Source organism: Liolophura sinensis, chromosome 8 (genome assembly GCF_032854445.1).
Source record: "Liolophura sinensis isolate JHLJ2023 chromosome 8, CUHK_Ljap_v2, whole genome shotgun sequence".
NCBI lineage: Eukaryota > Metazoa > Mollusca > Polyplacophora > Chitonida > Chitonidae > Liolophura > Liolophura sinensis.
Genome location: NC_088302.1, coordinates 54,623,654 through 54,695,742, shown reverse-complemented (window position 1 = coordinate 54,695,742; position 72,089 = coordinate 54,623,654). Strand labels below are relative to the sequence as shown.

Here is a 72,089-nt window from a genome sequence, read left to right as displayed (position 1 = left end):
TATGTTGTTTTTATTCCACAATGTTCACGATATATATGTAATATACTTTTGCTTGGCTCTAAAGATCTAAATTACGAAGATAATAAACTTGTTTTTCAATGTGTACATAAATTTATCAATGACACAGAAAGATTTTATGACCATGGTAATGGTAATAACGATGTTAACATTGTAAATAATAATTAATTTATTTCAACTTATATTCCGTTATCTGAAATATATATTCCCATATTTATGTATAAGTACTTCGTTAGCTATTATGCTGTTAATTGATGCTTTGAGGAGATCTCCGTAGTAGCCATTAGGCTGTGAGAAATCCTCGTTAAATAAATAAAGAATTAAATTAAATTCTGATCCTGGGTGGGTAAATGTTTGTGATCCTGTGTGGGTAAATGTTTGTGATCCTGGGTGGGTAAATGTTTGTGATCCTGTGTGGGTAAATGTTTGTGATCCTGTGTGGCTAAATGTTTGTGATCCTGGGTGGGTAAATGTTTGTGATCCTGGGTGGGTAAATGTTTGTGATCCTGGGTGGGTAAATGTTTGTGATCCTGGGTGGGTAAATGTTTGTGATCCTGGGTGGGTAAATGTTTGTGATCATGGGTGGGTAGATATTGGAATTCTTTGTGGTAAATGTTCGGGATCCTGTGTGGGTAAATGTTCGTAATTACGGGTGGGTGTTGTGATTCTTTGGGGGTAAATGTTCGGGGTCCTGTGTGAGTAAATGTTCGGAATCCTGGGTGGGTAAATGTTTGTTATCCTGGGTGGGTGAATGTTCGGGATCCTGGCTGGGTAAATGTTGGGATTCTTTGTGGGTAAATGTTTGGTATCCTGGTTGGGTTGTTGTTTGGGATCCTGGCTAAATGTTTGGGATTCTGGGCGATTAATGTACGGAATTCTACGTTGATGGTTGAGAGTCCAGGTTAGTGAATGTTTGGTATTCAGGGTGGGTAAATGTTGGGATTCTGGGTGGGTAAATGTTGGAATTCTGGGTGGGTAAATGTTTGAAATTCTGGGTGGGTAAATGTTTGGGATTCTGGGTGGGAAATGCTGGGATTCTGGGTGGGTAAATGTTGAGATTCTTAGTGGGTATATGTTTGGCATTCAGGGTGGGTAAATGTTTGGGGTGATGGGTGGGTAATGTATGGTATACTATATGGTTAAATTTATACAAAGTATTCTTTTCGTATTTCAGGGGTATATGCACGTGTCAGAAACATAAAAATCACAGGCCGTTTACGAATGCGGACTGTACATCAACGTGTTCGAAGGACACAAAACTGAAAGTTTGCGGTGGTGCTTTTACCGCCTCCGTCTTCAAGGCAAATCCACAACTATTAGGTAATCTGGGGTGAGACGACTGCTAAGCAGTCACAAGAATATACTATATAGAGATTGGAGCTGTGGTTGAAGCGTATGTCCCTTGAGCTGATTTTGTATATCCTCCTGGGCGATTAGTGTCACTTGTCTTTAGAAATGTTTATAGAGCCGACTGTCAGATATGAACAATTTGTAGACGAATGTCGTTTATGACGCTTGATTTTGGCTTGGCTTGGCTTTGCTGGTGGGTTTAAGGGAGACATGATTGGCTGACCAACCGTGCTGTCATTGGCAGGTTGTCATCGAAGTCTTCAGAGGAAGTATAAATACTATGTATGTAATCCTTGCTTTGTTCTTGGGTTTTATGGGCCAAGGCGAACTCGAATGATAATGGTTAGGATATGTGAGATCCGCTTAATTCAACCGGAGTTATCAATGATACTGTAAATTAGTTCAAATTACCCCAATATCATAGCGTCGTTGGTTTCTACTTCTGTTTTCCTTTACTTACTTAACAATTTGCTCTTAGAACATTATCAAAACGTGTTTACTTTTGATAACCGTTTTGCTTTACTCTGTTTGTTTTGTCTTTCGCAGTAACGACACCAGCTCCGAGGGTCGTGAAGATAAAAGGTAAGCACCCATTTGCCTTTTACGTGAAATATTATCAGAGTGTTTTTTTTTCACTTTCAAGGATTCTACTGTATTTCTAAATGTAAAAATCAGCCCAACCAAACTATACTATCCAAAAAAAGAAACGCATAGGTGTTTTGTTTTATTTTAAAATGAAATAAATACATTTTGTCTTCATTTCATGAGCAAACTGTGTTTTAATATTGTTAATAGTCACAGTTAGCACACATTTTATTCCTCAAAACATTTCTTGGTTGAAAATCTTGAGTTTTGAGGCCGTTTTTGGAAGAAGTAAAAAATACAGCACCACACTGCATCACGTGCAATCTTACACGCCGAACTTACGCATGGAAAGCCTGCAGTGTGAGACTATGAAACCGCAACTTCGGGCCGGAAATCGGCGTCTTTCAAGTGGTGTTTTCAAGCTGATTCAACATGCCACGTCTTGACACTGTCACAAGAAATATTGCCATTGGAAGACTTCAAGCTGGAGAGTCCCAATCGTCCATTTCTAGGCGTCTACACGTCAGCCAGAGCACGATTTCACGGCTTGCTGCCCGCTACAACAATACTGGGACAGCAAATGACCGTCGGTGTTCAGGTCGACCACGTGTCACTACAGCAGCCCAAGATCGCTACATAAGGGTCCTCCATTTGCGTGACCATTGTGCTACAGCTGAAAGCACAGCAGCCAGCATACCGGGACTGAGGAGGATATCAGGTCAGACAGTGCGGAACAGGCTGAGGGAACATGGACTGAGAGCCAGGAGGCCCTGTGTTGGGATCGTGCTGCGTCCTCACCATCGCGCCAATCGCCTCCGATGGTGTAACAACGTGACTGCATGGAATCTACTCAAGTGGCGACGCATTTGGTTCAGTGATGAGTCCAGATTCCTATTGCAGAGACGTGATGGTAGAAACCGGGTTTACAGACGTGCTCACGAACGTTATGCCCCTAACTGCGTACGCCAAGTGGACAGATTTGGTGGAGGGAGTGTGATGATGTGGGCAGCAATATCGTATACTGGTCGTACAAATCTTGTCCACGTTCAGGGAAATCTTACGGCTGTACGCTACCGAGACACCATCCTGCAGCCACACCTCTTACCTGTCATTGACGTTCAACGGGAGTTGTTCCAGCAGGACAACGCCAGACCGCACACGGCACGTGTCACAAGGGACTTCCTCGCCGAAAACAATGTAAATGTGCTACCCTGGCCGTCCCGTTCCCCGGATCTTAACCGAATTGAGCATTTGTGGGATGAACTTGATCGACGTCTACGCCAACGTCAACCTCAACCCCAAACGCTTCAAGAGCAAGTTGCATGTTTGCAGGAGGAGTGGCAGAACATTCCCCAGGCCTCTATCCAGCGTCTCATCCAGTCCATGACAAGGCGTGTCAGAACTGTTATTCGTGCCCGTGGTGGTCACAACAGATACTGACTTTCCACTCAAGTGGGAGACTCATTGTGAGTGTCTTACCTCAAGTTGATGGCCTTGTTGTCTAGATATGGACCCTTCCTTAATCTGTGTAAAAAAATATTTGCAGAATAGCAATTCTTATTTAGTTATGCATAATTGAAAAGACTGCACCACCTCCGCAAAAAACCGGGTTATGCGTTTCTTTTTTTGGATAGTATATATCTGAACTGAAATGTATCAACATCGTCGCTATATCGTCGATATTTATGATGATCAATGATGATCAAAGATGATCAATACATTACACATTTGATCAACACTTTCTATACTTGACCCGTTTTGGTGGCTTCCTTGGCCAGTCAGGACGTCAGTATCGCTGGCTGGGATCCGTGCAATAAACGGAAAATGATATAAATGCCGTCCCAATGTAAGGAGATATATCTTTCCAGGTTTCTGTTTGTACCGTCCTTCAACTGTTGACCATTCCTGTCTATAGAACATTGTCAGAACGTATGTTTACACATGATAATGGCTTTAAAACATGTATGTTGATTCCCTCTTTGGCAACAGTTACTCCGGCTCCGGCTCCAGCTCCGAAGGAAACAAGTAAGTAGGCTACTTCTATGGTTCGTTATCACGAACTTTTATTAGTCTAATATATAACATAAAATATAATGTTGTTGATTCATATCTTCGATAAACGTAGATTTACGGTAAGACCCGGAGGGGTAAGCGAAGATTTAGTATGGGAATAGTATATATATATGCAGGATCTTACTATACTGCACTGTAAATGGCTGTGATCCCACTTAATCTCATTGCACTAGCAAATTTAAACAGTCACTGAGATTTAGGAGCAAATATATTTTCTGTGGGAAGGAAGAAGCGTACATATGCCCTCAAGGGCTGTGCATTTATGTTTGCGTACGTGGGAAGGTCTGTCATCAACCTGCGGATGGTCGTGGGTTTCCCCCGGGCTCTGCCCGGTTTCCTCCCACCATAATGCTGGCCGTCGTCGTATAAGTGAAATATTCTTGAGTACGGCGTAAAACACCAATCAAATAAATAAATAAATAATTTATGTTTGTCTAGGAAGACATGGCTGTAGTTCTTCTATAGCTCATTATTGACAATAGGCTAAGTATTCCTGTCCTTCATCTGCTGTTTCAGTGGCCGAGAGTCCACCCAGCATTGATACCGATGAAGGTGAGTAGACACAGATATTTCGTTCAACCTATATATACATTCCTGTATCAGCAGATGTATATAAGCATGGCACTGCATGGGGCAGCCATTTCAAAGCACCGTGTTCAAAGCTCCCAAAGCATAGTTTCTTTGCGTTACGGTATCGGTGTCTTTGACATGGTTATCTCTGCATCAACGATACACCGCAGTAGAGCCTGTTCTGTTACTTCTGAGGCAAGCATAAACCGCAGTAGAGCGTGTTCTGTTACAGCTGAACCAAGCATAAACCGCAGTAGAGCCTGTTCTGTTACGGCCGAACCAAGCATAAACCGTAGTAGAGCCTGTTCTGTTACAGCTGAACCAAGCATAAACAGCAGTAGAGTCTGTTCTGTTACAGCTGAACCAAGCATACACCCCAGTAGAGCCTGTTCTATCAAACCTGTACCAAGCATAATCTGTAAAAGTACCTGTTCTCTTACATCTGCACCCATTATATACTGCGGTAGAATCTGTTCTGTTACAGCTGCAACAACCATATGCTGCAGTAGAAACCGTTCTGTTATAGCTGAATCAAGCATACGCCACAGTGGAACATTTTCTGTACCAAGAGCTCATTGTATGAGAACCTGTTCTGTTACATCTGCACTCATGTATATACTGCGGTAGAATCTGTTCTGTTACAACTGCAACAACCATATACTGCAGTAGAAACCGTTCTGTTTCAACTGAATCAAGCATACACCACAGTAGAACATTTTCTGTACCAGGTGCACATTGTAGGAGAACATCTTCCGCTACAGCTAGTAAGGCATAGAATACTTATTGATCTCTCACAAGCGAATCTTTTAGATTGTTATGAGGCAAACTTTTATTTATTTGATTTTAGAGGGAATGCCAGAGATGGAAGGCCAGTAAATCTTTTCATGATATTCCCTATCCATCGTACTCTCCATCCATTATATTCCCAGTCTATATACAAGTACATTTCGATGAAATTGCCCCATTACAAATTTGTCACAGAAATGATTCCAAACGCATACACCGTGTAGAATCCCGTATGTGAGTGAGAAATAATGTAAATGGAACGTAAAAAATCAGTTTTCAGCTGATAATAATGTAGTATCTTTGCAGAGCGTTCTGTATGCATCTCTCATAGTTATCTCTGCACTAAGCCTGCACTGTGCAACCTGTACTGTTACAGCATATATTTCTGCACCTGTTGTATTCTTTTTATTTCAGAGGATGTGGAGCAGAAAGAAGGTTAGTTATTCTTCATACTTTCATAATGTTTACTAACTATATATTTCGTTGAAATTAGTCACTTTACATATTCTGGCAGATATGGTCCAAGCACCTGCACAAATTCTGTTGAGAAAAAAAACACAGGGTAAGTTGTATCCTGTTGAATAAGGGGATGCACGTGTCACAGCCTCGCCTTTTCTTTTGTATTACACGAAAACGCCAGTCGTTTATGGCCTTCTCACTGGCTGCTTCTCTCTGTCTGTGGAACTTTTGACATCCTCTCCTAACCCTCCAATACTTTAATAAGGACCATTCATTTAACGAAGGATCTGAGTGGACAACAATAAATCCCATACAGGAGATGACGCAGCTATTGCGTGTTTGCCCTTTTTATTTTATCTGCTATTATTGTACAGTGACGTATGCTCAATGAATCATGGCGTTAGAATGGGGTAAGTTGATTAAAACGAGGAAGTAAGTATATAAGACATGGAAAAATGTCAAACCTGCCTTGAAGTCATGGGGAATGTGGTGCATAGCTTTAATGGAAACTGATTACGCTTCGGTGGAGACAAGCAGAGTTTTGTTATAGGCCTATATATATATATATATATATATATATATGACAAACCTGTGCTTGCACAAAACTGTGCTAAATTGGATATCCAATTCACCTTGCTAAGAGCGTATTAGACATACCTCTTGCTGCACTCTGTATCCCACAATGCTTTGTAAGTTTCGGGGATGACGTCAATATAGAGAGGTGTGCCCTTAAATTGGTATGACGCTTTATATATGGTTTGATATGAAACATTTCAGAGGCACGCGTGAGAAACGATCACAAAATTTTTACACTGGTTAGGCACATGTAAAACTCCTTTATTTGAAGGAGATAAATGAACAGTCGATCTTTTACTTGATATAGCGTTTGAATGAATAATGTATTAAATCATACAATATTAGAGATGGTGTAATCACAGATTATGAAGAAAAAGTAGATAAGAGCTAATCAAATTAAATTTTATAACCTCTCAAATAATAACAATCTCTACATTGTCCGATGTATAGTATTAAAATGGTAATAAAGCTTGTGTATATGTATAATGCGGATTCTTTATTAGATAGCGAAAGGAGTGAGCTTTGTCGTACATGGAGGTAAATTCCACATGTAGACGGGTCCCCTGGGACATATAGCGCAAGCCCCTCGCTCTTTAGCTGTTGTCCACACGGCTGTGTCGGATTTGGCCTTACTTTACAATATGTGCACATGTAAGCTATACCACTGCATTAGCATGTGGAAATAGCAAACAATTCCATTTTTGGAATGAACGAAAGTCTCAACGGATAAATTTGGTCATGTGAGTACCACAGTGATGGGACTAAGCTATTTCCATATCTGCGGGCAATATTCATCATTATATATGTAGCATCTTACATGAGGGATGATAGTGGAATTGACAAACGTAGTCTGCATGTAAAACAATTTAATTCTGAATGAAGAATGGATCTAAAGTATTTGAGTCTAACCACAACGATTCACTGGATATCTGGGATCACCGCTATGTGAGGTGAAACCTGACCAAACTAGTTCAGTTAGTAAGAAAAGTTTTCGTTTTCATTTTACCATTTACGTTTTGTTTTGTTTTTGCTTATTATTATTATTATCATTATTTTGCAGGAGACATTATCGTTGAAAATGAAGACGATTTCGTCATACCTGGTAAGCGTTACATGCATCGTGATTGACATTTCAGCCGTCTTTATCTCCGTGCAAGGATTTATGGGTAAAGTAAAACCTACTTGTAGTTATGAATATTCATTACTGAGCATTATCGTATATGTAATTATCTCTTGTAGGAGACGATGGTGGGTTTATCGGAATGAGTAATGACGTTGTTATGAAAATTGGGGGTTTGGCTGTCGGAGTTATTATTTTAGCCATCGTCGTCATATGGTAAGCCTCATCCATATACAACATGCTTGATACTCTCTAATCCACCATAATGCTGGCCGTCGTTGTCAAAGTGAAATATCCTTGAGTACGGCATACGATACTAATGAAATAAATTAATGGTACTCCTTAAAAACGACTGTGTTCAAATCTGCACATCCATAACGTGATGTATATTTGTGGTACATACATGACTTGCTTGTGAACAGAATTATATTTGCCACAATATATACTGTGTAGCACGCATACACTGCAGTTCTTGGAGAGTAACTTCAGTGTTACAACACCGAGAAAACAAGGCAGTAAATCTAAAGCAAGAAATTCGGAAGGATTTATGCTAAAAGAATTAAGAAATCAGCAATATAAATGGTAGAGGGAAGGTGCAATTAAGTAATATTATACATATACAGGCGCTCAAAAATGTAATCATTATCGATCTGTGCTATATATATATTCCATGTATTGATATTTATCGCTATGTAATAATATGCCGCACACGTTTTTTACATTTTTTTGGAAGCGGCTTGGTATTAATATTGTTAGAATGAGACGACTTAATATTTCATTTTTTTATATTTTCGGCAGAGGAAATCTTCAAGCTTTTTACCCATTTTTTTTATTACCGTCTCTTCCAGTCTTTTGTGCAGAAAAGGCTCAGACTCGAGTAAAAAGAAGAAGAAAAAGAAGAAGGACAGAGACAAAAAGAAGGATAGGAGTCCCGAGGAGAAAGAAGCTAGACGTAAACGTCGGGAGGAGCGCAAACGTCGCAAGTGAGCTTCTACCCAAGAATGGACGCATTCATATTTAAACAGGGCCAGAATAGTTTCTGTAACACACGACGTGTTCAAACACCGATCAAGCCACTACATACTTGAAATTAATTTCTCTCTCTCTCTCCCTTTCTCTGTATTTTCAAATGGCAACAAGCGTAAGGCAGGTCGCCAGTAATCATATGAAGCGTATTTCCCTCCCCTATTTTATAAAATCGTCCAAGTATAGATTGGATTGTTTCTTTAACATATGATGTAATCATGCTTTCAACAAGCAGCCTTATCGCGAAATGAAAATGTTCCTCTTTCTTCTGTCTTTTGAAGGCAACAAAAGTGATAGGGTCACTGGACTGAAGATGTGACATACGTATCAGTGCTGGAGGCCTCGAATCTTTGCGCGAAAGTACAGCTCGAACAACATATATTCTCTATCAATGGACAGCGATTCAGTCGTGTACAGTGAATGAGGAAGCGGGGTTTTCATTATTACTTTTTGTTTCGAATCTAAACTTGTAAGTGGATGCGGTGCTCTATAGTGACATAATGTTGCGATTCGGGCTTATCACGGACTCTATGTTCCCTGTGTACATGTATGTATCCTCTGCGGTGACTGTTTGCTGAAGTGGGCTCTGACTTGTGGATTGAGTGGAAGTAGTTTTAAATACAGTGACTGCAGCTACACTTCGAAATTATAAACTTAACTGTGGACGCGATGTTCTCCCGGTGTTTGAGTGGGGCTTAAACATGTGTGTGGATAGAGTGTCATCTTCGTTGACTGTGAGAATCTGGCTTAAACTTGTGTGGATAGAGTCTCCCTCGGTGACTGTGAGAATCTGGCTTAAACATAAGTGTGGAGAGAGTGTTCTTTTCGGTGACTGTGTAAGAACCGGGCTTAAACATGAGTGTCGATAGAGTGTCATCTTCGGTGACTGTGAGAATCTGGCTTAAACATAAGTGTGGAGAGAGTGTTCTTTTCGGTGACTGTGTAAGAACCGGGCTTAAACATGAGTGTGGATAGAGTGTCATCTTCGGTGACTGTGAGAATCTGGCTTAAACATGTGTGGATAGTCTCCCTCGGTGACTGTGCGAGAGTTGGGCTTAAACATGGGTGTGAATATAGAGGCTCTCTCGGTGAGAGAATGGGGCTTAAACATGGGTGTGGATGGGATGTTCTCTTCGGTAACAGTGTGGGAATAGGGATTAAACATGGCTGTGAATGGAGTGTTTCCCTAGGTGATTGTGTGAGAATCTGGCTTAAACATGTGTGTGGATAGAGTGTTCTCTTCTGCGACCGTGCAAGATTCTGGCTTAAACATGTGTGTGGATAGAGTGTTCTCTTCGGTGACAGTGCAAGAATCTGTGTGGATAGAGTCTCCCTCAGTGATTGTGCGAGAGTGGGAGTAAACATGGGTGTGAATAGAGAGTCTCCCGCGGTGATTGTGTGAGAAATGGGGCTTAAACATGAGTGTGGCTAGAGTGCTCTCTTCGGTGACTGTGTGAGAATGGGGCTCAAACATGTGTGTGGATAGAGTGCTCTCTTCGGTGACTGTATGAGAATCGGCCTTAAACATGAGTGTGAATGGGATGCCCTCTTAGGTAACTGTGTGAGAATCGGGGTTATATATGAGTGTGGATGAGATGCCCTCTTCGGTGACTGTGTGAGAATCGGGCTTAAACATGAATGTGGATGGGATGTCCTCTTCGGTGACTGTGTGAGAGTCGGGCTTAAACATGAGTGTGGATGGGATGGGATGTCCTCTTCGGTAACAGTGTGAGGATCGGGCTTAAACATGACTGTGGACAGAGTACTCTCCAGTGATTATGTGAGAATCAGGCTTAAACATGAATGTGGATAGAGTGCTCTCTTCGGTGACCGTGAGAATCGGTGACCCTCAGTGACTGTGCGATAGTGGGGCGTAAACATGGGTGTGAATAGAGAGTCTCCCGTGATGATTATGTGAGAAATGGGGCTTAAACGTAAGTGTGGCTAGAGTGCTCTCTTCGGTGATTGTATGAGAATCGGGCCTAAACGTGAGTGTGGCTAGAGTGCTCTCTTTGGTGACTGTGAGAATCTGGCTTAAACATGAGTGTGGCTAGAGTGCTCTCTTCGGTGACTGTGAGAATCTGGCTTAAACGTGAGTGTGGCTAGAGTGCTCTCTTCGGTGACTGTGAGAATCTGGCTTAAACGTGAGTGTCTCTAGAGTGCTCTCTTCGGTGATTGTGAGAATCTGGCTTAAACGTGTGTGGATAGAGTGCTCTCTTCGGTGATTGTGTGAGAATCGGGCATAAACATGAATGTGGATAGAGTCTCCCTCGGTGACCGTGAAAATCTGGCTTAAACGTGTATGGATAGAAAGCTCTCTTCGGTGACTGTGTGAGAATGGGGTTTATACGTCAGTGTGGATAGAGTTTTCTCTTCGGAGACACTGGGAGAGTCTGGCCTAAACATGAGTGTAGAAAAAGTGTTCTCTTCGGCGATTGTACGTGAATAAGGCTTAAACATGAGTGTGGATGGGATGTTCTCTGCTGGCTCAATCTTGCTTAAACATGAATGTGTTAAGACTGTCTCTTTGCGGACTGTGGGAGAATCGGGCTTAAACATGAGTGTGGAAGCTGTATTCTTTTTGTCGTATAGGTATGGAGATTTTGGAAAATTAAAATGTGTTAATTCTCTGGGTGTGTGGTTTAGCAGAGAAGTCTGGTGTAAATGAATATGTACTTTGCATGTTGTTCTGTTTTACTTGACCAATTGTAATCCGATTGATTGAAACCTAAAGCAATCATGCTCTGTACAAATTTGATCAAAATTAGTTAAAGAGTTTGCTTTCCGCAGAAATACGTGTTTTTGTTTACAAAAGAAATCTACCATGCGACCATAAGCTTAGAGCGCGTGCACCGGTGTAAAACGCATTATAGTCAGACCCGTTTGGTGAGTAAAATGAAATTATAATATTGGCAGACACAATTTCAGTCGTGTCATTTTGCAGGGATTTGTCTAATTTCTCGTCTTTTCCCCCTGTCTGTCTTACTGTCTGTGTGTCATTCAGACCACTTGTCACGCCTTGGTTTCAGTAAATCACATACAAGTCAGCTGTGTCTTTTAACAACATTCTGAGATCGGCTGTCTTGCTTCCCATTGTGAAACGTTTCTAGTAAATATACACTTCATTTACTGTCTTCCAAGGTTAGTATGCATATCAACAGTAGTTTTTCCAACTCGGTGCAAAAATCAACGCAAAATGAGGGGAGGTAACTGTGGTGTTCTTATTCGGATTCGGTATGGTTCGGATTACGCAGAGGATGACAATCACCTTTGCTATGTGGATGCTTGAGGTGGCATTCTTTCGGCACACGACATTTCGGCACAAAGTGGGAGGCTGGTATTTCGATTCTTGGCACCTATTTCAACATGGGCATGCTTTTGTATGGGTTCTTTCTCATACAGTTTTGTGGTCACATTGCTGTTACTACTTTTCAGTTCGACGTTAAACCCCAAGCGCTCACTCACTTTCTCAGTCCAGACCTGTGATCATACAAGCGAACTTTAACCTTGAACAATACATATACTGTAATTATCTATTAGTATGCTTATACTTTACGTTTGATATAAAACTTGTATGTGGCAAAGATCTATAAAAGTAATATGTGCCACATGAGCATTACAAATTGTCGGCCAGTCTTCGGATCCCGTGAATTAAGACGGCATTGCGCGACAGCCTATTAACACTATACACGACCCATCAAGATGACCCGATCAGCCAAACGGTTCTTGTCCATTCCTGCTGGCTCGACCTGACCAGCAGGGTCACAGGCTCGAATCCAGTTTTCGCTCGTTAAAATGCGGCTTTAAATGGGGAGGTTTTTAAGTGAATGGCGGTGATATGGTCACGGTTTAGTACACGGTATATTAAACCCATAAACTTGACCCTTGTCGTATTTGGATGCAGGAAATATGATTCAGTACGACATTAACCAGGTATACTATCGATGTATATTTTCCATGAAGAAAATCATTTTGTGAAGATATATCATATCGTCATGTATATATAATCGAACTATTCTGCTAAAAATTCCTTGAACTGACGCCAATATCTGTACGGTCGTTACCATAATTAAGAATGCCATGCATGTACCAACATCACTACTAAGCACTGTAAAGAATACGTGTAGTTTCCTATACAGGGATTGGGTCATCGCGTTACTATACACAATGATGGTATATAGCAGCAAGCTGTACAACTAAACTCACAAAATGTCTCTACACGTTGGAATTCCGCAGATAGCTTACAGATATATATGACCAATCATTTATAGGACATACAACAAACTAGGTACAGTGCCTGCATGATGATTCATACACCGAGGATGCAATATATACTCCAGGGTGCTTGCTTAGTGTGTGTTTGTAGTGTGCCTACATCACAAAACGTCCACTTATATAATGGCTGTCGGGTTTCTGCGCCGGAGAAACCAGACAGTTCATGTCGAGAATAGCCCACTGCATTTCGCCAGGTGTACAGGGTAAAGCCCTAGATAGTGTAGGCAACTTGTAAACTAGCATGGTACAAGATTTGGATAATGATTTCATTCATTCGCCAGGAACATCCCTTGCGTTTTCCCAACGCCATTGAAAACTGCATGTTGACATGGCTTCTCCTTGCATAATCTGTCTTAATTTCATACTTCATACATAGCCTACATTCTTTGGTGGTTTGTGTGGAACGTTGTTTTGGGAATTTGATGTGCGATTATTGACCTGTAAAGTCCATTATGGTTGGTCCAGCACGGCTCGATGGATTACATAGAGCTGGCGCATTGTACCACTTAGCCAACGAAGATCCCGATATGTATTTTGGGCAACTTACTCTGTCTTTCGGTGATGTAATGAATACCACAGAGTTGTAATGACGATATATAACGAAGCACGCCGTCTCTTTGTATTCGCTTACAGCTTGGCGCTGCGTGAGATTTGTCGATACACAAACACAGGCGCTGTTCAACTCAACCATTATATCCTTTCAAGACTTGTTGATAATTTTGCTGCAAAAATCAAGTCATTGCCGTTAGAGAAAACATGCAATGGGTTACTTGATGATTGTACACACGTATATACACACACCTCTACAGGAGGCCCGTAGTCAAAACTAATTAACTCCAGCCAGTTTATATTTGTACACACACAAAAACCACACATCGATCACAATTAATGTGCACTGGTCAAACTGGAATTGTATCGGTACAGTCTGATGAAAGTTCATTGCCAAAGAGATGACAGATGCGTATTGAGAGCCAAAACGTCCCTTATTACCCCTGATAATTGGTAGCCTGGACACAGGAAGGCGCACAGGACTTCCAACTGGTCCAATTTGTAATACAGGTCTGCCAGGAACTGAGGCTGGAACCTCTGTAACCCTCTTGTCATGACCTGGAAACCCAGGTATTTCACCGTTCTATGTAAACCGACCTCTCTCTCTACAACACACATATACCCAATCTCCTCCCCCCCCCCCGCACCCAACTCCTCTTCCAACTCCATTGTTCTGGAGATGCATATTTGTTACATCTGTACCATTCTGCTCCAGAGCTCACCACTATGGCATACTATGCGTGCAAAACCCTACCTCTTGACAATTCGTCAATTCGTTTTAATGACTGTCACTTTTTCTCTACGTTACTACAACCCTCCTTCACTACTGGTAGCTTTCCCAGTAGTTACTTTGCTGCCTAATTGTTTAATGTTTGATCCTTGTGTTTGAATCTAGGGCCTACATTATACTTGTATACATAACACATTTATGCACACGCATGTTTATCGGTAGACATATATACTTGTGTTGTCATCGATCGATTGACATAGACTGCTCGCACATTTTAACGCGATAATATTTGGTGGAGCGACTGTCGGTGTAAATTCTCCTGTCTAACCGACCGTGCTGTACAGATAACGCTAACCTGGTCTATAGTATATACAGTGTTTGTGTTAGTGTATGCATGAGGTTAAGGGAAAGCCTGCTTCAGGCCGTGTCTTCGGCACACTCCTGGCAGCTCTCGCGCGGACCACATACTTCCTCAGCGGCAGTCTGTTGGCATTAGCAAGGCAACGGTGAGGGCCGAAACTAGGAGCAGCTGTGATCGGGTTATAGCCGTGGAACAGACTGGCTTTGTGCGAACATAACGGTTGGCTGGCACGGTGAGAGGAGGAAATCAAAGCCGGCCTCAGCCGTCCGCCTGTCTCTTGGTATATACTACGTGGTCAGCCTGTACTAGGCCTCTTTATGCGCTGAAGTTGGACGGGGTGCAGCTGGCTTCCTGTGAGATCGTAGATTCACAGTGTCTCTGCCGGAGATCGAACGGCTGGAGGTTTCCACGGAGTCTAGTATACGCCACTTTGCCTCGGACAGTGTGCAACACTTGCTAAGGGGGTGTGTGTTGCATGTCTTAGTCACCGAATAGTGTGCAAGTCATGTGATTAAGGGGGAATTCCCGCTTTCATTCTGCCCCGTCTCTTCATTCTATCACCAAAGCAAGGTCAGTGGAACGCCTGAGGGTGGATCATTTGGTTACACAATGGCTTTTAGAAATAACAAAGACCGATCAAGCTGTGCCAACACAAGCATGTGATTCCTGCAGTCCGGTGTAATGGCTTGCTATAGTGTATGGTATCTCCGTTGTGTTGTCACTTGGTTGGACAGCTGACAAAGCGTGCTAGGAGGCGGTGACGGTGCGATGACCCCGTGGTATCATATACAGCCGTGGACAGTGTGGAGGGACGACACCAGTAGTTATTCAGTGTGGGGCAGTGCAGTCTGACAGTTATTTCACTTCAACCTTGGGCCAGCACCACCTGCCACCGGCCGGTGAAAAACTGTCATTACAATTCCATATTCCAGAGAAAAACGGGGGTTGCACAAATGTGTTAATTAGATAGCCTTGGCTATGTAGACGCCTTAAAAGATTGCGTATCGTACACCTTTTACCCCATTGGAAACGCCATGTGGAGTTACCCCATTAGAAACGCCATGCGGAGTTACTGAGATTAACTGATACATCAGCATGGAAATTTAAGCGATCGCCATGAATGCCCTAAAGAGCTATTTCAACAAAATTTTGTCATCAAATCACCAGGATAAGAAAGACCATATGAATGGCGTGGAGCGTAAGTGCTCGCTACCGGCGTCGTCGTCGTCGCCATCAATGCACAAGGGGCACCATCGGAAACACCACGGCTCGGCGACCCTAGCTACTATCAACAGGCGCCCTAAGTTAGTCACAAGTTACATACAGCCGACATTTGGTTCCGTGGCCGCTACGACCGCCCCTGCCTCTCCGGTGCTAGAGGGGAGTCATCACTCAAACTCAGACAGGACGGGTAGTGAAGCTGTCAACAAGTACACGGTCCAGCCGCAGTTATCAGACCTTGGATACGGTACTGACAATGGCGCCCCAGCATCATCGGCCGCACCGATGGGTGGCTATCAGACGCGTGACTCCCACAATCGCCCTGCCCAGCCCCCTGCCAAACCCCCGCGGAAAGACCAGATATTTACGGTGCAGGTTAACAATCCTCACCCTTCTCAATGTGAGGATATCGGTATTGTTGTGGACTCTGTTGTTATGACACCTCACCATCATCGGCGGTCGGGCAGTGACGGCCAGGCCTTCTCACAGTACCCAGTGTTAAAAGTGATAGGTATAATGGAGGGCAGTTTAACACACAGAGATGGCAGGGTGAGAATCGGTGATGAAATTGTGGACATTAATGGGCAGAGCGTGCTGAGAGAGGGGCCAGAGAGAGCCAGGTGAGTGGGATGATTATTAAATTAATTATCCAATAAACTAATTAATTAATGTATTAATTATTTAAATTAATCTGAACATTTCACTGGTTAACAGTGAGGTGTGAGCTGAGCCCAATTAATATGTATGGATTTTCCATGCTCCTGTTTACAGAGCTGACATCATGCGTTTTTTTGTGTGTGTATTCAGTATATTTTAATTCCATGTTTCAAAAATTTAGCCCCAAACATATTCACAACATTGATGTATATATGTAAGGGCTGTTCTTTACTTTGCCAGCTACAGAATGTGGGTTAATTACCTTGATAATATATATATTAATATCATTAACTACTTTATATCTTGTGTAAAGCGCATTCCTGGTATTCTGCTGAAGCCTGTGCATGACAGTAAGCTTCAGGTTTTGAACCTGTGATCTCGATAAAGTTTGCACGGGTTAGGGGTGGGGGGTGTATATTTGCTCTGCTTTGCCTTTCAGAATAAAAAGAACAGAAATTGTAAATTCTTCATTTGACCACACCTGTTTTTTACATCAGTTAAAAATTATTGACGTAATATTTTAATGCATGTCTTCCTTTTCCATTTTATAGCAATGGAACATACACGTAGACCAGACAGAACATGGTCATATAGTAGAACATTTTCTTACTGGCACATCATACAAGTTTGATGATGTTCTTGTCGGTCACCAGTTTTGACTACTGAAGTGTGGTGCCTTTCCCTGTGGGCGTCATATCCTTTTCTGATGGCACAGATATTTCCACTGCCATGGTAGCTAGCAGTACCACAAAACACAAATGTGTACTGTCGTGTATATTTCCTGTCTGTGTGGGCCCTTACAGAAATATGTGTCAGTGTTTAGGTAACTTGGTGTATACCCCTGTAAGCAGTTTAGCTGGGGCTAGGAATTTGAGTAATATGGAAGTACCGATCTTTTCTTCCAATGGCTTACATCCTGTTGTGGTCAGACTGAAGTATCTCTCCTTAGTCATAGACCAACCTGGGTTTTCCTTTCCACAGGAGGGAATACTTCTCATTTCTTGATAGCTTTTAGCAGTTACATTTTGGAAATCTACATGTATGTATTGATGCCTGAAGTAAAGTATTGTCATAGAAAAAACATGCTAAATGCCAAGGGTTCACTGAAATCTGAATTCCATATGCCAGCCATTATTTATTAGGAAAACATGAATGATGGTGTCAGTTTGCTAGATGAGGCAGCATGCTTCACTGAGGCAGCTTTATGACACATATCTTGGTGCTTTAATTAAAAATATGTGATTAGTGTTTACATTTACATCATTAAGAAGTAAATGTTTTACATGAAACAAAATATGTAAATTCAAACAATGTTTTTTTTTATGAAGCCTGGATGTGCATGAGATGTATGTCCAGAACTTAACAATGAAGGGCATTCATGAAATCAGTGTTCTGTCTTTGTCGTTCATTCTCGATTTGTCTTCAGATATTTTAATTGTCACATTGTAAGGCTGTTAAATTTTGAAATTTTCAAGAAATTTTTGGAATAAATAATTTACAAAGTTTTGTGAAAGTGGTCTTTTACAGGGACAACCAGTTAAGCAATGGGTGAAACATTGTCCATGTGTTAAGGCATTTACAGAAGCAGATATATAGGGTCAATTTACTCAATTGATCTGATCCAGAAGGTCTGAGTTATAATCAGTGTTTTAGACTCTAGTGATCTGCTGTCGTAAAGCGCATAATTAGGCTTTGAGCAACAGTTAATCAATCAATCAAGCAATCATTAGACCTTTACAGGCTCTGGTTAAAACTGGCTACCTGCTTTACATGTACATACATACATGAAAGGCTAACAGAACTACCGATTTAACACAAAATTTGTTTAGTGCAATAATTTTTTTGGACAATGTGAACAATAGTCCCTTGTAAGAATTAAACTTTAACCACATGCTCTGCGGGCCTTTCATCTTCACTAGTAAACAAGTTCTATTCTGTATTTGCTGATGTGGCATAATTGATGATCTGATATCATGCTATTAATTCAGTGCCAGGTCTAGGTGGTTGGATATAGGTATAGACTAAGATTTTCATGAAAATTCCATATTAAAGATAAGAAATCAATTAATTCTCCTTCCGTTGTCCAAGTCATTCTTGGTTATATCATTTGTCACTAGTGCTTTGAGTTGTCAGAGATGCCAAATGTGATTTGTCCCATGTGTGCAAGAGAACAAAGCCACTCACAAAACTGACATTGTAAAAGCTGTCTGTCTCTAGCAGTCATGGCTTTATGCAATACATACTATGTGTACATATGTGTGTGTGTGTGTGGGAGGGGGGGGGGGGGTCACTTAGAGCTGAATGGGGGTTTGTTTTGTATCAGAAAGAACGCTTTCAAACTTGTGTAGAATGTACAGATGGCTGGCTGCTTGAACCTGTTAGACATGTTCGGTTTGTGCTGTTTTTCTGTATCGCAGTTATGGGTTGTAGATCTACAGAGGCCACATGCATGGTTTCTAAAAAGGAAGGGTTTTATTGTATAATCTTTCCCCAGATACTTTTCCAAGCATTCCATGCTGTAGTATTATTTTACATAAGGGCGTGCGGGGTTCATGTCCTCTTCTCCTGGAGTTAATCTTAGGCAGCACTCCTACTTAAACTTTATCTGCTCACATTTCATCGAAACACATTTAGAATCGTATTTTATCCCTGCAAGATTGCTTTTACAGAAAATGTGTTTCCTTCTTAAATTTTTGATGTTAATTTGTCTGGTTCTTAAACTTGGTAACTCTTATAAGATTAGCCAAAGCGTATGAGACAGTAGATCCTGTGAGCATATGTTCTGTGATATACGATGCATGGACGGCAATTACATAGCACCTGCGCCACACACCTACCTCTATCTTATTGATATTCTATAAAAAGAAAAATAATTAGACTTTGTATAAGTGTAAATAGGTCCATGCTGTTAGTTGTGAAGAGTGGACATTTCTTTAAGTAGCCCTCAAATCATATACCCCTGGGGATAAGTGACAGTTAGCTTCTAACATGATACATGTAGCAGACATTTTCTTGTAGCGCTTGCCTACATGTATAGATGGTAATCATAAAGGTTTTCACCTGTGCCACAGGTATCATTGTCACTGATGTTTTGGTTTGTGTGGGAAATGATGGATGTCTCAAAGTAGTCCATATCCTTTTTTTCAGGTTCATTACGTGTATATAGTGACAGCTAACTTAAATTATCAAATATCTCTTTGTCAGAAGTCTTTGACACATATATGGAAAAACGTGTGATTAATTGATAACAGTTCATGTTCGATATTTGCGTTTTTGTTTTGCTGAATTATAACTTGATTTGATTGTAATGACCTGCCTCACACCTTCGTGCATATAAAATGATCCATTAGTGTCAAGTTCTTAAAATTAGTTTGTATGAATAAGAATAGACTGTAGACATGATTCTTTCAAGATGTAATGGATTTGATGTCATGTGCTGGGCCAGGATTCATGCATAATCCAGTATGTTTAATCCATTACCATTAAGTGTCCATTGTGGTCATCTAGTATTCATGAGTATGTCATGGCAGTGGCTGGTAATGAATTCCCTGGACTGTAAAGGTCGCGCCTCTCACATGGGAACAGTTTCAGCAGGCAATTGCATGCTGTGTTTTGGTCTGGCATATTTTTGAACTGCAGTTGTCTGTCCAGTGTTGACAGTTGTTGGCCTTTACAATCTTGTGAGACAGTTGCTATTACAGTCTTGGGAGACAGTTGCCTTTACAGTCTTGGCAGGGACAGTTGCCTTTACAGTCTGGGAAGACACCATTTCAGTGTTTGGAAACAATTGTCTGTCCAGTCTTTGGAGACATCCCTTCTTGGAAGACCGTTGTCAGTCCCGTCTTGGGAGACGGTTGCTGTTACAGTCTTGGGTAACTGTTGCTTTTTCATACTTGAGTGACCGTTGTTTGACATTTTGGAAGACAATGTATGTCCCATAATTCCTGTCTTGTAGGACATTTGTGAATGATTTGTAAGCTTGAATGACAAGTTTTCCAAAATTGAAGACTGCAAAGAATTTAAAATCCATGAAATGATTGGTGTTCAAATGTGAAGAAAGCAAGACTTATAAATTTTTTGAAAATTTTGTTGAGCTAGAGACGGCATACTTGTTTTTAGTTGGGGGAGGGGGAGGGTTGCACAGGGATCGTTATAACACCTCACACCTTCAGACAGAATATATAATGTAACATGCATAGATAACACAGTTTATCTATGTTTGATTACTATTACAGAACTGTTTAATGAAAGGTGTTTTGGTGAGGGCTTGGTATTCATCTTAAAGTGACCATTAAGTGATGTGTTACATACATTATTCATGCCATTCACCTGTGTGTATGTGTGTATGTAAGGTTTCTGTGAAGAACCTTGTTTGGACTAGGACATGTAATATAGAAGTTCAGATATAGCCCTGTGTTTGGCAATGCAAAACAGGCAGAGTATTCCAATGAGGTGTGTTTGTTTTAAACATTAAAGGCCTGCTAGTCCATCTGCTAATGGACATGTGTGTTGGTTTGGTAATAAGACTACTATAATCACATGCAAAAACAGCTAGTGTAAGGGGATTGACTATTACATCAGTGATGTTGTTGTGACAAGGCTAATAAGCTTAGTAACTAAGCAGGGACAGCAAGGAAATTTATATAAACTTAGACATTCAGTGAAAAGGATAATGAGTTGTCATATGTCACTCTCTGGTGATTTATTCCAACACATTTCAATGATATAATTTCTAGTACAATTGGATTGATATGTTGATTGGTGTTCCAAGGCCGTATTCAAAGCAGCTTTGTGCTCATTTGGAGAAAGCAGTGTTGTGATATGTCTACATACATGGAACTGTAAGTGGCAACATTGTTTTAATGCAAATGACTTTATACTCATTTGATGTTGTTTTCAAATTGACATTTTGTTCTATTGACCTTTCTGTTCAAGTGAAGGTCCAGATAGTGGCTTTTTTGAAAATCCCTAGTCAGATTATAAATTGACCTTGAGATGGTAACATATTCTGTACTACTGGACACAGTATGTATAGGCCTGTGTGTTCTTGCTTGGTCTGTATTCACATAACTGTAGATACGTGCAGTGCTATCCTAGGTTAATGAGGTGGAAAACCAATCTGATACTTACAGATAATATCAAAGTTTTAGTACATGTGCACTTTTCATAATAAAGATTGCCCTCAGTTGGAAATTATCACCTATAGATATACACATATTTACAAGTTACTTATTTACTTTTACATGCAGACATTTGCCAGAAAAAATGTCAATTGATTTTCATTATAATGATTTGTTTTGAAAAAGTAATTTGTGTTGTGTTTCATATCTTATATTTCAAGTCTGTCCATGTTGAAAGCAGGATCAGAAATGGGCAGAGTGTTTTTGCCTATGTTTTTTTTTTCTGACTTAGATTATCAGTTTGATGTACTTTTCATGAGATGAAGAGTGTGTCTGTGTTTACAAACCAGATGGCCATTTTGATGTACATGTAATTGAGTAATGACTTCAGAATAATTCAGCTGATGGCCTAATCTCTTTACAAGTGGTATGTGGCTGTTTTCTGTGTCAAACAGTTGCCATCAGCTACTAATTGACCAGAACGTATAATGTAACTAGCACTGCCAAAAACCCTCAGCCATGTTGAGCTCTGAGAAGAACTTTGGTGGAAACAATCTGCTCTCAAGGAGAATTTTATACTACTATTACATTGAAATTTTTTGGACGGACTGACTTTATATAAGGCTTGAGTCAAACTTGTCAGATCTGACACAGCAGAATAAGACAGATTTCTCAAATAAATGAAGAGATAAACATTCAGAAAGGTTGACTGCTTACATTGTAGGTGTATATACACAGCTGCTATTTTTATATGTATGTATATATTGCAAAGTGTGTAGCCAACAGGGTGTTTTACATGTGGTGGGAATTGGTACTGCTTTGATCCTATATATTGTGTTTATGCTGAAGCAATGGCAACATGTAAGGAACTGGGACTCTAGTGTACATCTCATCATAAATCAAGCAGTGGAATCAAGATTAGATGGATTTGTAATACAAACCATGCTCATGTGGATCCCAAGGGGGCCATAAATCTGCAGGGGCCACTGATCAAGATCTCAAGGGCTGTCCTGGGTCTCATATACTACATGTTGTTTGTGTATCCAGTTAGTTCTTAGGAATGTACCCTTGTGTGAGAAAGCTCATTTGATCTGACCCATGCATAAGCAATTTGTATGAATAAATCTACAATGTGATCTGTGTACACAGCAGGACAGAGAATGGAAAGTCAAAGGCCAGTCTCCAGCTATAAAAATGTGTTCCTCTGGACAAAGTGGACTGTTTGGATAGGCAGCTAAAACCACATGGGCTAAAGTGCATCTGTCAAACTGGTAGATAAATTAAGATGACTGTAACATGATACCCCAAATCCACTGGGCCTCCCTGTGGGACATGTCAAACTGGGAACAGGGATGCTGGGGGAAGGGGTTTTCTTGCAGTAAGAAAGTGTTAGGCATGAAATTTGAGATTATGTGTCAAATTTTTTGCCTCTTGTAGAAGTATCTGTAGTGTCAAATTGTTTGCCTCTTGTAGAAGTATTGTATAGTGTCAAATTGTTTGCCTCTTGTAGAAGTATTGTATAGTGTCGAATTGTTTGCCTCTTGTAGAAGTATTGTATAGTGTCAAATTTTTGCCTGTTGTAGAAGTATCTGTAGTGTCAAATTGTTTGCCTCTTGTAGAAGTATTGTATAGTGTCGAATTGTTTGCCTCTTGTAAAAGTGTCTTGTGTGTCAAATTATTTGCCTCTTGTAGAAGTATTGTATAGTGTCAAATTGTTTGCCTCTTGTAAAAGTGTCTTGTGTGTCAAATTGTTTGCCTCTTGTAGAAGTATCGTGTAGTGTCAAATTGTTTGCCTCTTGTAGAAGTATCATGTAGTGTCAAATTGTTTGTCACTTGTAAAAGTATCGTGTAGTGCAGCATCATTTTTGAGGAAATAGCATATGCATAGCATATATATGGTCACAGGTAGTGCTATAGGAGTTGGGTGGAGTTGAAGTGGGGTTTGAGGCTGTAGTGAAGGGTGGGGACTAAAGATGGAATTTAATGTAGTATCTGCTAGTTAGGAATTCAGAGTTGACATTGAATGGTAAAATCATTTCTTAATTGAGGTTTGTTAATTACAGCCAATATGGTGAAAAGTCCTAATTTTGCTTTTACTTCGTTTGATACACAACATATGTCTATATATGCATGTAGTAACTAAGTTACTGTTGGATAGACTTAGCAGTACAAATGGAATTTATACATTTAGAAGTAATTTTTTGGTGGAATTAATGGGTTTGCAGTGTAAATCCCAATATTAAGTTTGAATCTGGTGAACTCTTTAATTTCTACATTTATGATTTTGAATCCAACTCTTTTGCTGGAGTTGTTGCAAATCTATGATTTACGAACCACAAAACATCTGTGGTTTAGATCCAACTCTTTGATGGATTTCTGGGAAGTCTGTGGTTTGTGAGTATCTGATGGCTGGAGTGCATATGAACTTATAACCATGGAATGACAGAAGTACATCAGTTCAAGATAAAAAAAAAAAACCCACCTGCACAAGTGGTTCAAACTTAGGAGAAAGTGGCATTTCTAGCCAATATCAGTAGCTTTCTCTGCCTGGTCCATTGATTCTGATTGCTCTGGGCCGTTATGTGCTTATTGGCAGTGCTAGACGGTAAACTGATTATTGTAATAGACCTGCCCCTGTGGCCACCATCCCCTGTCTTCCTGTACAGCTAAAGGCCTGCCTCTGTGCCAGATCTCTGCTATACCTTCCTGCCCAGCTGTTCACTTTCTGACTTCCCCTGCAGTATTAGTGCACCTATCTAATTACCGGCACACTTTGACCCATGTGCACATGGCTGTTGTGTGAGGGTCGCCTGTCGGTCTGGCTCATTCATCCACATGGCCGTAGCTGGTTGGTTTTGGACATGGCTTATGGTGTCGGTATGCGTATGCTGTGACTGCCCCTAGTAATGTAGGGTGAGAGAGTTCAAAGCCACACTGTAATAGGTTCAAGATGTGCATTTCTACTGTGGAATATATTTTGTCTGGTCAGAACATAAAACCAAGAGAAGGCCCTGCTGTTCCACATTGATATGCAATGTATATTGCCCCTTGTGACAGTTAAAATCAGACTGCTTGCTTTTAGCAAGGATTTCACCAGATATTTGAGTGTTAATATTGTCATTTTCTTAGGGTTCCACACAGGTAGTCCTGCGGAACACCTGTTTTCGTTTGGATTATTAGGGGAAAATAGTGTGGAAACTCGCAATTGGTCAATGTTGTAATGTCACCAGTTTTCAAATTTAATATTTTGGTGTATTTCAGTTTGCTGATTCCGAATTTGCTTTAATTTTTTTGTCTGTCTTTGTAACTTCTTGAGATATAGTCAAAAAATAAGATTAGTTACATAATTTCAGTGGACTGTAGCTCGAGATGTATGGTAGCCAAAAATCTGAAAGCTGTAGACCTAGACATACCCTTTCCATATTGTGCCAACAGATTTGAGCTACCGTTAGTAGTTTCTCCTAACAAGCATTTAAATGACACGACTGTTTTGTTCAAAATGCATCCAAGCTCCATTGGTTTAGCATTGAGTTAGACTGCATATGAACAGATATAAAATCTGTTGACTTGCGCTGTACTGTTCATGATTTCACTAGGCAATTGTGTGCTAAGATAATAGTATGTTGTCTCCTATTTAATAGGGTAGGAAGTTAACTACAACAACAAAGGACACGGACCCGAGGCAAAACTGCTTTGCAGTTCTAGTTTCAGATTGTTTTTGTAGTCCTGTAGATCCTGTCCTGGATGGCAGGGATTGCCTTTTAAGACATTTCAACATTATATAATTCTACTTCAGTCCATTTAAAATCATTTGATACAAGTAGTAAATCGCTTTAGTCTTAGCCTAGTTAGATCTTCATTGGATTGTAAAAGGAGATCTATGAATATTGGACTTGGTTGATCTTGTATTGGATTGTCAAAGGAGATCTGGCATTGGATTGTCAAAGGACATGTTGTATTGGATTGTCAAAGGAGATCTGGTGTTGGATTGTCAAAGGAGATCTGGCATTGGATTGTCAAAGGACATGTTGTATTGGATTGTCAGAGGAGATCTGGTAATAAATTGTCACTGGAGATCTGGTACTGAATTGTCAGAGGAGATCTAGTATTGGATTGTCAAAGGAGATGTGGTATTGGATTGTCAGAAGAGATCTGGCATTGGATTATCAGGAGATCTGGCATTGGATTGTCAAAGGACATGTCATATTGGATTGTCAGAGGAGATCTGGTATTGGATTGTAAGAGGAGATCTGGTATTAGATTGTCAGAGGTGATCTGGTATTGGATTGTCAGAGGAGATCAGGGACTGTGTTGTCGCAGGAGATGTGGTATTGGATTATAAGAGGAGATCTGGCATTGGATTATAAGAGGAGATGTGGTATTGGATTGTCAGAGGAGACCTGGTATTGAATTGTCAAAGGAGATCTGGCATAGGATTGTCAGAGGAGATCTGGTATTGGATTGTAAGAGGAGATCTGGTATTGAATTGTCAAAGGAGATCTGGTACTGGATTGTCAATGGAGATCTGGTACTAGATTGTCAAAGGAGATTTAGTATAAAAATATAACAGTAGAACCTTCAGATAAGAGTTGCTTGTTGCCATAGGAAGAAGGCATTTGTTTGCTGGTATCACTTGTTAGAACAATCATCATAAGCAGCAGCTTAGTAGTTCTGCCAATACCAATGATGTGGGCTTTACTGTTTTTGTGTGTTTGGGCCAAACGGATCAGGTTGTCCTCAGTAGGTACATGTACATTTGTACCTGCTCTAGTTAGTTCTGAACCATCAGTGATAACCCCGTAACAAATGTCAGATGTCTTAATATCCTGAAACCCATATATTATCTCACTCTTGATATGCACTTGTTGAAAATTGTAATAATTTATCTTCATTTTACAAGGAAAAACACTGATTATAGCTCAGTCAAAGCTATTTTTGAGGGGTGGGGGTGGGGGAGTTATTTAAGAAGAATATCTGTAAAAATGGTTCAGATGCCAGTCAGTGTAGGTCTAATGACACTTGATTGGCCCCTGCTGTAGTAAGTAAGCCTTAGAAGGTCTAATGAAACTTGATTGGCCCCTGCTGTAGTAAGTAAGCCCTAGAAGGTCTAATGACACTTGATTGGCCCCTGCTGTAGTAAGTAAGCCCTAGAAGGTCTAATGACGCTTAATTGGCCCCTGCTGTAGTAAGTGAGCCCTAGAAGGTCTAATGACACTTGATTGGCCCCTGCTGTAGTAAGAGAGCCCTAGAAGGTCTAATGACACTTGATTGGCCCCTGCTGTAATAAGTAAGCCCTAGAAGGTCTAATGACACTTGATTGGCCCCTGCTGTAGTAAGTAAGCCCTAGAAGGTCTAATGACACTTGATTGGCCCCTGCTGTAGTAAGTAAGCCCTAGAAGGTCTAATGACACTTGATTGGCCCCTGCTGTAGTAAGTAAGCCCTAGAAGGTCTAATGACACTTGATTGGCCCCTGCTGTAGTAAGTAAGCCCTAGAAGGTCTAATGACACTTGATTGGCCCCTGCTGTAGTAAGTAAGCATCAGAAGGTCTAATGACACTTGATTGGCCCCTGCTGTAGTAAGTAAGCCTTAGAAGGTCTAATGACACTTGATTGGCCCCTGCTGTAGTAAGTAAGCCCTAGAAGGTCTAATGACACTTGATTGGCCCCTGCTGTAGTAAGTAAGCCCTAGAAGGTCTAATGACACTTGATTGGCCCCTGCTGTAGTAAGTAAGCCCTAGAAGGTCTAATGACACTTGATTGGCCCCTGCTGTAGTAAGTAAGCCCTGGAAGGTCTAATGACACTTGATTGGCCCCTGCTGTAGTAAGTAAGCATCAGAAGGTCTAATGACACTTGATTGGCCCCTGCTGTAGTAAGTAAGCCCTAGAAGGTCTAATGACACTTGATTGGCCCCTGCTGTAGTAAGTAAACCCTAGAAGGTCTAATGACACTTGATTGGCCCCTGCTGTAGTAAGTAAACCCTAGAAGGTCTAATGACACTTGATTGGCCCCTGCTGTAGTAAGTGAGCCCTAGAAGGTCTAATGACACTTGATTGGCCCCTGCTGTAGTAAGAGAGCCCTAGAAGGTCTAATGACACTTGATTGGCCCCTGCTGTAATAAGTAAGCCCTAGAAGGTCTAATGACACTTGATTGGCCCCTGCTGTAGTAAGTAAGCCCTAGAAGGTCTAATGACACTTGATTGGCCCCTGCTGTAGTAAGTAAGCCCTGGAAGGTCTAATGACACTTGATTGGCCCCTGCTGTAGTAAGTAAGCCCTAGAAGGTCTAATGACACTTGATTGGCCCCTGCTGTAGTAAGTAAGCCCTAGATAAAGATGTATAGCTAATGACAAAGGTCTCCCCAGAGGCAGAGCATTCCTCAGGCTGTCTTGTTTGACATGAACACCCTTTAGCCAGACTCCCGCCCCCTGTGAGGTCTTGATACCCTTTCTTTCTTTCCTGTGCTTGGGTGATCTACACAGTGACAAATAACTGAATCTCCAAGCAGCCATAAATCAGAAGGCTGCATTATATAAGTGAAATTTCATTGAAAATGATGTTAAGCCTATCAGTCAGATAAGTGTTTGATTTAAGAGAAAAAGATTTATATTTTTCATTTTATCTAATCGTCTGGTCTAATTTCAGCGTCATGCAATGAAATATACCAAAAAACAAATTAAAAGTGATTGCTTAAGTAAATGTTGTGTACGCAAATGCATAATACATTGATTTGTCGCATAATTGTTGCATTGATATGTCCTGTACATCTGAAAGTAGGATGCTGTACAGTAGCTGGCTATGATAACAGCTGCTAGTTCCACAGTGTATTACAAAGGCATAGCAGACCTCACTAGGGACTATAACTGGTTGTTAGAGAAACTCCTCGTACTCCAGTCATTTCATATACATGCAATCTTGATTTTCATTTTAGTTCAGGTGTTGCAGAGATACATCATGTCATTCTCATACAGCCTGACCTCATATATGTACTGGGAATAGATTAATACTGTTAACTTCTTTAGGTTGTTGGCTGTGTCTCTGAGTCGACCTGTTGGAGTCGACCTGTTGGAGTCCACCTGTTGTATGAATGGTGATCCTGTCTGGCTTATGCCTGGCACATGTCACAGGTGATGTCGTGGTTATTGCTAACTCTGTCCAATCTGACATGCTCTCTGTCAGGGCTACATGACAGGCATGAGATGTATTAGCCGTAATGAGGAGGGTATCATGATAAAACTTTACACAGGCTGTTAATAAGTCGCATTCCTAAAATTCAGAAAAAAAAACACAATCTGTTCATTTTCTCCCAAACTTGATAAAAATCAACTGTAAGCCATTTACAAATTCCATTTGCAAGGTGCGTCATTTTGAGCTTAATATTATAATTTTTTACATATCTCATGATCAGTTGCATCAGGTAAATATTAAATAAACATCGTATATAAGAGTGAAAAATGTTGTATATCACATAAAACAAATAAAATGAAATATACACAAACTGGTAAGTAAGGAATGTCAGCTGTTACACATGTCATATAAATGTATGTGCATACATTTAGAAAATCATCAGAGGGAACCCCTTGTTACAAGTACATGTGTGTTATATATACTATATACTTGTTACAAATACATGTATGTTATATATACTATATACTTGTTACAAGTACATGTATGTTATATATACTATATACTTGTTACAAGTACATGTATGTGATATATACTATATACTTGTTACAAGTACATGTATGTTATATATACTATATACTTGTTACAAGTACATGTATGTGATATATACTATATACTTGTTACAAGTACATGTATGTGATATATACTATATACTTGTTACAAGTACATGTATGTGATATATACTATATACTTGTTACAAGTACATGTATGTGATATATACTATATACTTGTTACAAGTACATGTATGTTATATATACTATATACTTGTTACAAGTACATGTATGTGATATATACTATATACTTGTTACAGGTACATGTATGTGATATATACTAAATACTTGTTACAGGTACATGTATGTGATATATGCTAAATACTTGTTACAAGTACATGTATGTGATATATACTAAATACTTGTCACAAGTACATGTATGTGATATATACTATATACTATTGGTCATGATTCAAATGGGATCTATTAGTGTGTAATTCCAGATAGAACCTGGGAAAGCATTTTTAAGCTGAACTTTAAATTCAATCTATTTATTTAATTTACACTTCTTACATCATTGACATGCTATTTAATAGCATGATAACTCTGCACATTCATGATATATGCCACTTTCTAGTCTTACATTAATGTAAGGAAAGTTAATGTGTGGACCATTTGCTCGGCTCTCAGGTGAAATCAGTCTGTATGGTATAATTGAGCATACAAACTAAATTATGGTAATAGCCGAGTACATCTCTTATAACCTATTTTTAAATATGCAAATTAAGCATCAGATTTGAATTTGAATTTCTAAAATGACTGCTGAACACATGTAAGTGTAATTTGGTGTAATTGTTTTGTGAACATGTATATATGCAAACTACCAGTGTTATAGTAATGCCTTGTGCCCGGTATATGTGGTGTACCAGTACTGAACATTGTAACCAATATGTCTGGGGGGAGGGGATGGGTTACCCCTGTACTTTACCTAACAGCATGGGGTAGGATTGTAATTTCTCACTACCTGATTTATGCATACAGTACTCTTCATTTTCCCTTGATATTAGCATCAGCTCTGCATGGAGAGGTAAATATGTAACATTACAAAATTGATATGCATGTTCATTGCATGTAAAATTATGAGCTTTGTACAGAGATGGGGTGGCTTTTGAATTGAAGTTATTTGACAGTATTTGGTATACATGTGAGATAATTTGTCTGTCAAAGGCTTTATACCTTACTACTGTGTAGAAGAATTGTCATATGGTTGTCACACTTTTGCAATTAATACCTGTGCCTGTCTTTTAATAAGGTTTATTTTTTCAATATCATTATGCTAGAGTTGTTAATGGATGTATTACACATTTATGCACATATATATGTGTGGCTATTGTATGTAAATCATGTCCGTTTAGCATGCGTGTACATATGTATACATGTTTAACATGCACAGTGTGTATACATGTATTATCATGTGAAGCCTGTAACTGACAGCGCCTAATAACATGGAGATTATGCGACTAGGTGCAGCGATATGGTTCAGTGTTAAGTGAACAGCAGTGTGCATGAAGCAGTATATGTCCTCTGTCTTTATCAGAATCTAGCATATATTTATATACTGGACGTCCAGAGATTTACGATAACTAATTAGCACCTGGCTATGTACAGGTATGTAGATTATTAAGAGCTCATGGAGATGTGTCAGACGGGCTAATGTTGTCAGCTAGATCTTATAAACTCAGTCCACAAGGAGGGTACTAGCATGTAGCTGGTTGCTCAGGATTTGGTGTCTCCTTGATAACGGTACACAGTTTAAAGAAACATATCTTTGCATCCTCCAGCTGTTTTGAAGCCTGTAGTGATATCATGAACAAATGGTAAGCATAGTAGTTTTTTGTATTTTGTCATTTCCTAATTTATTGATCCAGCACATATGTGAATTGTACATAACTTTCATTTGGCTTTTCTAATATTGATTCAGTTCACACATTTAAAAAAATTGGAAAACAAATGCTTGTATATGGATTGTTTTATAAATGTGTACATAAAGTATTTGGTCATAAATCCACTCAGATTAAAACATCATATAGCAAACAAGGTACAGAGCGCAGATATGGTTTGCATTACACACGCAAGCTGGCATAGTGCACAGTTATATGCTTTATTTCATAGACCATTATTCTCAGTCATGCCATATCGGAAACAACAGAGGTTTAATATAGAAAGGCTAAAGGCATCATTGGCTGTACAGGGGGTTTCCCCCTGTAGGTATACAAATACTCTGACTTCCTTGATCCCGGTTGGCAGCAGGGATCAACGGAGTCCAAAGCTTTTTGGCTACACAGACATTTCTAAGCTTCAGAAATTTACTCCATACGGAAGCGTAAACCTTATGGATACATGTACATTTGTTTTGGGAATTATTGATGATACATGTATTGCTATTGGTTAACAAGTTTTCTGCAGGTACAGTATGTTTGAAGTGTTTTTCAGAGGAGATATTTTTACCTCAATACTTACAGTGAATCAGCAAATTTTTTCCCTGGCATTTTTTTGACTTAGCACTACTGTAAGTTGGCTGGTCATTTTTTAAATTTCATTACCTTATGAATTGATGTCAGACAGTAGCTGAGTTTTATATGACACTCATCTCTATACACAGTAGTTCCAAGCTAACCCCACTTCAACAATGAATGACTGTGTAGAACATTATATAATGCTTCTCTGTGACTTACATCTGATGAACAGTTGTCAACTCATATTATTAACCACAAAGAAAGGGGCACGTGTCTGTGTGTCCCACTACAAGCCATGACCTTTCTGTGATACACTATGTCTATAGACAAAGGGTTTGAATACCTTCATGGTATAGCTCCTGATCCCTGTTAACTTCTTTGTCCTGGTGCAGAGGAGTTTTGCTCTTTTGAAAGCAAATTTTTCATGTAATTTTATCTCTGTGCTCATTCAACAAACCACCATTATAAAGTGGGAGTATGGTAAACATTTGCAGATTGCATACTGATGTAGAGAGGACTTCCTCAGGTCTGATGGTCAGTATATATGTACTGTAAATCTTCAACCTTTTGGACCTCTAAAGCTCTTTTTCCAGTGGAATTTATGCATATAATTACTATGAAAATTATACTAAAATGACCTGTTTGTGTCACTAAAGATACAAACCTCATAAAACTGTGCAGATTATTTCTCTACACCTCATAGTTCTCTGAGAATGTTTGACAATATCCTTGGCAGTAATGGTTGAAAGGGTTGAAGAGTTATGCACTACCTCATCTGTGAAATGTAAAAATGTGATAGGAATGGATCTCCCTATCTTGTGTTAGCATCATTTAAAAATATTTCAGCTAAAGTTTGGATGTTCAGAAGCACCTTAAATAAAGATTGATGAATATTGAAATTAAAGACTATGAGAACTACAGGCATTTTATATCTGGTGAAACATGGGATTTTTTTCTCAGTTCTGCTCATACATGTAGGTAATCTGAAAGAAAATAATAATACAATTTGGATGTGCATGTGGATATTGACATGTAGGGCGTGAATAGTGAGGTCACAGGTTCAAATCCAGCTATCACTGGTGATACTACAGTTTTAAGTCAGGGGGATTGTCAGGTATCTGGCAAAAGTGGGGTTGTTTACTCTGGGCTCTCCATTTTTCTACCCAGTCCACCCCAATAACCTGGGCCTCCGTCATATTTATGTAGCAATAAATAAACTTTGTTAGTTGTAGCAATACCTGCATGGATGTGGTGGAAGAGCCTGTTTTGTGATGGGGATCATAATGGTCCTTTAAAATTAAAACCTGAAATCTTCTCCATGGCCAACTTACACGTTCAGCCTCACTTCATGAGAACAATTGATCTTGTGAGGTTTTAAGGTTTCCGTGGAAGGCAGGATTATATTAAACTGGAAAAAAGTTCCACCACCAAAGTTATATTTGACAACGTGTTTATTTTCCTGGAAAACTGCAATCTTGGGGCAATTTGAGTGCATTTACCATATATGTTGTTGGTAAATCTGTTATATACATATATGCTCTCTAAAGTGACTTATACTCCAATAAGCTGGTGTATTTTGCCCTTCCTTAGGAAGGGGGTTTTCCCCTGTGTTTTTAGTGATCTGTTTGGGACTCCCTGGACTTGGATATAACAGTCATCAGACATGGTGTGAACAAAAACTCTCAACACAATGGCTGGCGGCACCCTGCCTGGCTGAGACTCTCCAGGGCTGACTCATTAGAGATGTAGGTCAGCCAAGCTAATATTCCAGGTCATATTATTGATTGTTGGATGGAGAATAAATGGGCAGATTCTTGTTACAAACGGCACTCCAAGTGTTACATTGATTCAGTTTTTGAATCCATCAATCTTTTATGAGCAAAACTTTATAGCAAAGAACATGAGTTTGTGCTACAGAGAATGTCTAAACACCCACTTCCTTATTTATTCTCTGAGTGGACTGATATTAATGGAAACAACAGGGTTGTATGTTTACCAGCGTCATTTGTATAAGGTTGAAGATAAGGACTGTATCCATAAATCTGTATTTATTACTGTGATCAGCTTCCGTTTTGTGCGGTCTCTTGCATATTTAATCTTAGCTTTATATATATATATATATATATATATATATATATATATATATCCTCTTCTATAGATACACATACAACCTGAACTCATGGATTAATTATTTACAGCCAAACATGACTCGACGTGTACTGCATGTACACCTGTGATTTCAACCCCTGCTCGGGGACCTCTGTTGCTTAGGGCAGTGTACTGACCCAGGAGTCTCTCACCAAAACGGTCGCTGTGAGTTCAAGTCCAGCTCATGCTGGCATCCTCTCCGGCTGTACATCGGAAGGTCTGGCAGCAACCTGCGGATGGTCGTGGGTTTTACGCTGGGCTCTGCCCGGTTACACCTGTGATTTCAATCTCTGCTCTACACACTGTGTGTACACCTGTGATTTTAACCCCTGCTCCACATGCTGTGTGTACACCTGTGATTTCAATCCCTGCTCTACACACGGCAAGCACACGTGTGATTTCATTCCCTGCTCTACACACCGCAAGGTCACCTGTGATTTCAATCCCTGCTCTACACATGGCAAGCAGACCTGTGATTTCAATCCCTGCTCTACACACAGCAAGCACACCTGTAATTTCAAATCCCTGCTCTACACACGGCAAGCAGACCTGTGATTTCAATCCCTGCTCTACACACAGCAAGCACACCTGTGATTTCAATCCATGCTCTACACACGGCAAGCACACCTGTGATTTCAATCCATGCTCTACACACGGCAAGCACACCTGTGATTTCAACCCCTGCCTTACATACTACATGTACACCTGTGATTTCAACCCCTGCTCTACACACTGCAAACACACCTGTGATTTCAACCCCTGCTGTACATACTACATGTACACCTGTGATTTCAACCCTTGCTCTAAACACTGCATGTACACCTGTGATTTCAACCCCTGCCTTACATACTACATGTACACCTGTGATTTCAACCCCTGCCTTACATACTACATGTAAGCTTGTGATTTCAACCCTTGCTCTACACACTGCAAACACACCTTTGATTTCAATCCCTGCTCTACACATGGCAAGCAGACCTGTGATTTCAATCCCTGCTCTACACACTGCAAACACACCTGTGATTTCAACCCCTGCCTTACATACTACATGTACACCTGTGATTTCAACCCTTGCTCTAAACACTGCATGTACACCTGTGATTTCAACCCCTGCCTTACATACTACATGTACACATGTGATTTCAACCCCTGCTCTACACACTGCAAACACACCTGTGATTTCAACCCCTGCCTTACATACTACATGTACACCTGTGATTTCAACCCTTGCTCTAAACACTGCATGTACACCTGTGATTTCAACCCCTGCCTTACATACTACATGTACACATGTGATTTCAACCCCTGCTCTACACACTGCAAACACACCTGTGATTTCAATCCCTGCTCTACACACTGCAAACACACCTGTGATTTCAACCCCTGCCTTACATACTACATGTACACCTGTGATTTCAACCCTTGCTCTAAACACTGCATGTACACCTGTGATTTCAACCCCTGCCTTACATACTACATGTACACATGTGATTTCAACCCCTGCTCTACACACTGCAAACACACCTGTGATTTCAACCCCTGCCTTACATACTACATGTACACCTGTGATTTCAACCCTTGCTCTAAACACTGCATGTACACCTGTGATTTCAACCCCTGCCTTACATACTACATGTACACATGTGATTTCAACCCCTGCTCTACACACTGCAAACACACCTGTGATTTCAACCCCTGCCTTACATACTACATGTACACCTGTGATTTCAACCCCTGCTCTACACACTGCAAACACACCTGTGATTTCAACCCCTGCCTTACATACTACATGTACACCTGTGATTTCAACCCTTGCTCTAAACACTGCATGTACACCTGTGATTTCAACCCCTGCTCCACATACTGTGTGTACACCTGTGATTTTAACACCAGCTGCATACATTAACATGTGGTGGGAGATGTTATTAACTTTTCTAAGTGTATGATAATTAATGTACAGGTATTTAAATCTGAATCAAGAAGCAATGAAGGTTCTCTGTTCACAGCTTAGTTTAGCAGCTTTAAGCTTATTATTTGTTCTTGCTCCAAAGGTGATATTTTCATTAAGAAATGACCTGCAAAGTTCTGAGGTAGAATCTTTGGGGCTTAGTTTTAGAGATACACCTGGCAGAAACAGTTAATAGCTAAGGTGCCAGGATGTCGAGAGGGGATTATAAATGACTAGGTGGCACAGTTCTGAGCCCGACATCTGCACCGCTATAGCACCAAAAGACTGGGTGGCACAGTGCTGAGCCCGACATCTGCACCGCTACAGCACCAAAAGACTAGGTGGCACAGTTCTGAGCCCGACATCTGCACCGCTATAGCACCAAAAGACTGGGTGGCACAGTGCTGAGCCCGACATCTGCACTGCTATAGCACCAAAAGACTGAGTAGCACAGTTCTGAGCCCGACATCTGCACCGCTATAGCACCAAAAGACTGGGTGGCACAGTTCTGAGCCCGACATCTGCACCGCTACAGCACCAAAAGACTAGGTGGCACAGTTCTGAGACCGACATCTGCACCGCTATAGCACCAAAAGACTGGGTGGCACAGTTCTGAGCCCGACATCTGCACCGCTATAGCACCAAAAGACTAGGTGGCACAGTTCTGAGCCCGACATCTGCACCGCTATAGCACCAAAAGACTGGGTGGCACAGTTCTGAGCCCGACATCTGCACCGCTACAGCACCAAAAGACTGGGTGGCACAGTTCTGAGCCCGACATCTGCACCGCTACAGCACCAAAAGACTGGGTGGCACAGTGCTGAGCCCGACATCTGCACCGCTACAGCACCAAAAGACTGGGTGGCACAGTTCTGAGCCCGACATCTGCACTGCTATAGCACCAAAAGACTTAATTTTGATGGAATCTCTATGTAGCTCCAATAACAGGGAATGCGATGTTAGACAAATGGTTGGGTGCAGTTTTAAGAAGTACTGTATGTATTGAGCTCAGGTTTTGCATTCTTGTAGAGCACAATAACACGAGGGGAATGTTCTGTCGTTTGCTGTGTGCATAATATAAATACTGCAAATGACAAAATTCATGACTTAGTGTATTGTGTATTAGAATCAGTGTTAATCAAAATGTTAGGGGTGGTTTCTGGAAAAGTTCTGCATGTATTGACCTGAAGTTTTAAGTGCATAATGACCCTAGGATTATATTCCATCTGTGTGCACATAATTCCTGTAAATTTCCAAATTCATGACTTCAGTATTATATGTATTGAGCTGAAATTTTGCATTCATTTGTCCCCCACAGGTGAGCTCTCTGGTACCCTTGTTACTTTGTTACCAGATCTAAGTTTTTGCTTGTTTCTCAGTGGTTGCCTAAAATCTTTATTTTTCTCATTAACCAGAATAAAACCTCTCCCTACTATCTTGTCCTAATTATTATGGTACACTGAGTTACACCCCACACAGAAGTTTTTATTAAGGACGGCCCAGGATATTGGTTTTTAGGGAGAGGTGTAATACAGGCCTGCTGCACACTCAGGTTATACAAAACATACTGCAACCCACCAGTTCCCAGTATGTTCCCAGCTTTGAGGATTATACAACACTGTGGCTCAGTCAGGAAGAGTTACATGTGTAAATATTGTTACATGGACTCCAGTGTGTGGGTGCGTAGGCAAACTTCTTTATAGCGTCACCTTGTTTTGTGGGTGCGTAGGCAATCTTCTTTATAGCATACCTTGCTAGAGCAGGCTAATTTTCTGTAGTAAATTCTTAATTCTTGATTTTGATACCCCTGAGGTCATGTAAAATGTCATTTCTACTGCTACATGAACTGTGTCCTCTGTAGAGGTCCATCTCGTCACTCTGATCAGCTCTGTTTGTGTAATTCTTACCTCTGATTAGTCCAGAACTTCTGATTTTATTAGTAGTGAGAATTTGGCTCATGATTTGCATTTTACATCCAGGTAAATTGTTTGTGCATTTAATTGTGCAGTTTCTGTGCAGTTAGCATTTATACTGCGAGTATGTAGCTGTAGTGATACTCTGTTTGTACGTGCACCGTCAGGCTCCAGGCCGGAGACAAGGTGAACTGAAATGAATGTGCACATGTTCTCAGTTTGGAACATTAGTCACCACAATTTTCATGGATTAATTGGTATTTTAATGTCTTATTTAGGAGACTTCACTTGATATGACCTGATTTATGTGTGGAGGAAACTGCAGAATTTTGAAGTGCAGACTGAAGAGTGCTAGCCTCTCATGTTTGTAGATCTGAGAGTGGACAGGTGTATGACAAAAGCTTGTTGTGAGCTGATGTTGATGTACATACAGTGTTGTAATAATGTGTGACGGCTGGTGGGGGCAGAGGTTTCTTTCATGATCTGTACATTCCAAACATCAGCATGCACACAATCCTTGTTCTTATGCTCATTATATATTCACCAGTATACACTGTGTGTATTCTTGAATGCCATCTTCATTATGCTTGCTCTGGCCTGACAGTAAAATACCTGGTCTGCAGGTACAGGTTCTAATGAGACTTGATTAGCTGGACTCACCTGTGATCAATAAAGTAATCAATAGTAGCCTTTAGGGTGATGAAGTTAAGGGGGACAAATGGTTTTGTGGCTTGACATTCTTACATTGGCAGTATCTTCAAGGAACTTTGCTGTAAAACTGGCTTACAATTTTGTACGAAGTTCAGAAGTTTAAAATTGTGAATGAGTTAGTTCATTCAAATTTGATGTCTTACAAGGACTAAGTTGCAACAGCGTCACCTTGTTTTGTCTATGTTTATACAAGTACGTGACTACTAGGGCTGTCTAGTCGGGAAAGTATTGCATCAGTATCGATGATCATTCATGTTCCCATACAAATTCGGCTATGGTACACATGCTACCCTAACAGTGCATATGCAGTGCAATGGTACAGACTCAGAAAAATAAAACATTCCGTTCTGTAGTATTCATCACTCGATCGTCATATGTTCACAAAATTTAATGGTTTTGTCATGTTTGTATAAAACTTGTACATGAAAACATTGGGCTTGCTGTGGAGTATGCCCTACAGTGTCAGAGATGATGGTTAGGGTATAGATTATACCTACATGTACACAAGCCTGGATACTCTTGTTTTCTGCTCTGCTTAATCAGACCATGTAGCGAGCATTTCTGCTTGACTACAGTGGTACAGTGTAATAACCGGGAGGCAAATAAGTGATCAGTATGACTGGAATACTATCTGATAATTCTAGTGATCATATGCGGCTGGAGAGAAGAGATCAGGGTGGATTCCAGGTCTGATCCATCAGTGCACTGTTAATCAGGTAGACAATTATATACACATACCGTAAATACCGCGAGCAAATCCGCTCAGAAAATTACACCTCACTGGTATGTATTAATTGTTTTTAAGACATGTTTGCATATATCTCATGTTTGCAGCTTCTGATCATAAAGGCTTTGATATTGATATTAAACCAGAGTGGTCATGTTTTTTGACTCCGGTATTTTGTTGTAGGATGGAAAAGGAAGAGTTTGCAGTAACTTTGATACATATGTACTTAGGAGAATAAGGTGCATGCTTGACATGGTTTATTATTTTACACTTGCATGGGTTATGTCTTTTAGTAGACATTTAGTAGACTAGACTAAGATAATAACTCCACCTGACGAGTTGACGTGTTTGAAAAATCTTAGTAAATCATAAATCAGCCTTGTGACCTCATTTCCGCAAAACAAGAACAAGAATATCTCTGCGACATGGGAGGTGTAACTGAGGTGTAACTGAGGTATAACTGAGGTATAACTGATAACAACTGAGGTATTAACAATTAGCCGGTGTTCTGCTGATGTACATTTATCTATATGTCACCACTTAAAACCCAGCCAGATGCTTGGTTGGGAAGCAGTAAGAACTTCGAGAGTAGGGCCTTTTAAAAGTATATTCTTAATGATCACCGTATGCCCACCCGTAAATGTGATTAGGAGAGATTGTGCCAAATAATGAGCTAATCTGTTTTCCCTGCTTCATTGCATGGCAGTAGAACCTGGTAAGACAGCTTAGTCTGTCAGTTATTATGCAGACTCTCGTAGGTGATTTCAGTAGCAAACTGGAAGTAGGCCTACATGGAGAGACAGAGGGGGTGGGGATAGATTTGACATGGACACACGGCCACATATTGTGTGTGAACATTAACCTGAAGCGCTGTAGTAGTAGCCTAATGCTTATATAGTGCTGAGCAGTAGTAAGTGTTTCAGGTACCTACCAACAGTCCCCCACCCTCACCCACCACCCTCAGCCCTGTATCTATCAGATACCTTCCAATATTTTCCTCTCACCCCACTCACCACTCCCAGCCCTGTATCCATCAGATACCTTCCAACATCCACCCCAGCCCTGTATCAGTCAGGTACCTACCAACATTCCTCCCCCAGCCCTGTATCAGTCAGGTACCTACCAACATTCCTCCCCCAGCCCTGTATCCATCAGATACCTACCAACATTCCTCCCCCAGCCCTGTATCCATCAGGTACCTACCAACATTCCTCCCCCCAGCCCTGTATCCATCATATACCTACCAACATTCCTACCCCAGCCCTGTATCAGTCAGGTACCTACCAACATTCCTCCCCCAGCCCTGTATCCATCAGATACCTACCAACATTCCTCCCCCAGCCCTGTATCCATCAGATACCTACCAACATTCCTCCCCCAGCCCTGTAGCCATCAGATACCTACCAAAATTCCTCCCCCAGCCCTGTAGCCATCAGATACCTACCAACATTCCTCCCCCAGCCCTGTATCAGTCAGGTACCTACCAACATTCCTCCCCCAGCCCTATATCCATCATGTACCTACCAACATTCCTCCCCCAGCCCTATATCCATCATGTACTTACCAACATTCCTCCCCCAGCCCTGTATCCATCAGGTACCTACCAACATTCCTCCCCCAGCCCTATATCCATCAGGTACCTACCAACATTCCTCCCCCAGCCCTGTATCCATCATATACCTACCAACATTCCTCCCCAGCCCTTTATCAGTCAGGTACCTACCAACATTCCTCCCCCAGCCCTATATCCATCAGATACCTACCAACATTCCTCCCCCAGCCCTGTATCCATCATATACCTACCAACATTCCTCCCCCAGCCGTGTATCCATCAGATACCTACCAACATTCCTCCTCCAGCCGTGTATCCATCATGTACCTACCAACATTCCTCCCCCAGCCCTATATCCATCAGATACCTACCAACATTCCTCCCCCAGCCCTGTATCAGTCAGATACCTACCAACATTCCTCCCCCAGCCCTGTATCCATCATATACCTACCAACATTCCTCCCCCAGCCCTGTATCCATCATATACCTACCAACATTCCTCCCCGGCCCTTTATCAGTCAGGTACCTACCAACATTCCTCCCCCAGCCCTGTATCCATCAGATACCTACCAACATTCCTCCCCCAGCCCTGTATCCATCAGATACCTACCAACATTCCTCCCCCAGCCCTGTATCCATCAGATACCTACCAACATTCCTCCCCCAGCCCTGTATCCATCATATACCTACCAACATTCCTCCCCCAGCCCTATATCCATCAAGTACCTACCAACATTCCTCCCCCAGCCCTATATCCATCAGATACCTACCAACATTCCTCCCCCAGCCCTATATCCATCAGATACCTACCAACATTCCTCCCCCAGCCCTGTATCCATCAGGTACCTACCAACATTCCTCCCCCAGCCCTATATCCATCATGTGCCTACCAACATTCCTCCCCCAGCCCTGTAGCCATCATGTACCTACCAACATTCCTCCCCCAGCCCTTTATCAGTCAGATACCTACCAACATTCCTCCCCCAGCCCTGTATCCATCAGATACCTACCAACATTCCTCCCCCAGCCCTGTATCCATCAGATACCTACCAACATTCCTTCCCCAGTCCTGTATCCATCAGATACCTACCAACATTCCTTCCCCAGTCCTGTATCCATCAGATACCTACCAACATTCCTCCCCCAGTCCTGTATCCATCAGGTACCTACCAACATTCCTCCCCCAGCCCTATATCCATCAAGTACCTACCAACATTCCTCCCCCAGTCCTGTATCCATCAGATACCTACCAACATTCCTCCCCAGCCGTGTATCCATCATGTACCTACCAACATTCCTCCCCCAGCCCTGTACCCATCAGTTACCTACCAACATTCCTCCCCCAGCCGTGTATCCATCAGATACCTACCAACATTCCTCCCCCAGCCCTGTATCCATCAGATACCTACCAACATTCCTCCCCCAGCCCTGTATCCATCAGATACCTACCAACATTCCTCCCCAGCCCTATATCCATCAAGTACCTACCAACATTCCTCCCCAGCCCTGTATCCTTCAGATACCTACCAACATTCCTCCCCCAGCCCTGTATCCATCATGTACTTACCAACATTCCTCCCCCAGCCCTGTATCCATCATGTACTTACCAACATTCCTCCCCCAGCCCTGTATCAGTCAGGTACCTACCAACATTCCTCCCCCAGCCCTGTATTCATCAGATACCTACCAACATTCCTCCCCAGCTCTGTAGCCATCAGATACCTACCAACATTCCTCCCCCAGCCCTGTAGCCATCAGATACCTACCAACATTCCTCCCCCAGCCCTGTATCCATCATATACCTACCAACATTCCTCCCCCAGCCCTGTATCCATCATATACCTACCAACATTCCTCCCCCAGCCCTTTATCCATCAAGTACCTACCAACATTCCTCCCCCAGCCCTGTATCCATCAGATACCTACCAACATTCCTCCCCCAGCCCTATATCCATCATGTACCTACCAACATTCCTCCCCCAGCCCTGTAGCCATCATATACCTACCAACATTCCTCCCCCGGCCCTGTAGCCATCACCCAGCTTTCCATCATTAAACGTAATTGTCTGGCAAAGGACATATGGAAATGTAGGTCCTTTTGTTGTTGGTTGAGGGAGAGAGAAATCAATAAGTATGACTGGTGATTCATAACTTAAACGGCTGCTCAGTAGGTTTGAAATTTAGAGTTGTCTCCCTTGATCTCCATTAACATTATAGTGTGGGTTATACATACAATAACATGTACATAGAAATATTCTCATGTTAAGGATCTAAGAATACAACATAGGCATTTATAAAATGTACTTAAAGTTAGAATCTCTAATATCTGGGCATAAATTTGTAGATTTAGGTATTAAGTATTTAGCAAGCTCATGGGAACATTTTTAACTGTAAATTTATTAAAAGATAATTTAGTGTGTTTTCAGTGTACTGCCTGTATTAAAGAAGAACCACTGTACATGCACATTGTAGCTGTTTTGGTCTGACAGCTCATTTGGTAGAGTGGTGAATCGGCTGTACATGTACATTGTAGCTGTTTTGGTCTGACAGCTCATTTGGTAGAGTGGTGAATCTGCTGTACATGTACATTGTAGCTGTTTTGGTCTGACAGCTCATTTGGTAGAGTGGTGAATCTGCTGTACATGTACATTGTAGCTGTTTTGGTCTGACAGCTCATTTGGTAGAGTGGTGAATCTGCTGTACATGTACATTGTAGCTGTTTTGGTCTGACAGCTCATTTGGTAGAGTGGTGAATCTGCTGTACATGTACATTGTAGCTGTTTTGGTCTGACAGCTCATTTGGTAGAGTGGTGAATCTGCTGTACATGTACATTGTAGCTGTTTTGGTCTGACAGCTCATTTGGTAGAGTGGTGAATCTGCTGTACATGTACATTGTAGCTGTTTTGGTCTGACAGCTCATTTGGTAGAGTGGTGAATCTGCTGTACATGTACATTGTAGCTGTTTTGGTCTGACAGCTCATTTGGTAGAGTGGTGAATCTACTGTACATGTACATTGTAGCTGTTTTGGTCTGACAGCTCATTTGGTAGAGTGGTGAATCTACTGTACATGTACATTGTAGCTGTTTTGGTCTGACAGCTCATTTGGTAGAGTGGTGAATCTACTGTACATGTACATTGTAGCTGTTTTGGTCTGACAGCTCATTTGGTAGAGTGGTGAATCTACTGTACATGTACATTGTAGCTGTTTTGGTCTGACAGCTCATTTGGTAGTGTGGTGAATCTACTGTACATGTACATTGTAGCTGTTTTGGTCTGACAGCTCATTTGGTAGAGTGGTGAATCTACTGTACATGTACATTGTGAATCTACTGTACATGTACATTGTAGCTGTTTTGGTCTGACAGCTCATTTGGTAGAGTGGTGAATCTACTGTACATGTACATTGTAGCTGTTTTGGTCTGACAGCTCATTTGGTAGAGTGGTGAATCTACTGTACATGTACATTGTAGCTGTTTTGGTCTGACAGCTCATTTGGTAGAGTGGTGAATCTACTGTACATGTACATTGTAGCTGTTTTGGTCTGACAGCTCATTTGGTAGAGTGGTGAATCTACTGTACATGTACATTGTAGCTGTTTTGGTCTGACAGCTCATTTGGTAGAGTGGTGAATCTACTGTACATGTACATTGTAGCTGTTTTGGTCTGACAGCTCATTTGGTAGAGTGGTGAATCTACTGTACATGTACATTGTAGCTGTTTTGGTCTGACAGCTCATTTGGTAGAGTGGTGAATCTGCTGTACATGTACATTGTAGCTGTTTTGGTCTGACAGCTCATTTGGTAGAGTGGTGAATCTGCTGTACATGTACATTGTAGCTGTTTTGGTCTGACAGCTCATTTGGTAGAGTGGTGAATCTACTGTACATGTACATTGTAGCTGTTTTGGTCTGACAGCTCATTTGGTAGAGTGGTGAATCTACTGTACATGTACATTGTAGCTGTTTTGGCCTGACAGCTCATTTGGTAGAGTGGTGAATCTACTGTACATGTACATTGTAGCTGTTTTGGTCTGACAGCTCATTTGGTAGAGTGGTGAATCTACTGTACATGTACATTGTAGCTGTTTTGGTCTGACTGCTCATTTGGTAGAGTGGTGAATCTACTGTACATGTACATTGTAGCTGTTTTGGTCTGACAGCTCATTTGGTAGAGTGGTGAATCTACTGTACATGTACATTGTAGCTGTTTTGGTCTGACAGCTCATTTGGTAGAGTGGTGAATCTACTGTACATGTACATTGTAGCTGTTTTGGTCTGACAGCTCATTTGGTAGAGTGGTGAATCTACTGTACATGTACATTGTAGCTGTTTTGGTCTGACTGCTCATTTGGTAGAGTGGTGAATCTACTGTACATGTACATTGTAGCTGTTTTGGTCTGACAGCTCATTTGGTAGAGTGGTGAATCTACTGTACATGTACATTGTAGCTGTTTTGGTCTGACAGCTCATTTGGTAGAGTGGTGAATCTACTGTACATGTACATTGTAGCTGTTTTGGTCTGACAGCTCATTTGGTAGAGTGGTGAATCTGCTGTACATGTACATTGTAGCTGTTTTGGTCTGACAGCTCATTTGGTAGAGTGGTGAATCTACACACTTCATATGAAGCTGTAAAGATTAGTTTTGTAGCTTTTTGAGTTATGTCGGTTTGAGAACTCATAACTATTTGACAAACCAAGTATGATCATATTTTTACTTACGTATGAGAATCATACTATACTAATTATACTACCAGAAGCATGGATATGAAGACGTACTTTATTTTGTGCTACTGTTAATTGTGATATATTTTGGGGAGCTGATCTATTCTGTAACTGTGCCTGTTTGTTGTCTGCAGGATGATGCTATCTACAGCTTTGAAGTCAGGAAATCTAGTGATGACATTACGGAGAAGACGGAAACGACAAGCCCCGCCCCCTCCACCACCTGTCAGGCAGTCATCATTCCAGGACCAGGAGTCACAGGTGTGTGTGAATAGGTCACAAAGTAATCCGCTTACAGACTTCACGAATCTCCAGGATCAAAATGACTCTACAGATTCGCCGCAAAACAGTTTCAGCTACGTACAAAGTGAACATGGCTACCCCAAATCTCCTTACAGACAGCATAGTCTGGACCATCACATGATGGCCTCCAGAGAGACTTACTCACAAAACTACCAGAATATGTGCTCTATGAATGTACAGAATAGCTCCAGTCCATACAGCTCTCCTGCCACTCATCGCACAAACTCTGACTACCAGTCCGTCCTGACCAATCACGAGAGGCAGAGTCCACATATGACGAACAGTCCTGAACAAAACCTCTGCAAGGGTGATCTTCCATTAACTAAACCCAGACCGCACAGGCGGCCATCAGATCCTGACCAGATGGACAGAACTGTATTACCCATGTCGAACTGCTCACCCCGATCGCCTGAATACACCAGTGACTACAATGATTATGCAAATGTCTCTAATGGCTACCATAGTGCTAGTGAATTGACATACAGCAGAAATTCATACAATGACATGCCAAAGTTTGTGAAGAAGAAGCCATTGGCGTTGCGTATTAATACTCAGATTGGGGAGGATGTTTTGAACCGGTCTGTCAACGATGGGTATTACCGTACTGAGGGGACAGGAAGTGGCTGTAACACGCCCACAGAGTTCAGCACATTGAGGGGGCTGGTGTCCTCGCCAACATTCGTGGGAAAGGTAAGCCACTGCAATACTTTACTTGTAGTCAACGATACTAAAAATGATCTATGATAGCAAAACTAGACAACTGAATGTCCAAAAATGATTCTATTCTTCCATGCCACACTGGTCATAAATGATAGACACTGATGTCACATGGCTGTCAGGGACATAGTAGTCTCCTGAGCACTGATTGGTTACACTTTGCCAGGGCTAATGATTTACAGTTGTGTTTTACATTTGGTTGGCTAAGTTTTGTCCATGGGTGACTATGATTGTGGAACGGTGAAGTACTCGCATCTTTACAGACTTCACAGAGGATGTTACAAAGGAGAGTACATGTAATCTGTAGCCTGTGGCATGTCAGACGTTGTATCTAACCAGTCGACAATGTCTGACTCTAAGTACACATGTTCATTAACCCATGAGATTGTTCCATGGAAGGGAACTGTAATTAACAAGGTCAGTATGAAACATTGGATATTGTTACATGACATATAAAACTTGATTAATTGATTACGGAAGTCAGGGGTCTGTTTAGAGAAAATGTTCACAATCAGAAATAAATTTTTGTGGATAAATTACAAAGCCTATTTTCAGTTTTGGCTGTCATTGAGAAATGATGGTTTTTGTATATGCATGCATGTCCTTTATGAAGTCATTATTTCAAAACACAATGAATCAGGCATCAGGAGACCTGGCCTGTCAAGAAGTATATTAATATATAAGAAGCAACCAATCCCTTGTGCAGTAAAACTCTTTACTGAGGAATAAAAGAGGTTTGTCATTCACAAACTGGAGGACTAAAGTGTGCAATAGATGATTAGGTTTAAAGTACTTGTAGGCCTCTCCCCTGTTGATCAGTGGCCAAGTGTGTTGCAAAAATCATCAACTCACCCCTGAGAAAAATAACCCAAGTGACGACAGATTCTGTGATAGGGAGACCTAGTTCCGTACAGGGTGTTAATTAGCCTAGATACCTGGCCCGGTGTCAGCAGATGTCAGCTGCCATTAGCACTTACATATATGTTTCAAACAGATTTCTGTAATGATATTGACCTTCAGATAGGAAATTATGGTATTCTTTCTTTGGATGATGATTAATGTTTGATGAAATAATTTTTGAGGGAAGAATGTACTTTGAAAAATTAGCCCTTAAGTCATCTGTATGGGAACTCTCAGCTGGAAGGTGTGGGAGCTGTCAGCTGGAAGGTGTGGGAGCTGTCAGCTGGAAGGTGTGGGAGCTGTCAGCTGGAAGGTGTGGGAGCTCTCAGCTGGAAGGTGTGGGAGCTCTCAGCTGGAAGATGTGGGAACTCTCAGCTGGAAGGTGTGGGAGCTGTCAGCTGGAAGGTGTGGGAGCTCTCAGCTGGAAGGTGTGGGAGCTCTCAGCTGGAAGGTGTGGGAGCTCTCAGCTGGAAGGTGTGGGAACTCTCAGCTGGAAGGTGTGGGAGCTGTCAGCTGGAAGGTGTGGGAGCTCTCAGCTGGAAGGTGTGGGAGCTCTCAGCTGGAAGATGTGGGAACTCTCAGCTGGAAGGTGTGGGAGCTCTCAGCTGGAAGGTGTGGGAGCTCTCAGCTGGAAGGTGTGGGAGCTCTCAGCTGGAAGGTGTGGGAGCTCTCAGCTGGAAGATGTGGGAACTCTCAGCTGGAAGGTGTGGGAGCTGTCAGCTGGAAGGTGTGGGAGCTCTCAGCTGGAAGGTGTGGGAGCTCTCAGCTGGAAGGTGTGGGAACTCTCAGCTGGAAGGTGTGGGAGCTGTCAGCTGGAAGGTGTGGGAGCTCTCAGCTGGAAGGTGTGGGAGCTCTCAGCTGGAAGATGTGGGAACTCTCAGCTGGAAGGTGTGGGAGCTGTCAGCTGGAAGGTGTGGGAGCTCTCAGCTGGAAGGTGTGGGAGCTCTCAGCTGGAAGGTGTGGGAGCTCTCAGCTGGAAGGTGTGGGAGCTGTCAGCTGGAAGGTGTGGGAGCTGTCAGCTGGAAGGTGTGGGAGCTCTCAGCTGGAAGGTGTGGGAGCTCTCAGCTGGAAGGTGTGGGAGCTCTCAGCTGGAAGGTGTGGGAGCTGTCAGCTGGAAGGTGTAGGAGCTCTCAGGTGGAAGATAGGAACTCTCAGCTGGAAGGTGTGGGAGCTCAGCCGGAGGGTGTGGGAGCTCTCAGCTGGAAGATAGGAACTCTCAGCTGGAAGGTGTGGGAGCTGTCAGCTGGAAGGTGTGGGAACTCTCAGCTGGAAGGTGTGGGAGCTCTCGTGGATTTAAACTGGTCTTAAACTAATTACCATGGATGAAGATGTCTGGGATTAAAGTCATCAATGACTACATTAGGCTATGATTTTAGATGTAGTTGTTACTCAGAGAAGTGGTGGTAAAACGATATAGCCACTTAACAAAGAGGAAGTGTGGCTACACATAGGCCATTCCTGAATGGATGTATGTGAAGATGATTATATCTTGGAAAATAGCATTGTCCTCGGTTAAGGCAGCTGACACCAAAGTTTTGAAAATTCAGACAAAAATGATATTGAATTAGGAAATTTCTACATTGCCTGTTGATATTTAGAGGCTTATTAAAGTTTACCCTGCAAATAATTTTAACCAGCCATTTATTGGGTCAATCAACATAGCAAGAAGCTGGCTGCCAGGAATGGGGGTGTTGGGATGGGGTAAGGGAGGGAAGAGAGAGGGCATTACGTATATGTTGTACAGGCTGATATTAACATGGTCTCACTACAATAATTATAAATTATTGCTGATATGACTGCTGTAAGTATTGTTTACTTCATGCTTCATGTTTATTATATGTATACATCAGTCTTCATGTGTATTACATGTGTACATCGGACTTCATGTATATTAAATGTAAATATCAGATTTCATGTGTATTATATGTACACATCAGACTTCATGTATATTAAATGTGTACATCAAACTTCATGTACAGTACATATGTACATCAGACTTCATGAATATTACATGTATACATCAGACTTCATGTATGTTACATGTACACATCAGACTTCCTGTATATTACATGTAAACATCAGACTTCGTGTACGTTACCTGTATACATCAGACTTCATGTACGTTATAAGTATGCATCAGACTTCATGTATATTACATGTATACATCAGACTTGTCCAGTCAAATGAACATCATATTCATTTATTTTTTCTGAAAACATTTATCTTGGATACCCATGAAACAATCGGCATTTGGATCTGAATTTATAACTCAGATAATTTATAACTTTGTATCAGATTATGATGATGGTATTTAGGCTGTGCTGTAATTTTTGGAGATGAGGCGTGGGGGTGTAGAAAGAGTGTAGAGATGTTGTGTTCAGTTGTGAAAGTAGTGCACCTATAGCAAAGCTTATTTCATGGGTAAGAACCCATGTGAATGAACAACAGCCATGTTGTTTGATGTTGGGGGCCGGGCTTATGTGTTCTTGAAAACAGAGCTTTAGTTCTGCATGAACCAGGAGTAGTGCTTAAGCCCTTGGGCTTTGGCTCTGATGGGAAAAGTATGTCATGTGGCAAATGGCACTTAAATTGTTCATGGCGTTTTGGGCACATATAGTGGTAAATTCTCCTGTGCCTCAGGAATCCAACAGGGAAGCAGTGCCTGGGGGAAGGGTAATGTTTGGTTTGCTACAATAGGAGAAGAACTTGAACCAGCGTTTGTGAGCATGGATGACTTCTGATTTCCTGCAATCAGTTCCTTGCACAGCAAGCTATGTTTATTAATGTGAAAATATCAGTGTATTAGGGTACTTATATCAGAATGAGCATAAAAGGAAACATATATGTTTTTTATATACATATATGTAATGTCCCTAACCTTCGTCTCCAAGTCATAGAATCATTAAAATGCTAGGCTTTATGTTGGTAACACTAAAAATTCATGTTATTTTACAAGCATTTTTTGCTGCTTTGACCCATTTTTTTCTGTTCATAGAATATGCATCTATCAGTAATGCATGCATGCATCCAGAAGCCATGGCAGATGTATCATAATTGTAAGCCTCTGTTAGAGTTAGCGACTTCAAAAGACCTCGGAGAATAACACGACCACCCAAACAGAGGTGCTAGTCAGCAACACTGCATGTGCAGATGTCGGTGGACCCACCATGAAGTCAATTGCGGGACCCACCCGCAATGAACCTACGTAAAATGGTTCTACCAAATGTTTTTTCTTAGCATTTGTTACAGTTACATACAAATCAAAGCGATAAAATCCTAATTAAATCTGTTTGTTTAACAGTTGGTGGTATTCACTTGTGTATATAAATTACATGTATTATGTAAATATGGTCCAATATTTAGGTGCAACAACACTCTTTCCGCTGTCCTATTGAAATTATTCGGATTTTTATTATTTTTTTTCTGTGTTTTTGAAAGCGTTAACAGTTGTAAAAAGAAAAGTTTTCATTGGATGTTGTTGAAATTTTGTGATTTTAGGAGCAAGGTTACGAGGCAAATTTTGGCCATTTTTGGCTATCTTTGGTCAGGTGACATGACGGCCATCTTGGATTTTGATCAAAACCTTTAAAAATCTTCTTCCCAAGAACTAACAGACACATTCTTTTGAAAGTTGATATACTTGTAGAGTGATTCCAGTTAGAACAAGTTTGAGCAAAATCTTATCATTTTTGTTGATTCGGAATCTACTTTTGGATTATGTCTATCTATATAACTTTTTGAGATATGGTCAAAAACTTTTTTCAGTCATGTAATTTCAATGGCCTGTAACTCGAGAACTACGAAAAATACAAGTCTGAGACATACACCAAATTGTAGCCCAAAACATGTAGTTTGTGCTGCCCAACAGATTTGAGCTGCGATTTATCGCTAGAAATATTTAAATGATGCCGCCCTACTTCAGAAATAGAAATGTGTAAGCCGGTGCATTTAACATAGACTTTGGAGGTAACTGTGCATTACTATACTTGTGCTGCAGGGAACCTACCCCATAGATCGGCCTCCTGTCACTCAAACCATGAAATGAACAACTCTCTCTCCTCTCCACATTTATCAACAGACAATTTTCATGGGTAATTCTCAACAATCCGGACGGCATTCCCCCATACCACCACCCTATCAGGAACATAAGTCCAAAGCCATGATGCAATATACAAAAAATGTCTGTCCACACACGTACTTTGAGTCGTGACGAGCCCAAAACACGTTACTCTTACTAGACCAAATTTAACCATTAAAGAAATATCTTAGTTTCCAATTTCAATTCAGGACCTTACATGCCCATGAGGAAGAGACAGGCTTTAGGATGCTGCACAGAAAAGTAGCTATGAAACCGTACACCATGGCTTTGGACTGACAACAGCTTATTCACCTTAACTATTTAAACCAAAATTTCATATCTTCATTGTGTCCTGACATTTCCTGTCACCTACATGCTCTCTGTCCTCGCTCTCCAAATTGAACTGAGCCCAGGCAAGCCAGATGGGACACTAGAGTGGGGTGATTGCACACCATGTTTCCAGCAATGTGAAATGTACGTACTTAACCAGGTGTGGTGATTGTCAAGGCCTATGATATCTGATAGTGTGGGGTTCAAACTCATTTGATTATTTTTCCTATGTGTCATGCTTTTTCCTAATGCTGCCAGTTTTTGTAAGTACTGTTACAATTTTTAGATGCAGGTTGAATGTGTTGAATTGTCCACTGTCTAAGTACTTCGACAGTTGAATAAAGCTATTGGTAATTATGTGTGTTAGCATTAGCTGGTAAACAAATGTTTTCCAAAGCTTAATTTTCTGATCATGTCAGATTAGTTCAGTGCATTACTTTGTGTTAGCATCTGTTCCTAAACAGATGTTTGCCAAAGCTTAATTTTTCCTATCGTAACACATTAGCTTAGTGCATTACTTTCACAGTGATTTCTTATTTGACATTCAATTGGGCCTTGATGTTTGGCCACCGGTGTAGCTGTAAGGAATGTAACAGCTTTAATTTAAAACTATTTTAAGTATTATTTATCTGTTTATTTGATAGGTATTTTACGCCGTAATCAAGAATATTTCACCTATACGACGGGCCAGCCCAGGGAAACCCACAATTATCCACAGATACGTTAGTATTAAGATACCAAGTTACAGATCTGCAAAAGTATAATTCTGTTTTCATTTGGTATGAAAATGTACTAGAGGCTGTAGAAACGGCTGAGCAAGAAGCTGCTGTATCAGTCACATACTGACAGTTACGCAGGATGGGGAAATTGTTAGCCATTAATTGTCCAGGATATCCTCTCTTATGACCTAATGTGGAGTACAGTGTCATCCACAGCTCTTGGCCTAGTTTGACCAAGCGGCGTATGACATTTTTTTATGGTACATTTGTCATACAATATTTGGTATGTCACTGTTACTGAACCATTTTCCTATATGTGCGATTATGGTACATGTATGACATGTTTGTAAAAGTGAGCCCTGTCACTGATTGGTTTGCAGTTGTGTGGGAAAAGCTCCCGAAACATTTAACATGTTGACAGTGGGGTGTATATGGATTACATTAGCCGATTAACCAAATAAACATAGCCAGTTTTGCGTAATTTAATCATAATATATCCTGAAAGAAAACTTAACGAAGATTTTTAATGAAGATTATCCTGAGAAAAGGAGTTTTCCTTGCAAATTCTGGTACAAAAGTGACTTTATGTGCTAGTGATATTTGTATGTGATCTGTTGTTGCACATATTTTTTCACTTTAAATATCAAGAAATTACACCTGTGTGGGCTGGGGTTATATTGGTTAAACTGCATACTTTGTAGCTTTCAGCTTTGCGGCTATCCAGTAGACTTTATATGGTTTCTGGTGTCCTTGAAAGTCCACATAGTGAACTTGAAAAACACTTTGAATGATGCATGTGGTGTATGAAGCAACATGGGAGTTGTGCATGTTATTGTGTTATTTGTTACATTTCTACTGACTACAGATATGTGTAATTTTCACACACAAACACATAGATACATACATATATATATATATATATATATATATATATATATATATATATATATACTGTGTATACTGAGAATAGACATACCATTTGTGTATCAGAATGCAATGGAACATGGATCTTCTGGAAAATATAGAGGTCATTTGTGCTCTGAAAATCATTAATAGTCTTTTAAAATGTGATAAGAGGAAATATTATTTTTGTGATGATAGCAGGATATAATGACATGCATTGTAGCATACAAGTTATGCTCATTGTTTTTTGTTTTGTTTTCTTACAGAGACGTCAGATCATTAAGATGCACCTCCTCAAAGATAACAAGGGCTTAGGTATCCATATTGCAGGAGGACGAGGCTCTAGAAGGGGTGATATAGGCATTTTTGTGGCAGGAATCACAGAAGGGGGAGCTGCACACAAGTAAGAACTTCTAAATATACCCACATACTACACAGGCTTGTGTGAGAAAAAAATGTGCTGTGCTTACAGGCCTTTAAGTTTCGCCCGTGTGGGTTTGACTGCCGAGTTACTGTTGCTGTCAGAGATAATGGGCATTAATATTTAGCAGGTCACCTTGTGAAATGTGCACAGAAAGATCTTTGTGCCCAGAGGGAAAAAAGTGGCCCAGTGCATGTATATGTTTGGCGTAAACTCATGTCCATTAGCACGGAGCCAGATGTATGAATGCATGCCAAGAATGCTTGTGTATGTAATCTAAGTGGGGAGTTGATCAGAGCTGGTTTCCCCTCCATTCATTAGGGAAGCTTTACAAATAAAAATGGTTGAGGATGGGCGAAGAGAGGTGTTAAAGGGTCTTTATCTTCAGAGTTTATATTTTCAGCACTTTACACAAATAGAAGTGAAGATTATTTAGTTGTTAAGTACGACGGTAAACCCTAAGCACTCACTCACTCATATAAGGATTAATTAATATTGACACAGGTCTACAAATAATGTAATATTAAAAAAAATGTGAAAAAATCAGTTGGAAATTGGAACTAGTTTCTAGTGTTTCTGATGATACTCATAGTTTCATTTCAAAAAGAAGAGGTGATGATATTTGGAGTTTGTTTATTCGTTTTAGAGATGGACGTTTGAAGCGAGGTGATGAGTTGTTGATGCTGAATGGGCGTAGCCTAATCGGGTTAACTCACATGGAGGCCGTGGAGATGCTACGTACTTCACCGCGCTTAGTGCAGCTTGTTGTGGCATCAAAGGTAAAGTATAACTGGCCATCACAGGATGGTGGGTTAGGGTTACAATGGCCAGGTGGTCTAATGGGTTCTCCCTGGAGGTTGGCCTTATTACCTCATCACAGACAAAACCATAGCAATTATTCTGGATTATGTCCTATACTAAAAACACCTTTAAAATAAATAAGAGCAATGCACAGGTTTGAGAATTTAGTCAGACATCAAAAACCAAGTACAATTAGCTTATATAAGGTAAATGGTTCTACTTCAACCTGACTTGATATGACATGTAACTGGTATACAGTAACACTTCAGTCTGATCTGCTATCACATGTAACTGGTATACATGAACAGTTCAGTCTGACACTGTTGTCACTTGTAACTGGTATACAGTAACACGTCAGTCTGATCTGGTATCACATGTAACTGGTATACACTAACACTTCAGCCTGACACTGATATCACTTGCAAATGGAATACAGTAAGACTTCAGTCTGATCTGGTATCACATGTAACTGGTATACACTAACACTTCAGTCTGACACTGATATCACTTGTAACTGGTATACGGTAAGACGTCAGTCTGATCTGGTATCACATGTAAGTGGTATACACTAACACTTCAGTCTGACACTGATATCACTTGTAACTGGTATACAGTAAGACGTCAGTCTGATCTGGTATCACATGTAACTGGTATACACTAACACTTTAATATGACACTGATATCACTTGTAACTGGTATACAGTAAGACTTCAGTCTGATCTGGTATCACATGTAACTGGTATACACTAACACTTCGATCAGACACTAATATTTCTTGTAAATGATATACGGTAACACTTCAGTCTGATCTGGTATCACATGTAACTGGTATACACTAACACTTTAATATGACACTGATATCACTTGTAACTGGTATACACTAACACTTCAGTCTGATCTGGTATCACATGTAACTGGTATACACTAACACTTCAGTCTGACACTGGTATCACATGTAACTGGTATACATGAACAGTTCAGTCTGACACTGTTGTCACTTGTAACTGGTATACAGTAACACTTCAGTCTGATCTGGTATCACATGTAACTGGTATACACTAACACTTCAGTCTGAAACTGATATCACTTGTAAATGGTATACAGTAAGACTTCAGTCTGATCTGGTATCACATGTAACTGGTATACACTAACACTTCGATCAGACACTAATATTTCTTGTAAATGATATACGGTAACACTTCAGTCTGATCTGGTATCACATGTAACTGGTATACACTAACACTTTAATATGACACTGATATCACTTGTAACTGGTATACAGTAACACTTCAGTCTGATCTGGTATCACATGTAACTGGTATACACTAACACTTCAGTCTGACACTGGTATCACATGTAACTGGTATACATGAACAGTTCAGTCTGACACTGTTGTCACTTGTAACTGGTATACAGTAACACTTCAGTCTGATCTGGTATCACATGTAACTGGTATACACTAACACTTCAGTCTGAAACTGATATCACTTGTAAATGGTATACAGTAAGACTTCAGTCTGATCTGGTATCACACGTAACTGGTATACACTAACACTTCAATCAGACACTAATATTTCTTGTAAATGATATATGGTAACACTTTAGTCTGATCTGGTATCACATGTAACTGGTATACAGTAACACTTTAATATGACACTGATATCACTTGTAACTGGTATACAGTAACACTTCAGTCTGATCTGGTATCACATGTAACTGGTATACACTAACACTTCAGTCTAACACTGGTATCACATGTAACTGGTATACATGAACAGTTCAGTCTGACACTGTTGTCACTTGTAACTGGTATACAGTAAGACTTCAGTCTGATCTGGTATCACATGTAACTGGTATACACTAACACTTCAGTCTGAAACTGATATCACTTGTAAATGGTATACAGTAAGACTTCAGTCTGATCTGGTATCACATGTAACTGGTATACACTAACACTTCAGCCTGACACTGATATCACTTGTAACTGGTATACAGTAAGACTTCAGTCTGATCTGGTATCACATGTAACTGGTATACATTAACACTTCAATCAGACACTGATATTTCTTGTAAATGATATACGGTAACACCTCAGTCTGATCTGGTATCACATGTAACTGGTATACTAACACTTTAATATGACACTGATATCACTTGTAAATGGTATACAGTAAGACTTCAGTCTGATCTGGTATCACATGTAACTGGTATACACTAACACTTCAGTCTGACACTGATATCACTTGTAACTGGTATACAGTAAGACGTCAGTCTGATCTGGTATCACACGTAACTGGTATACACTAACACTTCAATCAGACACTGATATTTCTTGTAAATGATATACGGTAACACTTCAGTCTGATCTGCTATCACATGTAACTGGTATACACTAACACTTTAATATGACACTGTTGTCACTTGTAACTGGTATACACTAACACTTCAGTCTGATCTGGTATCACATGTAACTGGTATACACTAACACTTCAGTCTGACCTGGTATCACATGTAACTGGTATACACTAACACTTCAGTCTGACACTGATATCACTTGTAACTGGTATACAGTAAGACTTCAGTCTGATCTGGTATCACATGTAACTGGTATACACTAACACTTCAATCTGACACTGATATCACATGTAACTGGTATACAGTAACTCACGAACCTGTGAATAGCCGTGAGGCGTCTGACACTGTGTTGCATGGTGGCCAGAAGATTGTCATGTCAATCATCTAGGCTATATAGCCATTTTCAAACATTTATCCAGTGAGCAGGCCAGATTTCCATTTCTATATGTTGATTGTGTATGTTTCAGCTCCGCAAGTCGGCCTCGGTGGCCTCCACATCTTCCTTCCTGTTCCCCAGCAAGCCCAGCTCCTTTGCCTCGTTGGATCAGGTTTGTGATACACTAGACCAGTCATGTGATCAATCCCAGGGCTACCCTGAGGCACAGTCAGACACAGAGAGCCTGGGGGGCAGGCGGCCCACCCTGGGCACTCCGCCCAGCCTGGGGAACTCATCTGTTCCTGAAGTCATGGCCCAGACCCCTTCAGGCAGTGTGATGAAGCTGGAGGATTTGCTGGAGGTGAGGGTGAAATACTGATGGGTGGATTGGTGGTAGGATGGGCACAGGTTGATTGGGGGAAGGAGTTAGGGTAGATGTCAGAGGTGACCCAAGTTGCTAAGTCAGAGTCTCTTGGGCATTGTAAGGTTAATATTTCTGTACTTTACAGATCACCTAATTCATAGTTAAAAAAGACTATACTGTTGCAATTGACTAAATTCTTCTGATGGAATCTTATGAGTACCACTAGATGATTTTTGGCATCGTCAAGTGGGCAGGCACTTTGAACCAGCTTTGAATTGACCCCATTTGCATCATTGATCAGAGCAACATTGATATGGAGCACAGCGGAGAGGAAGGAACATAACCTATATTCCTCTAACTTGATCATTGTTGTAACAGAGAATTGATTTTATGCAGCTTTTTGTGTGAAACAAATGAAAAAACAAATTGAGGAAGTGCCCTAAATTTCGCCCATAAAAGTGCATTGTTAGAGGCAAATAAATGTCACAGAACATGAGTGAGGAACATGATGTGCAGGTGTTCTAAACTTTGGCAAAATAAGCAATGTGAGTCTTAATCACAAATTTGAAAATGTTTACCTTTCCAGAAATTCCGAGAAGATGACACAGACAGCATGAGTACAACAGAGAGTCCTTACATGAGCAGGGGGAGACCACTGTGTAACGGCCCCGCTCAGACGATCACGATTCTGAAAGGTGCTGGTGGAAAGGGCCTGGGCTTCAGCATAGTTGGCGGTCAGGACTCGCTCCGCGGAAGCATGGGCATCTTCGTCAAGAGGATCTTTCCACAGGGGCTGATCAGACAAGATGGACGCATTAGAGAAGGTAGGGGAATGGTGTTATCATCAACAGAGTCTGCTTTACTAAGTTGTCCCAAGGTTGTGTTAAGCACATTTACCATGTTGATGTATCTCCCCAGTAGGTGTTGTCATGGAGGTTTATTCTCCAGGCGCAAATTGCGGCTGCATCGTAAAACTGACCGGGTGACTAAGGGTTAGAGTTCAGTGTAGTTCTGAGTAGAAGGCAGACTGTGTGACCACTGGTTAAATGTGGCTACAAGATGCACCCACCAGATATGTACACTCTTGTAAACTACTGTAAGTGTCATTCTGGTAGCAAGGAGAATAGCATTTTTTGTAGTCTGTATGTTGTGAAAATTTGCAGGGTCATGGTTGTGTTTGCAGACTTACCAGAGATCAAATTGTCCTTGACTGTGGTAAACGTTCCTTAGCGTGCATGTATTCTATACTATTTATTACAGTCTCACCCCACCAACATGAGGGTTACTAACACTGTGTAACAAAGTTATCATGCAGAAGACCCATTAGATTAGCGCAGAAGGCAGGTGTACTGGTAACCGGCCTGGTAACTCCTTGTTTTCACAGCCAAACAAGAGGAGATAACCTAGTCAAAAGATGCAAATGGCATTGCCTTCATTATGTGGCACTATGCATCTCCTAATGTGACCATGATCCAGTGAATGAGTATTTTGTCTAATGTGTTAGAGGTTGTGACAGATCTTGTCTTGTGTTCACAGGTGATGAGATTGTGGAGGTCAATGGCGAGAGTCTACACGGACTGACTCACCAGGAGGCCACGATCCGCTTCAAACAGCTGAGGAAAGGGCCCGTCACTCTGACCTATAAGCGCCCCCTCCCGAGTCCTGCCTGCAGGTGGGTCACATCATAACTGACACTCAACAAATCATGTTTGTTGCCTTGGTATAACTGTTAGTGCCTCATCACAGTGTCTGACAGTTCCGCATTTTGGGGGAAGTCACATTTTCATCTGTGTCATTTTGATAGTTGGCTCATGTAAGTGAAAAAGATCATGTAAAATAAATAAATTTATGATAGTTTAAGGAAGTGAATGACCAAACTTTCGCAGTTCTTTTGTGTGATTATTTTGGATATGCACTGATACTGTTCTTTCTTTGATTAAAGTCCGAGGAGGTCACCAACCAGCTCCCCTGAGAGTTCCCCTCGCTGCAGACTGAGGCACATGCCCGACAGCCCCCCATTGGGTGTGCAGCAGGAGAAAGGGCACCCAGTGTCTCTCTCCTCTCATCATGACAGACAGGAGGACCCATTGGCAATGAGTCAGGATAGCCCTCCAAGCAGTCATCATGAGAGTCTCTTTGGCAACCCTCATGAGAGTCTCCATGGCAACCGTCATGAAAGTCCATATGGTAATCGTCGTGAGAATCCCTATAGTAACCGTCATGAGAGCTCCGGTGGCAACCGTTATGGGAACTCACAGAGTATTCAGCATGATAGTTCAATGAGTACTGATCAGGACAGTTCCTTTGGAAACAGTCATGAGAGTTCACTTAACACAAGTCATGAGAGTTCGCAAAGCAGTCACCATGAAAGTCCCCACGGTAACAGTTGCGGCAGCCCTCATACCAGTGAACATGACAGTAAGCATAGTAACTGCAGTGATAGTCAGCAGAGAAACTGTCAAGATAATTTGCATAGTGACAGTCTGGTCAACACCTCCAAAGGAAGTCCCCAGTCTCAGAATGTGACATCAAGGACTCACAGTCGCAGCTTAAGCGAGACCTCTAACCCAAGGACCCCACCCCCTGTACAAACAAAACCAAAGTACCACAGATCAGCCTACAAGCCTACTCTTTCGGATAGCTCCACCCATTCTCCACAAGCTGGCATAAAACCCTATCGTCAGAACAGCCTCTCTGATTCACCCACTTACCTTGACCACAAAGGTGTGGGAAAACAATGCGGACATTTTTACCCTGGTCTTATGGAGGTGATTCTGGTAAAAGGCAAGTGATAGTTCTTGTATCTGTAGCTTAGTCATGAGAAATCATCCACCTGTATTTAACATGACACGAAAATAAGAAGTAAGATCCAGCAACCATATCATCTTTATGAATGTAGGTACGTTATGGAGTAGCATTTGAGTGAGCTCCGATTGTAAAATGCTTGTGAAAATTCAAAGCATGCCACAACATGCTTGAAGAACTGACATTGTGCCATTATACCCAAATCATTCCTAATTCAGCCCCAGAATAGATCATGAACCCATGATACATACATGTAGCTGTAGAGTTTGTAAAGAACTATATTCCCATCAGCATTAAAATACTTGTTGCTATCTTGTAGTATATGTTCATGCACACCTAAAACGGGTTATCATACGATAACCTGTTGGGTAGCAAGGGAGATCACCAAGTACAGTTACTTGTAGCTGTTTACCAGTAGAGCTTAATTTTTACAGCTGATTGTCTCCCTTGGTAGGTTATCCTTGGTTGGTTGGTGTTTTATCATCATGTTTACGAAATAATGATTAGGGGTTAAGGATGTGGGAAACTGATCAGACCCTAAAGGAAGACTTGTTTAGGTGGAGGGCAGATACTGTTAGATAAGAACTACTGGGTTTACATGCAAAGGGCACCTTTCCAAGCATATAACTCTTCACAAACTCAGGATGTTTCCAACGGATAGTGGCAGTAAGAAAACAAGACAGAAAGACATTAATATATGAATGTGTTTAATATTTTGGTTGTAAGGAAATGTGACAGAATGATGTTATGCGAATGTGTTATTTGATTGTAACAGTGAGAAAATGTTACAGAATGATGCTATGTGAATGTGTTATTTGATTGTTACAGTGAGAAAATGGGACAGAATGACGCTATGCGAATGTGTTATTTGATTGTAACAGTGAGAATGTGAGACAGAAGATCATGTGAATGTGTTATTTGATTGTAACAGTGAGAATGTGAGACAGAAGATCATGTGAATGTGTTATTTGATTGTAACAGTGAGAATGTGAGACAGAAGATCATGTGAATGTGTTATTTGATTGTAACAGTGAGAATGTGAGACAGAAGATCATGCGAATGTGTTATTTGATTGTAACAGTGAGAATGTGAGACAGAATGACGCTATGTGAATGTGTTATTTGATTGTTACAGTGAGAAAATGGGACAGAATGACGCTATGTGAATGTGTTATTTGATTGTTACAGTGAGAAAATGGGACAGAATGATGCTATGTGAATGTGTTATTTGATTGTAACAGTGAGAATGTGAGACAGAAGATCATGTGAATGTGTTATTGTGGTTACAGAGGAGGGACAGGGCCTAGGCATCGGAATTGTGCGTAAAACTCAGAATGGCGTCAGTGATATGTATGTGCAGGATGTCCACAAAGGCTCTCCAGCACATTCTGATGGAAAACTCAGGTAATTCGCTACACAGCCACCAGGTGAAGCTGCTGTCAGATATCTGACCAGGAATTGCTTATGTCATTCATTCAGGGTTACTGTGAACTGGACAGAAAGTGGGACTTCAGATCAGACCGTATCAAAATGTTATTGACGTGGACAAGACCATGCCGGTTTTTTTATGAATGGAGCAGGGTAATCCGTTAGGCTTCAGCCTATGTATGGCATAAATATATAATGTTATTTGTGGTGCCCAGACATAGTTGTCTGGGCCGTGTGATTCTCATCACCTGGGAGCTATACCTCACCAAGCAAAACCTGGTTATTGACAAAAATGGTCATACATTTTGGTCATACATTTTGGTCATATATTTTGGGATTTTTTTTTTCTCAAATCTAATAATACAAGCGGAATATTCTTAAGTCTGCCAGGATGGATCTACAGAGGAAATTATTACTTTAGTTTCCTACATTAGTATTTTGTAGTAATTTGTATTGGATGTAAACCTGTGTGTGTGTTGTCATCACCAGGAAGGGGGACCTGTTAGTAGAAGTGAATGGGAGGGAGATGAAGGACATGTCTCTGCTGGATGCCTATCAGCTGTTCAGAACGCTGACCCCAGGGGAGGTCAGGATTGTCATACAGAGATACAAACAGGTAAATCCATATCCTTACTACTGGCAGGGTCCCTGACTGATTGCTTAGTTGTAAGTTGTCTCTAAGACATGCACCATTTTGTTTTCACTATTATAATCATTGTCCCACAGTTGCTTCCATCAAGTCTGTGTGTGGATGGCTGTTGATTTATCCCTCTGCGCTGTGACTTCCCACCATAATGCTGGCTGCCGTTGCACATGTGATATATTCTTGTTGTATTTGTAAATCAGTCAAATAAATGAATAAATGACAACTATCAGCTTGGCCAGTAATGGAGTATTTATGATTTGTTTGCATTTGTTTGGTATAGAAGCACAGCTGAAGATCTTGTTTAACCTATAGAACTATATTTTATATCTATTTCTTCATTTACGCTTTTCATTCAAACACGAAACAGGCAATAGACTTATCACTTATGCTATAGTATTCTGTGATGATCAGATGCTCTCAACAGTTTGTCAAGTGTTAAGCTATAAACCATGTATACGTGTTTGCATGTTTTCAGTCTGGCACCATGCAGTTTGCTTCCTTGCATCACTGATTCTTCCCAACAGAAAAGCGCCCACAGCTTTTCAGTTCTGATGTGTAGTTTGTTATGTTCTGTTTGCTTGTTATGACCTTTGTTTGCTTTGTAACCATCACTTCCTTGCTTTAGGAAATGACCCACCTCTGACAGACAACCGGCTCCACGATTAATTTCGAAGGTTTGAATGTGTTTTTGGCATTCTGGGTGGTAGGGTATTCTAAACCTCAGATTTTGGATCTGAAATATGTGGTACTAATGACAGGAAGGATTGGTTACTATAAGGGAAGGTTGATAAATGCATTTGCAGCAGTGGGTTTGAGAAAGCTGACTGTCAATGTAGCATGTGCACTTGTCTGTTGCATGTGCACTTATCTGTTGCATGTGCACTTACCTGATGAAGAAATAGGTTTAGTGATCTGTCCTCGTGTGGAAAGTGGTCGGTGAAGGGAGAGGAGGATGTTGTGGGCAGTGGACAGGGGAAACAACTTCATACCCTGATACCTTAATAATTGTGACACTTTGTAAGTCTTGCATTTAGCGTAATATTTGCTGATTGCCTTTGTTAGACCACAGTTGTCTACCCTTACATTAGAAACCTGAAAGTTAAAACTGTTCTTTCATATGGAAAATGCATACTTCAGCAAAAGTATATATCTGTATGTTCTTAAAAATATGGTGAATAAGTAATCAGTCAACCATTAAATCAATCAAAGTCAGATTGATCAGGCTGTAAAGAAAATCATGCTTGAGTAGGCTGGTCATTGATCAGTGGCTTAACTCACCCGGTTGAGTTTGGCTCTAGTTGACTTGGCTAACAATTGATTTTTTTTTTTTTTTTTTTTTTTTTTTTGATTGGTGTTTTACGCCGTACTCAAGAATATTTCACTTATACGACGGCGGCCAGCATTATGGTGGGTGGAAACCGGGCACAGCCCGGGGGAAACCCATGACCATCCGCAGGTTGCTGACAGACCTTCCCACTTACGGCCGGAGAGGAAGTCAGCATGAGCTGGACTTGAACTCACAGCGATCGCATTGGTGAGAGGCTCCTGGGTCATTACGCTGCGCTAGCGCGCTAACCGACTGAGCCACGGAGGCCCCGCTAACAATTGAAGTCCAAAGACTAAATAAATGACCATGGTAGATTTTTGCACAGCCCAGGTTTTCTGTTTGCTCAGTCCATAAACTTGACCATAACCTTGGTGAAATATTCTTACAGTATGCATTATAACACCAATCAAACAAGTAAAGAGATAAATAAATATCTCCTTGTTAGATTTGAGTTTGTAGTTGTTTATTTTAGTGGATGTTCTGGTGAAGGCCATGCTGTTGAGTACTGGATATAGTTTACTGCTGCTGTTTCTGTATAATTATCATGTTGGACAGGATCATTTTGTGTTGCTATTTGACATTGGTTTGGTAAAAATTGACAGTTTTTCTTTAAAGTCTAATTTTGAAATGTGGTATGTTTATACAACTGAAATATTAAGACATGATGAACATGTACTCAAGACTGCCATGTGAGTGTTGAAAGCTTGGGCACTGTATATAGCTGTGTATATATATTGCATCTTTACACTGTAACTCTGTTTAATTATTAACGGAACACAGTTTAATATTATAACTTTACTCTAACATTGCTGTTTTTCTTTCTAGGATGGAGACACCATTCACGAAGATGTCACAAAAACTGATACAGGAGCAACAAACTGAGTTTCATGATGCCATATGACCTGAAGTCTCATCATGCTGGGATAGGGTATGAAGTGGTCTCATAATAACGTCTGACCTGAGGTCTCATGATGCCGTGATGGGATCTGACCTGAAGTCTCATCATGCTGGGATAGGGTATGAAGTGGTCTCATAATAACGTCTGACCTGAGGTCTCATGATGCCGTGATGGGATCTGACCTGAAGTCTCATCATGCTGGGATAGGGTATGAAGTGGTCTCATAATAACGTCTGACCTGAGGTCTCATGATGCCGTGATGGGATCTGACCTGAAGTCTCATCATGCTGGGATAGGGTATGAAGTGGTCTCATAATAACGTCTGACCTGAGGTCTCATGATGCCGTGATGGGATCTGACCTGAAGTCTCATCATGCTGGGATAGGGTATGAAGTGGTCTCATAATAACATCTGACCTGAGGTCTCATGATGCCGTGATGGGATCTGACCTGAAGTCTCATCATGCTGGGATAGGGTATGAAGTGGTCTCATAATAACATCTGACCTGAGGTCTCATGATGCCGTGATGGGATCTGACCTGAAGTCTCATCATGCTGGGATAGGGTATGAAGTGGTCTCATAATAACGTCTGACCTGAGGTCTCATGATGCCGTGATGGGATCTGACCTGAAGTCTCATCATGCTGGGATAGGGTATGAAGTGGTCTCATAATAACGTCTGACCTGAGGTCTCATGATGCCGTGATGGGATCTGACCTGAAGTCTCATCATGCTGGGATAGGGTATGAAGTGGGTCTCATAATAACGTCTGACCTGAGGTCTCATGATGCCGTGATGGGATCTGACCTGAAGTCTCATCATGCTGGGATAGGGTATGAAGTGGTCTCATAATAACGTCTGACCTGAGGTCTCATGATGCCATGATGGGATCTGACCTGAAGTCTCATCATGCTGGGATAGGGTATGAAGTGGTCTCATAATAACATCTGACCTGAGGTCTCATGATGCCATGATGGGATCTGACCTGAAGTCACATGATGCTGGGATAGGGTATAAAGTGAGTCGCGTATCACAGAGTTTGGTTGATGCTCTGTTGTTAACTTCTGGTGAGATGAGTTCCTGAAGACATCGTTAAAACTTCAGAATACTGAGAACAACATGAGGTGCCAAACCTTCTCATTGTTGTCAGAGAGACAACTTCTCTGAGAAAGAACAAAGCAAATCTGTGTCCTCTGAAAAACTGTTTGAAAACAAGTTGATCATAAATCCTGATGCAGCAAACCCATAAATTCTGCTGGAAAACTGCTGATGACTTAAGTGGACTTGGTAGATGATAAGGCACAATAACTTGAGTGTACTTTATACTGGTATGTTTGTAAGAAATCACACTATCTGGAGTGTACTTTATATTGTTATGTTTGTAAGAAATCACATTATCTGGAGTGTACTTTATACTAGTATGTTGGTAAGAAATCACACTGTCTGGAGTGTACTTTATACTGGTATGTTTGTAAGAAATCACACTATCTGGAGTGTACTTTATACTAGTATGTTGGTAAGAAATCACACTATCTGGAGTGTACTTTATACTGGTATGTTTGTAAGAAATCACACTATCTGGAGTGTACTTTATACTGGTATGTTTGTAAGAAATCACACTATCTGGAGTGTAATTAATATGTTTATGACAAGACATGGTGGCTTTATATGTTTGTGGGAAATAGCACTAGTCGGAAAGTACTTGATATGTTATGTCAAACTTTGATGTGAAAGTTATTTGCATGTATTTATGAAGGCATTTCACTTGTATTCTTTTAATTTAAAATTTTTTGAAAAGTTGATTTTAAATTCAGTTTCTCACCTATTAATTGCAAGGTTTGTAATTGAAATCTAGGTGACAGGAATGTTTGGGTTTTTTTTCCTGAGTGGGATTTCAGTTCTTACACTGGTCATGAAGACTTCATATTGTTTTGGTCAGCCATAACGGAGTTACCATTCTCTATATGGGTATGGAAAACATCTGCCTGTATGGCGTTACTCTCACGGGTGTGTATATGGTCACCATAGTAACTATGGTGAAAGTTTACATTTTTGACTCCAGCTTTCCTGGCAACTGCTGTTGTTCATTGAGACACTTTTTGTAGATACATGTAAAATATTGTTAGTTACATGTACGTGTAAAAGTCAGTTATGTTAATACATGTATTTCTGATGAACTGTTTTGTGGAGCTTAAGTTGCCCATAATCTTGCTATAAGTGTCACTTTTGTCTCGCTTAAGTTGCCCGTAATCTTGCTATAAGTGTCAGTTTTCACTAGCTTAAACTGCCCATAGTCTTAGTATAAGTGTCATTTTTGTCTCGCTTAAGTTGCCCTTAATATTGCTATAAGTGTCAGTTTTGACTAGCTTCAGCTGCCCATAGTCTTAGTATAAGTGTCACTTTTGTCTCGCTTAAGTTGCCCCTAATCTTGCTATAAGTGTCAGTTTTGACTAGCTTCAGCTGCCCATAATCTTAGTATAAGTGTCATTTTTGTCTTGCTTAAGCTGCCCGTAATATTGCTATAACGTGTCAGTTTTGACTAGCTTCAGCTGCCCATAATCTTAGTATAAGTGTCATTTTTGTCTTGCTTAAGCTGCCCGTAATATTGCTATAAGTGTCAGTTTTGACTAGCTTCAGCTGCCCATAATCTTAGTATAAGTGTCAGTTTTGTCTTGCTTAAACTGCCCATAACCTTACTATAACGTGTCATTTTTGTCTAGCTTAAGCGGCCCAAAATCTTACTATTGGTGACCTCTGCTTTGCTTAATGAAAAATCTAGGCAAATTTTGAAGTAGTGTTTTAACAGTGTATACATTTACAAGCACTGCTCATCATTTTATTTACAATGTCACTAGTTTTTTTGTTTGTTTGTTGAGTGTGATGCTTCCATAGTACTGATTGTTTTAGCTTTAAGACTGTCTCAGCTTTAAGAGTGTCAGCTTTAAGACTGTACCAGCTTATGGTACTTGTTTATATGTATTGAAATGTACATGTGTATATGTGTAAATAGAGTAATTTCATTTAAATATCCTCTCAATTTTATTGGCTGTTATGAACAATAATAGAAAGGACTCATGTATTTGATGGTGCTTCTGCATTTGTGTAATTACTCTGATAATCAGATATTTTTTTCATTCATGAACAAATCAATCTGCTGAAATCTGCAATGAATGTAGAACATGTGGGCCAGTATATACATTCAGCTTTGTCATCAGCTTTATCAGAAGGCCAGTACATACATTCAACTTTGTCACCAGCTTTGTCAGCTGGAACTATAGTGAGCCATCCCTGTATGAACTGTTCTTCATCCCACATGGTCATTTTTTGTTGTGTAACACTGGAATCTTCTGAATCACGGCAATCTACTGGAGCACGAGTTACACATGTTGCTAGAAGAGACATTAGGCTTTATTGTAAGAATTCCAAGAAAAGTAATCCTTTATTTTTGGAAGTAGAATAGTAAATTCCACAAAAAGTAAGGCTTTATTTTTAGAAATAGCAGAGTTTATTCCAAAAAAAAATGGGGTATTATTTTTGAAAGATTAGAGAATGTGGACAGCTTAATTGCAAAGAAAGTTAGGTTTTTAAATATTTACAGTTTAACTTTTAAATTTGATTAAATAATAAGTGGAATTAATTACCAGAAATTTAAGCTTTAATTCAAGTAAAGGTAGAGTTGATTCCAAAAGATGAGTAATTCCACAAATATGTTGCTGCCAAGGGTAAAGTCAATTCCAATGAGAAGCAATAGGTGTTGCCAAGGGTAAAGTGAATTCCAATGAGAGGCAATAGGTTAGCTTTATTCTAAGAATAGTGAAAACTTCATTGATAAGTACGGCTTGCCAGATAGTTATTGGTACTGGTTGAAGTTTTTCCATTTTTCATCACAAATTGTTGCGTTAATGCAGTTGTGTACTTGGCAGTTTACCACATTTGTTTTGGTGGCTCTAATGTTTGCCTTCTAATGCTCATGAAGATTTTTCATGCTGTGGTAAATATGCTTTTTCATAATATTTCACAAGGAGCTCACAATGTGTGTACATGAGGCCTTAGAATAAGTTTTGTTGCTTTTGTGAATAAATTTTAACATATTGACTGACCAGATTTTAGATTTTAAACTGGTGTTCAATGACTACAATGTTCTCTCACAGCAAAAGCTTCCATCATGAAGAAATTTGATCAGTTACTTTCTAGTTTTGGTGTCTCGTGTTTTCATAAATTAAGAAAACCTTTAAATGCAATTTAAGCAACTTAATCATTTGATTATTTAAATAAATGTGTATTATCAGAGTGGAGAGAATAAAGCTCTGAAGTCTACCTAAATGATATTTTACACCCTTAAGTGTTCAGGAGTTGGAAGGGTGTATGTACCATGATAAACCCTGTCCATATTAACCCCAGGTTGGATAACCGCCCAGGGTGGATACCCCCTCCCCCCAGGGTGGATAATGTTAAGCTTCACACACCTTTAATATGTGTGTGAGTAGAATATATGTTACCTTAGCAGCATTTAACAACTAGCTGTGGTTTAAGGCAAAATACTGAACTCATAAATAAATACAGATTTGGCAAAAACACAGCTTTAAGTCTACCCTTTTTCTGTTTTTGAGCAATTATGTATATTTCTTCACCATATTTTGTCTCTATGGGGACAAACACATGTTGAATTCATTCTTCTTGGAAGAAGTTATACATTTTTTTGAGGTCTTACAGATTTCATGATATTGATATACTGCCACTGGTATTGGTGCGTTTTAATAAAAGAAAAATATGCCCCTAAACTGCCTATGAATGAGACCATGTGGCTTTCAGTTTTAATTGGACTCGTCTTGTCATTTTTAAAGCCTTTGAATTTGGTGCATGGTGCTATTTGCATCTCTAGAAGCAATTAATATTTACACATTTTTGTAATGGAGTATCATAAGCTGTTATTTGAGATATAAAAAGTATCATGAACTTGTCAGTCAGAGATGTTGGAGTATCGGGTTATGTTTTTGTTGGAGTATCAGGCTATGGTTTTGTTGGAGTATCAGGCTATGTTTTTGTTGGAGTATCAGGCTATGTTTTTGTTGGAGTATCAGGCTATGTTTTTGTTGGAGTATCAGGCTATGGTTTTGTTGGAGTATCGGGTTATGATTTTGTTGGAGTATCGGTCTATGTTTTTGTTGGAGTATCAGGCTATGATTTTGAGGTTGAAAGTTGTTGTCCGTTGAGGATGTGATTTTGTGCTCTCCATTTTGGTGTTATTTTACATGTAGATGTATGATAATGCAGTTGTCATTTTGTTCATTCCTGTTGCTTACCTTTGTTTTTTGCCTAATGACTTGTCTGCTGTAACACCAAGACCTTGTTTAGTATTACTCAGTACTCATTATTTTAAGCTTTTGTTTAACAGACAGAAGCTTCCCTGTTTTTTTTAAAAACACTTGTGTGTAGTTTGACATCTTTATTAGGTGACCAAGTAAATAATGTGGAATTAACATTGTCAAGATTTTGTTTTCAAACTTTTATTAAGTATTTTATTGTTTCTTATCATTTAAATTTATTTTGTGATTGGTGTAACTAACTTCATTAAGCATTTTAGTTTTTTTGAAGTTAAAGGAGCCAAACATATTGGTCTGGCTTTGTATTAAGGTTGATTATTATACATGTGTTATAGCCCTGGTTTAGGAAAGCACTTTTTACATTATGTAAACCTGAAGGGTTTTCCATGTCAGGGGAAGCAGTATTGGTATAAGACTGTGTTCATATTACATGCATCAATTGACCAAAACCAGTGCTCCCATAGACTGTGTGTGCTTGTATATTGTCAGAGGTGTGACAGAATGGTACGTTGCTACCCTTCTTACACTATAAGCTTTGTTGCTACCTATATTACACCAGCATTAATCTTAATGATATGTTGCTACATGTATCCTTTTTATACTGCAAGATTTGTTCCTAAGTGTATTACACCAGCATTTATCTTAATGGTATGTTGCTACCCTTCTTATAGTACAAGATATGTTCCTACCTATATTACACCAGCATTTATCTTAATGGTATGTTGCTACCTTTCTTACACTACAAGATTTGTTGCTACCTATATTACACCAGCATTTATCCTAAATCACTTTATTTACATGTGAATGCCTCAGTATTATATTTATTTCTCAAACATAGAAGACCTAATGACGGCAACCATAAAATCGAACAGGATACCTTTTTGTCAATGCGTTAAACTGTATGTGATGTCATCGGCATAATACTGGTTTTTATTACTTTGTAAATATATTGATCAACATATTTTTATTGGTTGAGTTGTTTTTGTCACTGACCGAATGTGTTGTGTTGATTTGATATCCCCCACTGCTGGGTAATGATATATTTTTGTGTACATGGTTATCATGTGTTATAGTTTATGTGTACATTGCCTCATCAACTGTTTGTAAACTTTACTTTAGAAAACATGACTCTATACCTCAAATGAGGCTACGGGGATTTGTTTAGGCTTTCATCTAGCAGAAAGACAATTTCTTCAAAAACCTCATCTATTTTTTTGTACAGAATGTTATCCCTGAGACTATTTGATTTTTCTTTAGTAATGCTTGTTTAATAGATTGCTTTTGTGAACAACTGAAGTGTACCTTTGTGAACAACAGAACTGTACCTATGTGAACAACAGAAGTGTACCTGTACACACTTCTCATTACGTACTGATTTGCCAAATGCTAGTATGGGTGTGTTTAACTGCGCTAACTCTGTCATAAGCCCAACTTCTAATAACAGAAGAATAAAACCGACTGGTTCTTTGTGTCAGATCTAGTCTTTTCTCTTTTATTTTCCTAGAATTCTAACAGATTTTCAAGCGCAGAAAGATGACCCGTGTTGTGTGTACAGTACAAACTTTCAACATGAAACCAGATGGTGTAATTCATTTGTACATTATGCTTCATAGTGTTAAGAAATCTATTGTGTAATATATAAACGGATGTGAATTGGCACCAAAATAAATGTAATTATCCCTACTTTGGTCCAAGCCTAAACTCAGTGAAGTCAGTTGGAGTTTGTCAAATGGATACTGTGCATTGTGAGGCTTGAAGGTGGCAATGGAGCTGTTCATGGTGAAACTTGAACATAACAGTGGTCATAACATTGGCAGAACTTTGTCAGATAGCTTCTTTGTGTGATCAGGATTGAAGTTGACATTGAGGTTGATGACAGTGAGGGAACTTTGTCAGATAGCTTCTTTGTGTGATAAGGATTGAAGTTGACATTGAGGTTGATGACAATGAGGGAACTTTGTCAGATAGGCTCTTTGTGTGATGAGGATTGAAGTTGACATTGAGGTTG

The 72,089-nt window shown here is 40.5% G+C and overlaps 2 protein-coding genes across 2 annotated transcripts in view; both read left to right on the top strand.

The window, feature by feature from the left end:
* The window catches only part of LOC135473084 (uncharacterized), a 24,379-nt gene extending 12,956 nt beyond the window's left edge, over window positions 1-11,423 (top strand). The window contains exons 8-16 of the mRNA XM_064752894.1: window positions 1,193-1,338; window positions 1,915-1,950; window positions 3,943-3,978; window positions 4,543-4,578; window positions 5,797-5,817; window positions 7,478-7,519; window positions 7,657-7,753; window positions 8,386-8,520; window positions 8,845-11,423. Coding sequence (XP_064608964.1) covers window positions 1,193-1,338; window positions 1,915-1,950; window positions 3,943-3,978; window positions 4,543-4,578; window positions 5,797-5,817; window positions 7,478-7,519; window positions 7,657-7,753; window positions 8,386-8,520; window positions 8,845-8,857 — 562 coding nt within the window. The 3' untranslated portion in view covers window positions 8,858-11,423. The remainder of the gene's footprint in view (window positions 1-1,192; window positions 1,339-1,914; window positions 1,951-3,942; window positions 3,979-4,542; window positions 4,579-5,796; window positions 5,818-7,477; window positions 7,520-7,656; window positions 7,754-8,385; window positions 8,521-8,844) is intronic.
* A 3,394-nt stretch (window positions 11,424-14,817) lies between these two features.
* On the top strand, window positions 14,818-71,536 carry LOC135473688 (uncharacterized). The gene is made up of 11 exons (XM_064753554.1): window positions 14,818-16,319; window positions 45,523-46,381; window positions 53,605-53,741; window positions 54,406-54,538; window positions 57,383-57,652; window positions 58,242-58,479; window positions 59,192-59,327; window positions 59,598-60,439; window positions 61,749-61,863; window positions 62,377-62,503; window positions 64,686-71,536. The coding sequence occupies exons 1-11, from the start codon at window positions 15,595-15,597 to the stop codon at window positions 64,740-64,742; spliced, it is 3,639 nt and encodes a 1,212-aa protein (XP_064609624.1). The 5' UTR covers window positions 14,818-15,594; the 3' UTR covers window positions 64,743-71,536.
* Window positions 71,537-72,089: the final 553 nt, after the last annotated feature.

What these genes read in the sequence shown, in the direction of transcription:
- LOC135473688 (XM_064753554.1), top strand. Translation starts at nt 15,595, where the DNA reads ATGAATGCCCTAAAGAGCTATTTCAACAAAATTTTGTCATCAAATCAC. An exon ending in CGCCAACATTCGTGGGAAAG is followed by an intron (nt 46,382 to 53,604) that starts GTAAGCCACTGC and finishes GTTTTCTTACAG; the next exon opens with AGACGTCAGATCATTAAGAT. An exon ending in CTCCCGAGTCCTGCCTGCAG is followed by an intron (nt 59,328 to 59,597) that starts GTGGGTCACATC and finishes CTTTGATTAAAG; the next exon opens with TCCGAGGAGGTCACCAACCA.